Below are 52,211 nucleotides of genomic sequence, written 5' to 3' on the forward strand. Positions count from 1 at the left end.
TTTAAATACAGACACTGGAGTCAAGAAACAAATTTAATACATTTGAACATTTGGAAGGGGCTAAATCATGATGAATCTCACATTTGAATAGAGAAAAAAATGGGACAAGTATCTTCTTCGGATTAAAGTCAGGAGGTCAGAATCCTCAGGGGCAATGCTCCATATTTTCCTGAAGTCAGTCACCTTTGATATCTAAATATAAATTTGGTTTGTTATCCACAAAATGAATAGACTGATAAAAAGCAGAGAGCTCACATTCGATAGCTGCTTGGGGGCTGTCCTGGGCTATCTCTCTCTTTCCAATAAAGAACTTTTATGTGGTCCTTTGTTCCTTCTTCCAAGGAATATTGAATAAGACTACTAGCTTTTGTGAAGAAAAATGAAATTATAAATAGCATAGAGGCACATACATTTGAAGAACATCAAGAATTAAACACATCCCTTCCACATCCGGGGGGTTGGGGATATGGCACCCCTGTGATCTCGAAAATCTGTATAAAAATGTTGGCCCTCCCTTCATATCAAAGAAGAAGTCTATATTTTTTTTCCTTTTTTCTTCAATGGCATATTTACAGTACCTTATCATGAAATTTGGGTTAAATATTTTATCAAAGGCTATTTTGTGCATTTCTGAGTTTCTAATGTTTTTCCATGTCATCTGAGGCTTCTGCAAAATTGCCCCCAAATTTTTATTTAATTTCTTATGGTGAACAGATATCAAAATTGCAATGGAAAAGTCACTATATGGAAAAGATACTTGTATTTTGGAGGACCTATAGTACCTGAGATAGCTTCCATTTCTCTCATTCCCTCTTTTTTTCTCCCTTTGATGCTAAATCCAGCTTCTCATGTTGGAATCTACTCAATGTCTTTAAACCACTGGGAATGTGCCTTTTCAAAAAAAGCAACCCTGCATCAAATAATTATATTCACCATTTGTTTTTGTGAATTTCATCCATGTTGCCCACCTCCAATCAGTCATTAAGAAGTCCTTTGACAAGGAAGATGAATTGGTCTATTGGGCAGTATATTGACACATTTTTTTCTACCTTCACAAGAACAATATTTGATAAATGATAGAAAGAAAAATATGTGTTAAATAGACACAGTATTAATGAAGCACCATGTGCCAGGCTGATTGATAAGGATTTGAATACAAACAGTCAAAAAGTACTTGCCACATTCTAATGTGAAAATATGTATGGGTGATGGAAAAAAAGTCAAAGGGTAAACAGTATGATGTGGAGATGGTCAGAAATGTGGCGAGGAGGCTTAGTTTAGAGTAAGATAAAAACAAAAGATGACCTATCATCCAGGACTCCCAGGGGTTGAGTCCAAATTTCCATCAAAGAGGAGACGGGAGATAGGGGAGAGAAAAGAGAGATGCAGATGGTGACCAGAGTGGAGGCAACATGTGGAGAGGACTGAGAAGTAAAGTATGATAGGATTAAAGTATTGATTTAATTCCTGCAGAGCAAGAGGTAGAAGGGAGGTACTATAGGGAAGAGGGGAGAGAAAAGTATAATGAGAAGGCAGAGCATATGGGAAAAATGGGGAAGATGTCTGTTTGGATGTTCAGCTTGGTTAGGTCTAGTGGTCTATGGAGAGTTAGTGGATTTAATTTACATCTAATCATTCACCTATTAGCCATCTTGATCTGAAACTTTAAAGCTGAGTATATTAAGTCTCCTCAGTGACTTGGGGCATTTTTGCTTGGGCATTCTGCTCCAGCACTGCTGATCTAGGGGGAGAAAAACAAAGAAGTGAAAACATTAAAGGCAAGATGAGTGGGATGGCTCTCTAGGTGGAAAGAATCCTCTTGTCTGGTGATGAAGATGATAAAGATTTCCATGGAAACTGATAGGACCAGCTTATAAGTTGAATCACTAAGTGAGAAAGTAGTGAAAAAGCAGAAGTTCCAGTGTAGAACTTTTGTTTTAACCAATTGTTAAGTATAGGAAAAGGTGAGGATCCCATAAAGGAGTTGGGTGAAGTCCGTCTTATGCTTATAGAATCTGAGCTATGGTTATAATGAATGTGTTTGTCTCTAAATCCTAGTATCAGCATTGATTAACGTATGACTTTTTCATGCTATGCCCTTACTCCGGACATCAGATCCTCATTAGTAAAGTGAGATGTTTGGAATAAATAAGGTCTAAGGCAGTATTGGTGAATCTTTTAGAGACCATGTGCTTATTCCTCCCCCCCCCCCCCGAGACAGGGGAAGGAGGCAGAACTCCCACTGGGCTGCTTGGCAGAGGTGCAAATGAAATGAAGAATGTTTTCAGGTAAGGTGGAGAGGGGGAAAGGAGTACCTCAGCCTGAGTCCCTTTGCCTTTCTAGTAATGAACTCTGGTGGGCAATGGTGTGTATGCCCACAAAGAAGACTCTGTGTGCTGCCTGTGGCACATGTGCTTTAGATTCACCAGCATGGGTCTAAGATGTCTTTCTGTTCTGAGAGGTGCTAGGAAAGAAGGAGGAAATTTAAGCTTTAGGTTGAAGGCACCATGGAAGATAATAAGATGCTATAACTAAGTATGGCATACATCTAGTCAGGATAATATACAATTCTCTTGGAACTACTCAGACAGAGGGGCAATGGTAGAACCAAATTCCCAGGAAATAGAAAGTGATAATAAGAGGTTGATATCATAGACCAGGGAAGAGAAGAAAGATGAAAAGACTGTCCAAAGCCAGAATCAAGGGAATTCCAGCTCATTGAAAGAAAGTCACTATAAAGATGATACATTTGGGTAATGAGGGAAAAGCACTGGACATGGAGTCAAAGGGCATGGTTTTGAGTCCTATTTTAACTCTGAGCTAAGTGGTTTGGGGCAAATGAGTTAATCTTTTCTGTGGTCTTTTATAAAATGAAGAAGACTTTGTAGTCTCCTCTTGGTCTAAATTTGTGATCCTATGATCTGTAAACTGGGGCAGTAGCCATCAACCTCACAGGACTAATATGAAGCCTTCTCCTTGGTAACAAAGTGGTGGCAGTCATTCTGCTGAATACTTTGAATTTTCTGGTTTGGCCTGACATGGAAGAAGAGGAAAGTGTGTATTGTAGTGGGGTATGTTTGGAGTAAGAAGAGGAAGTAGTCAAGGCTGGGTTCCTGAATTTTCACTTTCAAGGGAACCGTTAATCTTTGCTATATATCAGTATGACAGTAAGTAAATAGTAACATTAATTTTGGGGATGACCTGGGAGGCTGCATAATACAGGGGAATGGCTCCTCAGAAGATGACATAACCAATTATTTTATCCCTTCTTTCCCTCCTGCAAGCCATGCTTCACACAGCTGTAGAAGTGATTTTCTTAAGAAAAGATTTGTAATACTGCCCTACTCAATAAACTTTAGCAATAATAATAGCTAACAATTATATAGTAATACGACATGCCAAGCATTGTGCTAAGCACCTCATAGTTATTATTTCATTTGATCCTCACAAAAACTGGGAGATAGGTCCTATTATTATCTCCATTTTACAGATGATAAAACAGTCAAATAAATAAAACCTACTCTGATAGTGAAAGTCGAGCTTAATCTGGCTGCCATCTACATCTTAATTTGTAATATGTAATATGTAAACATTATTCTCCATCACCTATTCTATTGTGCTGTTCTTGCTGACTTTCATACAGGCCTCTCCATCTCCCATCTATCTCTTTTATATCCTGTCCTCATTCCTGGGAAGTCCTACTTCCTCATCTCTGACTAAGAATCCTTAGTTTTATTTAAAGCTCAATTCTGGTATCACCTTCTGCATTAAGCCACCTCAAATTCTATCTTTGATAGAGTATAAGTTTTTAGAAACCGGGGAGAGTTTTGTTTTTGTTTCTGTACCTCCCACGCCTACTGTGATGTCTAGGATATTGAAGGTGCTTAATAAATATTTGTTGGTTGATTGACTTTAGTTGTATTAGTGGGCATAGAGTTTTATGCCATGATTTTCCCTTGGTTCAGTGGATCTTAATTCAATTGATCTTAAACTATTATAATTGCTCAGTTGTTTTCTCTTGAAATCCCTATTATATCTCAGGAGGCACCATAATCCCACCTGAGAATTTACTATTTATTTTAGCCCATAGCATGTAATTTATGGATGTACGGACATTATCCCATGATGATTCAAAACGTCCAAAGCCATTTCTACCAGACCTCTCTTCTGGGAAAGAATTCCCTCAGAAGCTAGAAATCATTTGATGCTATGACAATTACTCCAATATTGGGAATAGCCTGAATTAGCTCTCCTGCCTCTGCGGACCATTCCTTAAGTTTTCCAATGAGGCTGGAAGAGAAAATTCTTTGAGAACTTCCAATAGCTTCTCTTCCCCCTATATGCTTACCATTTCTTCCCTGCCTCCTTTTTTGACTCTTAAGAGCTACAGCTGGTGCCTAGTTTCTCTGAAGATGATGCTGAGTATCTTATGAAGTCTGAGACCATAAGCAACTTGGTTTAAGGAATAACAGTGTGTTGTGTTCTGGGGTGGTATTCAAGAGGGAGAGAGTTCCATCTCAGTGGTGCCCAGTCTTTCCATCAGGAAAGAAACAATCCCAGAATAAGGAGGTAAGTAAAAGGTCAGTAGATTGGTGAGTGTAGGGTTCAGACTTTGGAATTAAATTATTGTGACTATGCATGGAGGTAGAGGGGAGATAATGTCTGACAGAATATTTAGGAGAGTTATCTGACAAGCTATACAAGGACACCTTTTGATTCAGCACAGACTCGTTTTCTTTTCCAAAGAATATCTTCTCAAACAATCACATCAAATCAATAAAATCCAGTGTTGAGGTTGTCAGTATAGAAGGAACACTAGCTGTTGAGATATCAGTGAGAGGATCATTCAAGATAGTGAAGATGGTGGCAATCATGGAAAGTTTAGAAGAATATTATTATAGAATCTTAAAATTGGAAGTCACTCTAGAGGCCACATGGTATATTTCTACCCCAAACATAAACAAAGTTCGTTTCCAGAGAACAGTGGGTTTTTCATTGACTTTGAAAGGAATGGAAAGATAAAGGAAGGAGAACATGACCCTAGGAGGATATTGTCTAGATAATTTCAGAAACTAGAGATTAAGAGTTATGTGTAGAGGTTGATGCTTTAAATTAATGAAAGTTATATAAAGTAGAAATGTTCTAGTCAGGAAATACTTACTATAAACACTTGACCGAGGAGTCCAGATATTTTCTTGTAGGCAGTAGAGAGCCATTATAGATTTCTGAACAAGGAGGCAGTTGGAAGGGTTAAGGATCAAGTTTCCGGTAATGTCAGGGGCATCCTATAGAGAAGAAGAGATTGAAGTCAGGGATGGGATATACATCAAGGCTTTGGGGGCATTTGAAGTGGATATAAAGAGAGGGAAAGTATTAGAGGGTTGTGAGAATAGCAGTAGGGAATAAAAATTGAACACCATGATTAGATCCCAAATTAACATGGAGTGGAACAGAAGTGGAATTAGGAGAGGGACAGGAGGGGTGGGAGGAAAAAGCCCAGAGAAAAGGAGAAATAATTCAAATTCCACAAAAGAATTGTGCATATAGGGTGCTGAAACTTTCCTTCACTTATATCCCTTCTGATCATCTTCTTTTTCAATTCTAGTTTTTTGACTCAAATTAGATGTAGGAACTAGTGAGAAAAAGTCCTATCCTTTAGATATTTAGAACCCAAAGAGAGGACTATCAAGTAAGATTTGAAAGGAACCTCAAGAATCACTTACTTTAACCTTTATCTTTAACCTGATCTAAAGTAGCAATGTTGGATAGTAGAAAGAGGACTGGATTTGGAGCCAGGGCAACTAGATTAGAATTCCATTGCTAATGCTTATTACTTCTGGTACCTCAGATAAATCATTTAATCTCACTTTTCCTCTTTCCTCACTCTTATAATGGAGATAATAATAATGTCTACTTCATGAGGTTTTTTGGGGGATGAAAGGAAATGATATATATTTAAAATGCTTTACAAAGCTTAATGTATTCTATAAATTCTAGCCATCATCATCATCATCATTGTAATCATTTTTAATCAGTCTACTAATACTGTCAAAAAAGGAAATGAGGTGAGAATGGTAATATTTATTCTTGATAAAGAACAAATCTTAGCAAACATTGCTTCCCCCACCAAATGCACACAAACCATCTCTTTAATAATATATTATAGGATTTGTTAAAGAATGAATGACAACTGAGAATTTGATCAATTTATTTTATTGCAATTTTTAAAAATTACCATTCCTGTCCACTATGATTTTTGATCACTTATTGATTGTGGCTCAGCAATCACAAAGAATTATAAGATCTCAAAGTTGAAAGGGAAATCAGAGGGTATGGAGTTCAGCATACATGACCTAGAATCCTTTCTAAGCCACCAGTAACAAGTGATTATCTACTCTAACTTAAAGAGTACTAGTGAGGGGGAAACCCACAATTTCCCAGGGGGCTTATTATCTTTTGGAGAATTGTGATTATTAAGAAAGTTTTTTTTAATGTAGAAATTAAATCTGTTCTTCTTCACTTATTGGTCTTAAATTTATCCTCTGGGACCAAGGAGAAGGAGTCTAATAATCCTTTTGCTGCATTAATTTCTTCAAATACTTGCAAGGATGTATGAAGTCTCTATCAAATCTTTTCTTTTCCATGTTACACATTCCCACTTCCTTCAACTGACCATCCTGTAGATAAGGCCTTGTACCATCCTGACTGCCCTTCTCTGGATGGTTTCAAGCTTATCCTAGTCACTTCTTAACTGTTGCAGCCCCAAAAGAACGAAATTATTTAGAAGTGATTTGATCAGGACAGAGAAAAAGGATACTATTAATTCCCTCCTTTTTAACAACCTACTTCTATTAAAGTAGTTTAAGATTGACTGAATTTTCTTCCAGTTATATCCTACTTTTGACTTCTGTTGAACTTGTGGTCTATTAATATCCTCGTATTTCCTGGAGACAAAATGGTATATAATTGTACCTCTCCAAATTGGTCTGCGTTCCCTGCCAAGACTTTTTTTTATCTTACAATCTGTTTTTATTATCTTACAATCTTATGATTGTTTAGATTATATAGCAAAGAACAAATACCTGGGCCATTACTTTAGGGGAGACCTCTTTTGGATCTATATATTTATTCATTTCTGAATCTTCACAAATATATTATTTTGTTGTCCACAGCTTTTCAATCAATCATTTAACATTTATTAAGCACCTACTATATGCTAGACACTGTATTAAACTCTGAAGATGCAAAGAAAGGCAAAAGATAGTTCTTGCTTTCAGGGAGCTCACAGTTTAATAGTGGTGACAACATGTCAACAACTACATACAAACTACACTTAGTCAGGATGAGTTGGGGGGAATCTCAGAAGGAAGGTATCAAAGGACAGTATAAAAGATCTTCAGATCCTTTGATAATACCCAAGAAATTTCATTTTCTGTTTCCTTCTTTATTCTGTTATATTGTCAGACCAGGCCTGGTACTTTATATTTTTAAAAAAAAACTGCTAGGGATCACTTTTCTTGAATTTCAACTTTACATTAGTTTTCTGTTTTCCAGACCAATGATTATTCCCTTTGCTAAAGAAAACAAAGCAACATAAAGTTTGAGGAAATTTAACTTTTCCATTATATCTTATTACTGTTTTATTCTTATTGAGCAGAGGAATAGCCCCTTCTTTGTTATTCTTCTTTCCCTACATATATCTTTTTTAAAAATGTTTTTTGTTCATATTAGTATTCTTAGTCAAGTTTATTTTGAGCATTAGCATTCCTAATACTATTCTTAAAGGATCATCCATTCTCTTATATTTATTCCAAAAGTAATTACATCTTCTATACATGTTCTTTAAAAATCTATTTCAGTGAATGAACTCCCAGTGCAACCACATATATACATCAATGAAATTAAAAAGTCATTTGTAGCCTTCTCAGTCTTATTTCCTCTGTTGAATTTGAAGGTATGAAATCCTATTAATCCTTTCTATGAGCCATTGGAAAACTAGCTTCACAAAATCAGGGTGCATGACAGATTATGCAAAGCTTTCTTCTTTTCTATTATCAACTCAAATCCTGCAGACTTCTTCCCAAAGTCATCATTATTTCTATGCATATAACCAGTTTATCCATGTTGGTAAAAATTAGGATAGTAGTTCACCTTCTGGATTCCTCAACTTTTGAATAATAAATTTTCCCAAGACAAGTTAGAAATATTTCAGTTGCTTTCATTTTAGCAAAATGAGATAGATCTAGCAGACACCCAAAAAGGAGAATATATCTGTTACAGGATTGTGACCTCTTTTGTAAAACTCAAATTTCCTCCTTCTGTTCATATTTTCTATAGTATTTATTAACATTGAATATATATATTTTTGGTGTTCATATATTCCCTTGAAAATTCTTTGCAGCCTCAAACCTTCCTATCTGTTACTCATTTTTATGTATTCTTTCTCCATCTTCCCTTGTTTTCCTTCTCCAAAACTATGTATCTCACCTCTGCCTTTTCCGATGCCCCACTTTCCCTCTGTTTACCCTCCCAAATTCTTTCTTATTCCTTTTCCAGCTTGATGTTTTCCATTTATCCAGGTTTTCTGTCTCTTCATTCTCTGGAATCTTCCATACTCCTCTTCCAGATGCCATTAGCTCTACCAACTAATTGATGCAGTAGGATTCTTTCTTTGCAAATATTTGCCACAGTCAAAATGAAATATTGGATTAAGCATTTTATGACAGAGTTGAAACTACATGGGAAAAATCACTTCTCTTTTTATATTTTCCCCTCCCCCTCCCTGTTTTTCTGAGATTAGTAGGTTTCTTTCCACTTTACATAATTCTTTTTAATAGATATTACTACATGGTTTATATACTACTACTACTACTACTAATAGACTTGGTTTTGACCCAGCTGAAGGATAAATGAGGGATAATCCGAAGCTTTTAGTGGCAGGTATAGGACAGTTATTAAAAGGAGGTGGAAGCTTTTGGAGAGAGTTCCCAAACAAGGTTTCAGGGTTGAGGGGAGTTGATCCTGGAGAGGACCTGAGAGAGGCAGCCTAGAGCTAGATGAAGAAATGAAAACATTTCTGCTTTATAGCACAGAGCCAGTGAAGGATCACAAGGGAGCAGGAAAGGTAGATCAGAGAACAATAGTTGGGAGGAAGTGGACCACCTCATTTTAGGACCCCTGAGGCAAGGTCTCTGTCTTCCCTCCCCAGTAATGCTTCTTCTGGTTGATGCAAAAATTACTGGTGAAAGGATTCACATTAATCTGAAGGGAACTCTCTCGTGGAATCTTCCCCAGAGATTTATCTTCTGAATATAAAAACATGGTACCCCCAATTTTTTTTATCAGAGACTAGGACAAAGCCATAGATGGTATGCTTATTACATTTAAAGATTTTACACATTAGGCAGAAATGCTAAACAGATTAGGTAAGAATCAGGATTGAAAAAATCTCAAGAAATTAGAATGGTCAACTGAACTAAATGATGAAATTTAATAGTGATAAACATAAAGGTATACTTGGATGAAAACAATATTTTCAAGTCATGAATATTCAGTCAGTCCATGTGTATTTATTAAGTACCTACTAAGTGCCATTCAGTGTAATGTTTTCTCTTTCTCTTGCCACATGACCATCTTTTTGTTGTTTTTATCTATTTCATTGAAGATGTCTTTCCTCCTGTTCTTCAAATGATTGGGAAGGATAAGAGGAACAGTCCAAATGTTCTGTTGATACCACTGAGTCGTCAGAGGAGAAAAAGAAAGGCCTCAGTAGTAAACATATGGGAGGACATGGAGAGGAGTCTTGCATGATGAACAAGCATGGATAGGTGGTGATATGAATCATTAAAAGAACATCTAAATGAGTTTAGAACCCATTTCAATATGATTTGAAAAATGCTAATGAGTGGGGGATGGTAGAAAATTGAATTGTAAGCAGTATGGTTTCACAAAATAGCAAAACATATTAGAGGAGGCAATGAGCCTGCAGAAAGTTGACATGAGCTTCATCAAAGCTAGATCATCCCAAGAGATTTTAATAGATGAAACTGAAAAGACTACTAGAAGCAAAATGGAGTAGATTTATCAGCATTTCTATTGCAATCAATTCTCATCCTTGATGACAGTGGGACCATTGTATGTGGACTCCAACACTCCAATCTGTCATCATAAAAAACTCATACATTCTTTCTACGTGTGTAACTTTTACAAATGAAAATATGTGCAAAGATTGAGGTTATCTTTAAGGAATATGTAAAAAAAATCAAGTTTATCTTTTTTCTTCTCTTCTTTCATTATTTCCCCCTATTTTTCTTTTCTTTTCCCTCTCTTATTTCCTCTTTTAAAATTTCTTTCTCTCTCTTCCTTTCTTCTTTCACCCATCCTTAGGCAGCCTCATGTTCCCCTGCTACCAGGAACTCATCATATTGGTGCTGGACTTACTGAGGACACTGGAATGACTATAGTCCTTTTGCAGCTCAGAACTCTTGAGCTCAGTTGATCTGCCAACTTTGGCCTATCCCAGTAGCAGGAATAACAGGTGTGCCACTGAAAAGCAGACAGGTTTTTCTTGATGATAGATAATCTTCAAGAAATCTCATCTTCATATTTTCAAAGTTGACTGAAAGGTATATAGAATACAAGAATAAATAGGGCTTCATCATTGTCATCCTTTTAGATGGCAAAGTCCTTTGCATACTCTTGTTTCAAATATGATAATGTAATGATTTAATCAAGTCCTCAAATTCATCAAGTTTCCCCAGGCTCACCTACAACTACTTGAGAGGTTAACACAGAGATTTTCTCAAGAAAACTCAAACGCATATAGATGCATATTGTCTACTCAACATCCAGTTGAATGAGCAGTCTTTTTACTTAATTTGTCAGGGCCTGTATCATGAACAGACACTGAAGATGAACAGTGAGACAGAATAATAAGACAGAAATGAATAAGAAGAGTGAAGTAGGCCACACTTTGGAAACTGTAAAGTACTCTCAGTGATCCTAAACTACTCCCTGCCACAAATCCTAACTTTTTAACTCACTTCAGTTGAATTTAACAGAATTATAGATACCTGTGACTATTTAACATGAAGGAGAGAAAGCTTAAGGCACAAGGAATAGGAAAGGTGAAAAATTTACATATATAGATAAGTATGCAATTCTGTATATACTCAGAAATTTCCATAGAGATAAAACACTAACAAATGTGAAAGAAAGAAAGGTTTAATGTTAAGTGGTGGCACATCAGCTGTGCTTTCAAGTCAGAGCTTCTGTGATGTGGAAGTGAGGTGGGAATGCATTCTAGACATAGTGGACTATTTCCACAAAGACAAGGTCACAGATCAAATATCATGTATGGTGAATATCCAATTGGCCTGTCTGTCACAGAAAGAGCCAGGCTCAGGATTGGCATTATCTTCTACATGTATTAAGGGGCTTAGAGATTTTTGAAGAGGGGAATAATATACTCAGATCTACTTTATAGGAAAATGACTTTGGTAGTTATATGGAGGATAGGTTAGATAGGAGAAATATTGGAGAAAAGGAGTCTAATTAGGAAATTATTATAATTGTCTAGGGAAGAGGTAACTAGGACCTTAAATAGGGTGGTGGCTATATGAATAGAGAGAAGGGGTCATTTAAGACAGCTGTTGTGAAAGTGCCATTCTTCTGGTGATGCTGTATAGCTACAAGTCAGGGATTACCAAAATCTTCCAAGAATTAGAATTTTAGGTTATTCAAAGCATATGGGAAAAATGCATGCTGGTTATAGGTAGGCTAGGCCATATTATCAACAATGATGTAGAATGTTAAAATAGCATGAAAGACATCATCAAAGAAATATTTAATTAGGAAAGGAGTAAGGAATAAAATATAGATAGTATTAGAGCTGTAATTCTCATGAAGTTTTAAAAGACTTCAAAAACCTTCCCAAGTGTTGAATAGATACTCTCTGAGGGATTTACTTGGAGAGCTTGAACAATAATTGGAATACACTAAAGTACAGTAGTACAGGATCAATCAACTGATAAGCATTTATTAAGGACACATGCAAGACACTCTATTAGGCAATAGGGATATAAACAACAACAACAAAATGAAATAATCCCAATTCTCACAGAGTTTAGATTCTTTGGGGAGAGGTCTTTTATCTATGGGGGCAGAAAACAAGTGATGCATACAAAAAGGTCTCTATGAGTTTATAGTAATGTGGCAGGCAAAAAGAAAGTTTTGGTGATCTTCATTCTGAATTAATAAAGTGTCCCCCCCCAAGTGAAGAATATAATATTTCCATTATACTCATTTAAATTCAACTTATATCAACAAGCTTTTATTAAGCATATATACTCCATGTCAGACATTATATTAGGTCCTGAAGTCAGAAAAACAAAAATGAAAGTCACTGCTCTCAAAGAACTTCTGTTCTACTGGAAAAAAATTCATAAAGTTCAATGGAAACTAACAAAGTCAATAGAAGACACACAAAATAATGTGATATTATTCATAGAACCACAAATTTAGAACTAGAAGAAGATTCACCAAGTTGTCATCACATCTAATCAATTCATTTTACAAGTATGGAACATGAAATCTGGATAAGTTGTTTCAAGGATAGAGTAATGAAGAGATCAGGTCTACCCCACCAAAGAAGGTTGTACTCAAGATCATTCCCTTTCCCTGCTAAAAAGTATCTACCTCGAGCTAGAGAATCTACCTAATTGCACTATTCATTGCCTAGGGGTAAGTACTGAGTAGAGTATGAGTTTTCTCCATCAGCAAAAAAGATTCTATTACCCTTCTCAGACTGGGGATTTCCTGGATTGATGGGCCATTTTCCCTCCCTACATAGCAGGAGGTTCTTGGGATTACTTCATGGAAGGCATGTCTCCATCCTCAAATTAGGGCTCTACAAGAGGGCAATATCTCTCCCAACAAACTTGGATTTCCCTTAGTTTGGGATAATATCTCCTCCAAAAGACCAGAGTATCTCTGAAAACAGGGTCCATGTTTCCTCCTTCCTCCCTATTTCACTTCAGACATAGTCCTAAAATATCAGACTTGTCTATCTTTACACAAAGGTTATCTGCAGTTCAACTAATAGTTATTATTCCATTCTAGCATGCTGATCTCCAACCATTCTGGTGCTACGATCTTCACATTGTTGGGTGTCCCTGGTCTAGAGGCCCAGCATTTATGGCTCTCCATTCCCTTCTCGTCCATGTTTGTTGCCATCCTCATTGGCAATGGTGGCATTCTTTTTCTAGTAGCAACAGAGCCCTCCCTTCAGACACCTATGTACGCCCTCTTGGCCATGCTGATGGTGTCTGACTTGGTATCTACATTGGGTATAATTCCCAGGCAACTCTGCATCTTCTGGTTTGATGCCCATGACATTGGTACCAAAGGATGTCTTGTTCAGATGTTCTTCATCCATTGTGCATCTGTGGTGCGTTCAGCCCTCCTTGTGGCGATGGCCTTTGACCGCTATGTGGCAGTGTGTGAGCCGCTCCGTTACAACACAATTCTGAGCCATACCCTGGTAGGGCAGCTGGGGTTGTTAGCCCTTGCCAAAGGAGTTGTGCTCATCCTGCCCATGCCCTTACTGCTCCAGAGACTGACCTTTTGCAGGACAGCCATTCCTCATACCTACTGTGACCACATGGCTGTTGTGAAGATGGCTTGTGGTTACACCAAGCCCAATCGTGTCTATGGATTGTTTGTCATTCTCCTGGTGGTTGGGTTTGATCTCCTGCTTATTGGGGTCTCCTACGTACTGATCCTCCATGCTGTGCTGCGCCTCTCATCCCGAGATGCCATTCTAAAAGCACTTAATACCTGTTCAGCTCACTTTTTTGTAATCCTCATCACCTACGTGCCTGCCCTTTTCTCCTCCATAACCCACCGCATGGGACACATCATCCCTCCTCATGCACACATTCTGCTTGCTAATCTCTACTTACTCATGCCCTCATTATTCAACCCTGTTATCTATGGAATTAAGATGAAAGAGATCCGGAATAAAATAGTAAAATGTCTGTGCAAGAGGGATACTCTGGCTATCAGCCCAAGACACAAAGATGTAAGTGGATAACTAAGATGAATCTTTGACAGTTAATCTGATGCCTTTGCCACAACATATTTGGCCTCAATGTAGAACTCTCTTTAAAAATAATTAATTAAGAATATTTTTCCATGGTTACATGATTCATGTTCTTTCCTTCCCTCTTTCCTCCTCCTTCTGGAGCTGACAAGCAATTCCATTGGGTTATATTCAATACAGCACTCTTAATGAACCATAGACACAAACACACACATTAAAACACATCTCTTCCACATATGGGAAATATACAGGTTCCTAATATATAAATATTTTAATTGCTTCACTATCTGGACTGCTTTAATCTGTCTTCTGCTATCTCTATAACACAGAGTGGGCTCTAGTACCAGTCTCTCCTCTAGGTTGAAAGTAGCAGTGATATCCTGATGACAAAAGAGATAGGGCCAAACAAAGCCTATTTAACAAATGCAAAATGATTGGAAGGGACTGGACCAAAAACAAGATCCCAAAGCAATAACTGAGGCTGAAAATATGAGTTAGTAGACTAAAACCTAGAATACAATGAAAAAATTATCTGTTGAGAGATGCTCAAGAGGTCAATATAGAAGAGAATAAATCCACTATAACTATAAGCAGACTCTTAGAGGAAAATAAATGGTTTGGCCTCAAGACTTATGAAAAAAATGTTGGAAACAATTAGGGAAGAGATAAAAATAAAATGATAAATGAAATGAGATTTTGGGTGAACAATTCCAGAAGATTGGTTTAGAGCAAGAGATTGAAAACTTACACAAGTAGTAGACTTTCTGAAATGAAGAAAAGAGGAAACAGAAGTTAATATTTCTATGAAATAATAAGAAATATTAGAACAAAAGTAAGACAATGAAAAATTTGAAAAAATAGGTATCTGTCAAAAACGTGAAATTTCTGGTATACAGGTTGAAGAAATAATTTAAAAATAATCAGACTCCCTGAAACCTGTAAATAGAAAACCTGAACACTATATTTTAGGCAACCATAAAAGGACTGCCTCTATATTAGAAGATGTAGGCAAAATAACAATAAAAGAATCTTTTGGTCATTTCCTGAAGAAAACCAGAAAACAAAAACATCCAGGAATATGACAAATGTAATATAGAACTTTCAAGTAAATTTTTTTTAATGCTGTATGTATTATATAGTTAGAAACACACAATAATTGGCAGTAACTACTTTAAAAGGACAAAAATCATGTATTATATTCCAAAAAGCAAAGATAAAGCCTTACGATAAAGAAAAGCTAACTCTGCAAAATGGAGTACAATCCTACCTGTGAAGGGAAAATGTTTTTTTTTTTTTAATGGAATAGATAACTATCAAGAAATCTTAATGAAAAGATTGGAGCCAAATAAAAACTTTTAAATACAAATGCAGGAGTCAAGAATCACTTAGAAAAGTTATATTTCAGCATTCAAAAGGCACTAAATTATGCATCTTACATTAGTATAGGGAGAAAAGAGACTGGCATCCTTTGAGGATCTTAATGTGTTCAATGGATACAGAGAAAAGGAAATAAGAGAATTATATAGCACCTGGGTATGATTTTATTCTGTTTTGATGGTTTTAAGGGAGAGAAAAAAGGATTATACTAGTAAATAAATAAGGAAAAAGAGGAAGGAACTTACTATTTTCTTTAAATGGAGTGTGTAAAAAGTCAAATAAGCAAGCATGAAGAAAGGGGTAGAAGGGTAAGGCATGTTATAACTTCACTCTCATCTGAATCAAACAAATGAAATTGAATACACACATACACATAGAGAGAACTGAACATCAATATGGATACAGTTAGGAACAGGGAAAGAGAAGGTGGGTATTTGAAGAGCAATTGTCACAAGTAAAACAAATTTTAGAAGGTTTAATAAAAGAGTTGCTAAAAAGAGAAAGAAAGAAGGATAAGAATTGCTATTGATGAAGAGAAGAGGGGCAGTAGAATAGGAACATATAACTTCAATTGTAAATTATTAGTGCTGATTAGATTCCTTTGATTTCTTTCACCTCATCCTTCTTTTTACTCTTTTTTTTTAAAACCCTTGTACTCCGGTGTATTGTCTCATAGGTGGAAAATTGGTAAGGGTGGGCAATGGGGGTCAAGTGACTTGCCCAGGGTCACACAGCTGGGAAGTGGCTGAGGCCGGGTTTGAACCTAGGACCTCCTGTCTTTAGGCCTGACTCTCACTCCATTGAGCTACCCAGCTGCCCCCTTCATCCTTCTTTTTAAATGAAAGATTGGGAGGAAAAGATTAAAAAGCATAAGAACTTCATAAAATCATACATTTGGAGCTGGGTGGGACTTTAGAGGCCAAGTGAAATGTAAACTTAAGAATCACAACAGTGAACATGAATGGGGTGAACTTATCCACAAAACACAGAAATGTAGCAGAATGGATTAGGAAATAGATTAAAAATATATAATAAACACACTTGAAAGTGAGATTCATACAGTTAAAATGAGGGCACAGAGCTGCCATAAATGTTTTTGTACAAATAGGTCCTTTCCTCATTTTTATTATCTTTGGGATACAGACTCAGTAGTGGTATTACTGGATCAAAGGGTATGCACAGTTTTATTACCCTTTGGGTATAGTTCCAAATTGTCCTCCAGATGGTTGGATCAATTCACAACTCCACCATCATTGCATGAGTGTCCCAATTTTGCCATATGCTTTCCAGAATTTACTATTTTCCTTTACTGCCTAGCCAATCTGATTGGTATGAGGTGGTACCTCAGTGTTGTTTTAATTTGCACTTGTTTAATCAAGAGAGATTTATAAGATTTTTTCACATGATTATTGATGGCTTTGATTTTTTTTATCTGAAATTGCTTGTTAATATCCTTTGACCATTTTGCTATTGGGGAATGGCTTGTATTCTCACAAATTTTATTTAGTCTTTATAAATTTGAGAAATGAGACCTTTACCAGAGACATTTGTTATAAAATTTCCCCCCAATTTGTTGTTTCCCTCCTAATCTTGGTTAGATGAGTTTTATTTGTACAAAAGCTTTTTAACTTAATATAATCAAAAATATTCATTTTACATCTTATAATCGTCTGTCTATCTTGTTTGGTCATAAGTTCTTTCCATCTTCAAAGATCTTCTAGGCAAACTATTCTGTATTCCCCTAATTTAGTTACGGTATTACTCTTTATATCTAAAGCATATATGCATTTTGATCTTATCTTGGTATAGGACGTGAGATATTGGTCTATACCTAGTTTCTGCCTTACTTTTTTCTCCTCGATTTTTCCTAACAATTTTTATTAAAGAGTGAGTTCTTATTCCAAAAGCTGGGATCTTTGGATTTATCAAATGCAATGTTACCAAAGTTATTTACCCCTGTATGTTGTGTGTCTAATCTATTCCATTGACCTACCATTCTGTTCCTTAGGGAGGATCAGATTGTTTTGATGATTGCTGCTTTATAGTACAGTTTGAGATCTGGTACTGGTAGGCCTCTTTCCTTCACATTTTTTCATTAGTTCTTTTGATATTCTTGACCTTTTGTTATTCCAGATGAATTTTGTCATTATTTTTTTCTAGTTTCATAAAATAATTATTTGGTAGTTTGATTTGTATGGCACTGAATAAATAATTTAATTTAGTTAGAATTGTAATTTTTATTATATTAGATTGGTCTACCCATGAGCAATTAATATTTTTTCCAATTGTTTGGATTTGACTTTATTGGGTGAAGAGTGTTCTCTAATTGTATTAATATAATTCCTTCATTTGCTTTGGCAAGTAGATTCCCAAGTATTTTATATTATTTAGAGTGACTTTGAATGGAATTTCTGTTTCTTGTAAGAGAGCTATGGACAAGTAGTTCTAGGAGTTAGAAAGGAAAGAAACTTGGACATAGAAGCAAAAATTTATTTTTATTTTTGTTTATTTTGGTATTCATCTTATTGTTCTGCATGGAGAAGCATCAGTTCTCAGACTTAAAATGGTCTTAAGAGATAATAGAGCACCTTAACCCTATCTAATCCATGAATTCTCTCTGTAACAAGCAGAAGAAGATTAATAATCACTCTCCTGGACAGCCTTTCAAATACTTGAAGTAACCAACATTTAGCCTATAAGTGTTTAATTATCTAAGTCCAATTGAAATTCTCATATAGCCCAGTGTGCAGGCTTTTCTCCTTTCCTTATCCCTTTCTTCTACATGATTTGCTTTACAAATATTCCTTCCAAAGTTTGGTGCCCAGAACTGAACACAAAAGTCTAGCTGTAGTTTGTCCAGAAAAGAGTATGGTGAGATGATCTATACCTCTTGATAAAACCTTTAAGTTATACTAACTTTTTTTTGCCTGCCTCATCATACTATGGAGTCCCAATGAACTTGTAATTCATCAAGCCAGTCTCCTGGCTCAAGGGAATCTACCTCTATGGAAGGTAGATTGGGATAATACATCCACGGGATTCAACTCCTTTCTCAGCAGAATCACTCCCAACCCCCATAAAACCAAGGTCTAGTCCTGTTCATTCATTCAGTCAATCAATCAAACATTTTAAGCAACTAGATGCTGTGTGCTTTATGTTAAACACCCAGGGCACAAAAAGAGCAAAAAGACGTCCCTAGCCCTCAAGGTGCTTATCATCTAATAAGGGAGATAGATTCTTCACAGTCTACACTTGAGTAGTAGAAAGGTCTTGACCAATGGATACCACCTCCCTGAACCTCCTCTCCCCTCTGATTGGAGGGCTGGAGAGTAGAATACTAAATCCCTTGCAATGGCTTCCTTTATAGGATAGACACTGGACTTTTACTTACTCTGCTCCACATCTAATGTTCTGCCTAGTTTCAGGGAAGTAATGTATGATGAGGCTAGGATGGAAAGTTGTTCATAGAATCAAACAGTTAGAACCAGAAAGGGCTTTTAAAGCCCCTAGGTCCAATCTTCTCATTCAATAGAGGAGGAAACTGAGTCACAGAGAGGTAAGGTAACTTGTCAAAGGTCACAGAGAAAGAAAGTTGCAAAAATAATAGTTAATTCCAAATTCTCTATTGCAAAATTCAGCACTCTCACTGCCCAGTTAGAGTATTGAATATAAGATAAAAGAAATTAAATTAGATAATGGGGACCTGTTGAAAAATTTTGGACAAAGAAAAGCTATAACCAAATTTATACATAAGAAAATATGTCTAGCAGCAGCACAAAAAGATGTGTTTATAATAATAACTAGCAATTACAAAGTCCTTTAAAGTTTGCAAAGTGCCATACATAATCTTATTTAAATCTCACAACAGTCCTGGGCACTAGGTGCTCCATTTTGTAGATGAAGAAACTAAGTCAGAGAAAGGTTAAGTGAATTGCCAGGGACCCATAGCAAGTAAGAGTTCAAGATAAGATTCCAACTTAGGTCTTAATGACTCCCCAAACAGCATTCTATCTACTGTACCACATAGCTGTTTGCTTTAGGGCAGGACAATCTGTTAGGAAGCATTTCTGAAAGTTCGAGTAGTGCCAGTGGAAATAGATATGAGAAAACACATTCAAGAAATTTTCTTTGGTTGTCCTTCATTTCTGGCATTCTCTTTCTTCTCAGCACTCTACTTCCTATCTTCCTTCAAATCTCAGCTAAAATACTACCTTTGTTAAGAAGGTTTTCCAAGACCTCTAGTGTTGTCTTTCTTCTGAGAATATCTCCAATTTATTCTGAATATATCTTGTTTGCATTCTTTCTTGCCTATTAGTTGTAAATTCCTTGAGAGCAGAGATTTTTTTTGTCATTCTTTGTAGTCCCAGACCTTAGCACAGTGCCTAAATGTATTAGAGGAATAATAATTATTGATGACATATGAGGAATATAACAGAGGTATTTGTATCTGGATTTTTTGTAACTATTGGATATGAGAAGTGAAGGAAAGTGGGGGGAGTAAAAAATAATATTTCAAACTTGGGTTATTAAGTGGAATCATGGTGCTACAAACTGAAATAAGGAATTTAGAAAATAGAGCCTGTTTAAGAAGAAATGTAACAATCTCAGGCTTGGTCATTTGTTAAACTAATAATGGGTTTGTAATCCCTGTATTCATCTATCATATTTATTTTTAGAGTCAATGACCTACTCTATCTGCAAAGTTTCTGCAAATGTTTGAGTTTTTAAGGAAAGATAGAAGTGTAAGCCTAGGAGAAGGCTGGAAGATGTGAGTTAGAATCTGTATAGAGAAGATTCAGGGCAATTAAAGGATGGTAGCTTTATTAGAGAGATTAGAAGAATTAGAGAAGGAAAAAGTGAGAGCGCACTGAATAGCAGGGTTGACATTGGTTTCCTGTGTGACTTACAAACATTTTAGTTCTTTATCCTTAGGCTCTCCTATCTTGTCATGTTCGGTAGGACTTTCTACCACTTTGTCCAAGGGTTTTTAAGTCCAGATGCAACCCAGAGAGAAAACTGCCTCTTTGTAAGATGACACAATTTAAGTGTGGAGACTGTACTACTGTAGGTATCATCACTTCCATTTTATAGTTGGGGAAAGAAACACCAAGCAACTTATCTGAATTAACACAATTAATTGGTTTGGAACTGGGACTTGAATTCAATTATCTTTTTAAAAAGTTTTATTGATACTCTTTATTTTTTATATCACAGTAATTTCTTTTTGGGTATATACCCAAACCACTGAAACATTCTTTCTGTCAGAGAAAAATAGCTAAGAAAAATTGACTGAAAAAACAACTATGTCTATCAGTATATGTAACATTCCACATTCAGAATATCCCATAATTCTCTGAAAAAGAAAGAACTGTGTCTCATCATCTCTACTCCAGAACAAAGCTTGGTTATTATCATTAATCTGAGTTCATCTATATCTGTGTTGCTTTGTTCCTGTTATTGATGTCTTTGTTCTTCACTTTCCATTACTTCATCGTCTTGTGGTGTTTCTCTGAATTGCTCACATTCACATAGCACAATTTGTTCCACAATTTCCCAAATAATGGGCACCTACTTGTTTTTCATGTTTTTGACACCATAAGAAAAATTGTTATGATGGATATTTTGATGTACAAAATATGGGACTTCCCCCCACACACACTTTTACTCCACCCCCACCTTTTTTGAGTATATATCCAGGATTAGGATCACCAGAGAAAAATGTTATATTTTAATGATTTAAAAAATTCAAATTGTCTTCTAGAATAATTGCAACAATTCAGAGATCTACTAACAGTGTTTTCATTTCTTCTTACTTTAAAAAATATTCTTTGTTATAAAAGAGGAAATTCTGGGATGGGAGAGTGAAGGCATATAGTAGAATCAAGAAAATTTTATTTAAAAAAAAGGGTGTGATCTCATCTTTGTCAGTACTTCCTCCTCAAGTTAGAATCATACCTTTCTATGACTTTCCATACTGGGTGGTTCTCTTTCAAATGATTATACAAATCCTCTAGAAGAGATCCACTGGATGCTGGAGTCCATTAAGAAAATACCTTAGAGATATTGTTAAAGGGCTTAGGTCATTCACCTATTTTCTTTTATTCTTGATACATGACTGGTACATCTTGCTTTTTCCTCATTAATGTCCTTGATATCTTTTTAAATTATATTTTTATTTTTATTTTGAATATTTTCCCATAGTTACACATTTCATGTTCTTTCCCTCTCTCCAAGCCCCCCCCCCCCCCAATCCTCCTTAGCCAAGGCATAATTCCACTGCTTTTAATGTCCTGGATATCTTAACACCTTAATATTTTCCAAATCTAAAACAGAATGGTCTTAAAGGAGCAGGCTGATCTCTGAGTCTATGTCTATAGTAACAGGGAACAGGCCATACGACTTTGTGACTAGCATGTCAAGAGTTGGCATAGAGATAATATTTTATATCTCATTTTTAGGCAGGAGCCAAATCTCAACTTGCCTGGTCTTCTTTCCCTGTTCTCTATTCATCCCTGCTCCCTCCCAATCATCAGATAGTTTTCTGACTGGGGGCTTTGGTAATGGGCTCCTTTTTCCAGCAACCATATTTGGTCACTTTGTCCCTAAACTCCTTAGTCTTTACTCCATAGATGATGGGGTTGAGCATAGGGGGCACGAGGAAGTAAAGATTGCCAAGAATGGTGTGAACATGGGGCGGAATGCCCCGACCAAACCGATGGGCCAGGAAAGAGAAAAGCGGAGGTGTGTAAGATGTCAGCATCACACAGATGTGTGTGGTGCATGTGTTGACCGCCTTGTGGTGAGCCTCCTTGGAGGAGAGTCGCATCACAGCCCGGATGATGAACACGTAGGATGAGCCAATGGCAGAGAAATCCAGGCCAACGACCACCAGGGCTACCACGAGGCCATAGAAACGGTTGACGGTGGTGTCCGCACACACCATTTTCACCACAGCCATGTGTTCGCAATAGGTGGTAGGGATCACCCGGCCCGAACAAAATGGCATTCGCTGAAGAAGGACGGGCATAGGAAGGATAAACGCGACGGCTCTCGCTAAGCTGGCCAGCGCAATGAGACCTATGCGGCCATTGGAGAGAATGGTGGCGTAGCGCAGCGGCTCACAGATTGCCACATAACGGTCGAAAGCCATGGTCATCAAAACGGCTGACTGCATGACAGAGATGGAGTGGATGAAGAACAGCTGGATCAAACAGCCCTCGAAGCTGATCTCCCTTTGGCCGAACCAGAAAATGCACAGTGCTTTGGGAATGGTGGTGGTGGACATGCCCAGATCAGTGAGAGCCAGCATGCAGAGGAGCAGGAACATGGGCTTGTGCAGCGTGCGCTCTGTGGTGATGATGAACAGGATGGTGACATTACCCAGAACAGTGATGAAATACATGGAAGAGAAGGGGATTGATATCCAAAAATGGGTATCCTCCAATCCAGGGATGCCTTTTAGGATGAAGTAAGAAGGCTTCCCATGGGTAAAGTTGAAGGTAGTCATGATGGGACACCAGTCAGGTCACTGAAGTGGATGATAAAGAAAAAATATGTTTTTCCCCCCTACAAAAAAAGTCAGAAACATTACAGTGGTGAAAAAAAAAAAAAGATCACAGGATGAAAGATTTAGACCGTAGAAGGGAATAACCTCCTCAGCTTACATGGAAAAAAAAATAGGTCCAGACTTACACAATATCACAGACAATGGAAGAGCCAGGAGTCCTTAAACTATAGTTTTATTATTATCTTTTAGTTATTTTTCAGTCATGTCTGATTCTTCATGACATCGTTTTGGGTTTTCTTGGCAGAGATATCGCAGTGGTTTGCCATTTCCTTCTCTGTCCCATTGTACAGATGAGGAAACTGAGGCAAACAGGATTAAGTGATTTGCTCAGCTTCACATAGTAAGTGTCTGAGGTCAAATTTGAACTCAGAAAGATGAGTACTCCTGCCTCCAGACCCAACACTCATCTCCTGTGCCACCTAGCTGCCTGATCTATACAACAATGTATAATTAGAAATTTTGTACCCTTGGACTTCATCTCCCAGCATCCCTTTCCCTGTGCCCCCACGTTTTCATCTTCACGTGTTGTTTATAAGTTTGCTGTAAACTCTGCCTCTCGCTCTCTTTTTCCCCCACATGTGCAGCTGAGTTAGCTCCCTTTTTACTCTAGCTTTTTGCTTTAGTTATTATTAATAAATCTCATTAAATATAATACTTGGAGATATTATATATTAGTTTTTAATCTCACAACAGGAACCATCATAACATAGTTTATTACCCTATAGATTCAGTTGTTCTACAGTTTACATCACTGCAACCCAAATATAAATACACATAATAAAAGTCAGGCAAGGTCATTGGCCTATGATGTTATCTATAAATATAGTTTTATAAGGGAATCTTCTGAATGTATTTCATGAAGGAAGGATAAAGGAAAATGTAGTCACTTTTTCAGACAGTGGGAAAAATAATGAATGAATATTTCTCAAAGGGTGAGGCCTTTCTTTACTGTGTTCAGGAGATCTGCTATGCTCTCTGAATCCCTAAGTTAAGTACGACTCAAACGCCACTGCTTCAGGAAGCCCCAATCAGTAATGAACTTCCCCTTCAGATCTCACATAGTATTTTGTTTATTCTTCTCTCATCTATTTAAGTGTTATTTTGACAATTTTGCCACATTTTGCCATTTCTATTTTCTTGCCCTTGAGACCCTCTCTCCATTCAGAAAGATACCACCTTATTTTATGCCCTCATAACTCCTGTACTAGAATGTTTCAACAACTCCCTACTCAGTCTCTCTACTTCAAAGTTTCTCCCCATTCTAGTCCATCCTGCAAATTACTGTCAAAATAATTTCCCTTAAGTGCAAATCTGATCACATTGCCTTTCTCCCTTAACTCAATGAACTTCAATGACTTTCTATTGTCTTTGAGATAAAATATTAACTACTTTTCAGCTTTTAAAGTTCTACACACTTGGCCCCAACCTAATTTTCCTGGCTCATTGGATATTGTTCTTTCTACATCTATCATCTAGTCAAATTGATCTTCTCACTGTTCCTTCCACATAGCATTACCCCTCCCCACTCTTTATCCTTATACTGGTTTTTTTACATGCTTAGAATACAATCCCTCCTTATTTCTAATCCCTTCCTTCAAGATACTGATCAAACATTATCTTTTCTGCATGAAGCCCTTCTTGATCTTTCCAGGTGCTGGGATCTTGCCTCCAAAATTAGGCACTTCATGTAGAATTGGGTTTATTCACCTTCTATTTATGTTTCATATATATTTTATATGTACTTCTTGTCTTTCCCATTATAATGTAAGCTTTTTGAGTAGAAATTATTTCAATCCCTTTCCTTATATCTCCAGTTTAGCATGGTGTCCTTATTATGTGAGTGATTAATAAAAACTTAATTGATTAACTATTTCTTCACATGTCGTAAATCCCCCAGAGACCAGGATTAGACCAATGATTTCATTGATATTGAGAACTCCAGATGAGGAAACTCCCTCTACAAAACTTGATTAGAATCTTTTCTTTAATTTGTGGTCCTAGATAGTTGCCTAGGTTACTGAGATTATGTGACTTGCCTGGGGTCATACAGGGAGTAGTGTCAGAGATGTTATTTGGGCATATTTGAATATACCTCATATATTACAACACAATATATATCATAGGGCAGTAGGTAAGATCATTGGATGTATAGCGAGGAGAATCTGAGGTTGAATCTGACTTTAGACACTTACTATGTGATCCTGAGCAAGTTACTTAATCTCTGTTTGCCTCAGTTTCCTCATCTGTGGAATAGGAATATATTAGCATTTTTCTTCTAAGATGGTTATTAGGATAAAATAAAATTATATTTGTAAAGTGTTTTGAAAACTTTAAAGAACTATGTAAATGTTTTATACACATACATGTACACACATAAATCCCATAGATTTTTGTTTGGACATATATGTCATTAGTTATATATCCTCCTTACTAGACATTAATTTTCATAAGGCCAGGAATTGTATCTCATTTTAACTTTGAATCTTAACCATCATCGAACTTGGCATACAGGAGAACCATAATAAATATTTGTTGAATTTCATGTTGAATAGAACATATTCAAGAAAGAATTAAATTCCTTCACAATCCACTCTTCTCCTCACCATCCCACTCCCATTGGGCAGTTTCTGTTGTAGAAAGAAAAAATGTCCAACCCAAAACCCCAAGGAACTCCTCACTTCAGCATCTCTCTCTCAGTTCCTCAGGGACAGCCTTGAGGATTGTGACTTGGTTTTGTCACTTCAAATAAATCAGCATTAATTTAGCATCTGTTATTTGCAAGAAACTATCAGTTTATACTTGGTTCAGTTTTGCAATGGGAAATTCATAGCCCATAAATTAGAAGTTTTAGGCTAATGTTCTAGCTCTGTAGAAAGGATGAATGACTGGAATGTATCCAAAAGTCAAGTCTGAATTGAACCCCCAACATTTTTGGGGGTTACCATCAAATAATTATAGAGTATTAAGTGCTAACTACAGGCTCGGCACTCTGCTAGATGCTGGAGATCAAAATATTAAGAAACAGTTTCTACCCACAAGGATTTTGGAGAACAATAAGGGATACAAGAAGCATGTATAAGGTGATACAGAATAGATATGAAGAGAATAAATACAAATAAACCCTTGTAAATTAAGCAGGAAGTAGTTTAGGGGAAGCAGCAATAAAGGGGAGAAATTATTAGTGGTTTCATGTAGAAGGTGGTGGTGCTTGAGCCACATTTTGAAGGAAGAGAGGGATTCTATTTGTCAGAGATGAGGAAATATATGGCAGGTGTGAGAAACAGCCAATGCAAAGGAGGAGGAGGAGGAGGCAGACATGGAAAAATAAGAACTGCAGAAGGAAGGGTATGACTGATGATGTCAATCCCAAGCCAGGTTGATAATGGTATTGAAAGTGAAATGGGAAGAACACTGGTTTTGGGGTCAGAGGACCCAGATATTCAAATTTATGTTCTGCTATTTACTGTTCATGTGATCTCCAGGCTTCAGGTGCCTCGGGTATAAAATAAGGGAGTTGAACTAGATAATTTGTGGTGTCCCTACCAGTCTAGATTTATAATTATATAATTCTTCTCAGCTCTAAATCTAAGAAATTTATACTATTAATATGCTTAATATCTTAGCTATTAAGAACTAAGGAAGGAAGAATCCAAACTGCCTAACCAGAAAACAATAGTGAGATGATGCACAGGAAATGCTATGGATTTGTAGATTCTACTAAGGTCTCCAATTCACATTCAGAGAACAACTCATGTTTCTTAAGATTTGCTGACTCTCCATTCTCTCCACTCTCTTCATTCTCCTGCCCAAGTCCAAATGTGAAGAGACTTAGGTAAAGGCTAAGAATGAATGAAAAATATTTCTCATATTTACTATGTGTAAAACATTGGAAATAAAAATATTGCTGTAATGTTCTACAATCTTATTTCATGGCAAGCATATATTTGGAGTCTGAGCCAAGGAAACATCAACAAATCTTATGCTCACAGGATTTTACAATTTACTAGGGGATATGACACCTCTACAAATGACTGTAATGTGCAATGCCACCTCAACTACTTAACCACAGAATTCAGAGTTGGAAAGAACCCTTATAGGTTACTTAGTCTGAATCATATCTACACAGGGATGTCCCTTGTAGTGATTCAGGCAATGGTTCATCCCAGCTTTATTTGAAGTTCTCCAAAAATGGAGACTACAATTACTCAAGTCAGATTATTCCATTTTTTGAAGGATATAATTCTTAGGAAGTAATTTCCTACATTGAATTGAAATCAGCCTCTCTGCAATTTATACTCATTCTCCATCTTCTCTTTTTGGGGTCACCAGAACAAGTCTAATCTCTATTTCACATGACAACCGTTCAAATGTTATTATGAACCTCCCTCAGCTCCTTCATTCAATCCTAATATTACATGGACTCCATACTGTAAGTCAATGCCTTCTACAAAATGGGGCATTGAGAAATGAACACAGCATTGCTTAAGCATTATTACCAAGGAAGAAGGTAGACTTTTGCCTCCCTAGAATATCACATAAGGAAGCTATGTGGCACAGTGTATAGAGTGTTAGACCTAGAGTCAAGAATACCTGAATGCAAATCTAGCCTCAGACATTTGTGTGACCTTAGGTACTTAAGTCACGTAACTGTGTTTGCCTCAGTTTCTTCATCTATAAAATGAACTTGGAGAAGAAAATGGCAAACCACTCCAGTATCTTTACCAAGAAAACCCTAAATAGGGTCATTAAGAACTGGACACAACTGAAATGACTAAACAAGATCATCACATTAGTTTAATTTTTTAAATTCCATATAATGCTATTTGTTCCTATTGGGCATGTATTCCACTAAAAGATCACTGGATTTAGCATCAGAAGACACAGGGTTCAAATTCCAGATCTGCTACTTATTCTTTATGAGATCTTGGCCAGTTTATTTAACTTCTCTGGGTCTTGATTTCTTCACCTATGAAATGGATGACTAGATGATCTCTCACCTCAATTTATTTTCATGTGAACTGGTATGTAGCCATACCTCTTGCTAGAGGACTTTATATTTAGTCCCATTAAATTTCATTCTTGCTAAATCTGGCCCATTTGATATCCTGCCAGAATATTTTAGTATCTTGATCTTATTGTCCAACGTGGTCACTATCTTCAGGTATATATATCTAGTAATTTGATCAGCATGTATGCCTCCATTCAACTTATTGATAAAAAAATGTTGAATGGCTCAGGATAAATCAGTTTCCTGAAGGACCCTACTAAATATTTTCCACTATTGAAATTGATACAATATTATTTATTAGGCATCATCATTCAACTTATTCAGAATAAACTTAATTATATGATTACTTCCCCCATATTGAAGTTTTTCAGGGTGCTTTACATATATCACTTCACCTTCAATAACTATTATATGGATTTTATATACAAGGAAATTGAAGTTTAGAGAGATTAAGAGATCCACCCATAGTCACCTACCTACCCAGATGCTCACCTTGTTTTCAACTTAACTCTTTCTGACTTCAAGTCTTAACATCCAATCCATACCATAAAGCATTGAAAGTGAAAGGAAAAACAAATCCATAATCCTATACTTCCTTCAATGTTATAAAAGTTGAACAAATTTAAAGAGTCATAACACATTAAACAATATTAAGCAGCTCCCTCTTAAGGATGACAATAGGGAAAGGGACCCCAAATTGTAGCATATTAAAGGGGAAAGAGGAAGACAGTTGAGAAAAATGTTTGAAAGGAAAATAAGAAAAGAACAGTGACTGACAGAGATATAGGCTTCCAGCCCAGAAATCACCAGAGAGGGAAAAATTAAGACAGAGCTCCTTAAATTTTGGAAGATGATTGAGGTAGAGGGAAAGGAGGTTCTCCAAAGTGGACACAAGTATTCCAAAGGAGTTTGGAAAAAGCAAAATGTAAGAGTCAAGAAGAGTATGACTATAAAACATCTAACCACTACTTGTTTAGAGGAGATGATCATCAGGTGTGGGTCTGGGAATGAGTAAGGGTACTTTGTGAGTTATCTCCCACCCCTCTGTGTCCTAGCTACTGAGCAATGGGTTGGAGGATATTTGAGAGGGAAATATTCAAAGAGGAGAGAAACCTTGGAGAGAATAGGGGTGGGGAAATGGAAATAGCACATGAAGGAAAAGATTGAGTTTCTCCAGGCTATCTGGGGATAATGGAACCCAGAGAATAGACTAGGTGGAAGGCAGTAGTAGTAGGAGTGTCAGCTCAGCACCCTCAGTGTGTTAGGTACCACTCCAAAGAAATGAATACCTGGTTTTCATGGAGATTACTTTATGGGGTCACCTAAGCAGGGGGAGATTTGACCTGAAAGAATGAATGGCCAGGACCTTTTTTGGGGGGTGGGGCACAGACAGCAGAAAAAACTTTGAAGAAGGGGAGATGGAAGAGGGTACCAACACCTGCCCTCTTCCCTAAGACTTACCCCAAGGTGAGTCTAAAATGGTGGCCATTGAGCATGAGTTGGATTTCAGTACCACCCAATGAGTTCCTGGGTGTATAGGTGAAGTGTGCATGTGTGTCTCAGCATGTGTTCCCCTGATTTTGAAATAGCATACACATTTCACAAGGACTCATCTACTCCACAAACAGATGCACCTTGACATCTAGCCAGATCCAGGATATAACCTCAAGTAAATATCCCAGGGGATGGCAGAATTATTTTACCCCTTGGGGGTACTAGAACTAGAGGCTAAAAATAGTGGTGTAAAGTCATTCCAGGAGGGGCTAAGGAATCCTCAAGGAGTTTTCCAACCTAGATTGCTAAGACCATTCCTGGTAGAGCTGCTAGTACTCTGACCTCCCCATGGACAGAGTAGCACTGAGCTGGTAGGAAGCAAGACTAGGAAAGGAAGATTCAAGTAGACATTGAATTTTCTTCTTTCTCCAGTGATTCTTTATATGAATGTTGACCTAAATTGTGGAGTGGGAGTCAGGGTGGGGAGTAGGGAATTCTTAATATATATTACATTTTTACTTTTTACTTAATGTAAATTATATTTGTATATAATAAATATGTCACATATTTATTATATATTAGACATTATATAATATATTTATATAATAATAAAATATAATAGAATTATATTTTATACTTAATGTAATATATATATGCATGAGTACATTCTATAGAAAGAAATATTAATTTATTTAAATTGATGAAGGAAAGATAAGATGAACCCTCATAAAAATTCTGCAGAGCAAGCATATCCTTTTATTCATTATGAAAAGGAAGCAAGAAAACACAGACTATGACATAGAAATGTATTGCTGCAATCACAGTTTTAATGACAACACAGATTTCCCTCTACTAGTACATTTTATATATAAAAAGTATATATACAAATATTTAGGCTTTATGGATTTGATTGTCATTCTTTCCTTTATTTTCCAAACAATTAAGCAGTATAAAAGTAAACTTTAACTTTGAACAGCTATCCCCAGAAAGAATTTAATAAGAATATGTTAGAATTTTTGTTCTTATTACAAGGAGAAACATTTCCTCTTTAAGTTCATGTGGTAGATAATTGCTTCCAAATATATATATTTATCCCAACGAAAAAATTATAGAGGCAACACTATGCTTAAGAATAGGTTCAATCCTCAGAGAAAACCTGAATAATCACATGAATTCTGAGAAGGTTTCTTAAAGGCAAAATTACATGGGAGTGACAAAGAAATAATTCATTTACGAATTACAGTTTTGTACATTCCTCCTAGGACATAAAAGTGAAAGGAAAAACATATCCACAATCCTATACTTCCTTCAATATCACAAACGTTAAGCAAACTTTAAGTCATAATCTCACACATGGAGTATAAGGGATGTTCCAGGAAGTCTAGTAACTCTGGTGGGAGGGTCCTTTTGTTTTTCAGGGCTGCTTATCCTCCTTTGGTGTCCACATGCCACCCAGCTCTCCCCTGTGGCTCCAAGAAGTGGTAACATTTGCACAGTGGTCACACTCAGGTAAAACTGTCATGGCAGGGAAATTAAACCAGGCTGAGGATAACCAGATGACTTCAATAAGGATGCAATGCAGCTACTGCACTGACAGTAAATTATTATTTTTTAAACACTTATCTTCCATCTGAGAATCAATAATGGGTATTGGTTCTAAGGCAGAAGAATGGTAAGGGATAGGCAATGGGGTTTAAGTGACTTGCCAAAGGTGACACAGCTAGGAAGTGTCTGGGGCCAGATTTGAACTCAGGAACTTGTGTCTCTGGGTCTGACTCTCAATCCACTGAGCCACCCAGCTGCCCCCAATGGTAAATTATTTAACTTGGCTTTCTGTTCACAAATGATTGTTCACTCAGTGTGGCCTCTGAGATTGAGATGCAAAAGAACATGGATTGACCCTCTGCAACCTGTGCTTATTTTTGGCCTGACAATTAACACCAAGAAAGCAAAGGTTCTCCACCAGCCAGCTCTGTGCTTCCCATACTTGAAACCATTGGTGTCAGCAAATGGATAAATTTTGAACAATGTGGTTAAGTTCACTTTCCTTGGCAGTATGCTTTCCAGGGATGTCCATATAGATATGAGGTTGACACACGTATTGATAGAGCTAGCTCAGTGTTTGGGAGACTCTGAAGAAGAGTATGAGAGAGAAGAGGTAGGAGCTGCCTACCAAACTGAAAGTTTGGGTTGATCTCATTGTTATATGCCTGTGAAACCTGGAAAGTAACACTAGAATTGCTTCCATTTGAATTGTCTAAGGAAGATTCTGAAGATCATTTTGCAAGATAAGGTACTGGATACTGAAGTCCTTTCTAGATCTGAACTGGCAAGAATTTGGACTCTAATGCAGAGAATATAAATCTGATGGCCTGACTATGTCATTCCAAAGTCAAATATTTATGGAGAACTCATACAAGGCAATTGCTCACAAAGAAGACATTAGAAGTGATATAAGGACACTTTTTAGGTCTCTTTGAAGAACAGTGATAATTGTAATAATTGGGAGACACTGGCACAGAACCATCCTGCATAGCATGAGTGAGCATCAAAGAAGGTGCTGTGCTTTATAAGCAAAGCAGAATTGTAGTAGCTCCATAGAAATATGAGGTGCAAAAATTTAGAGATGTCTCCATCCCAAATGTTCATATGGGCTATTTGTGACATGTAATAGAGCCTTTTGAGCTCTAATTGGTCTGTTCAGCCACAGTCAGACACATATATTGACCCTGACATAGTGATACCATTTTGATCCTTTTTGAGTACAAAGGACAACAACCAATTTCCCTTATCCTCTAAGGAAATAAACTTTAACAAAATCTCTAGTTAAATAAGTCAGTTTACAAATTAAACTACATTTAGAGGATTCCCTGATGGACTGGTTGAGGAAGAGGATTTACATATTGCTAAGGAGTCAAGGACAGCTGAGATTCTTCCTCTGCCTTGGTATCTAAGGAGTATTTAAGGCTCTAAGTAAAATTTTACATCCTATAGGACAGGTTTTAGATCAAGTGAGGTTAATATGAAGATAAATTTCTAAACTTTGGAAGAAGAATGACCTTGAGGCCTGAGTAATAAAAGTTTATTAAAAAATTTCATAATACTTTGTTTTGTAAGGAGATCTTGGTTTTTTTTTTTGTTTTTGTTTAACTAGCCTAGCCCAAAGTTTCATAGAAGCAAGAATGATTATGTTATTTTTGCCTAGAAACTTTTTGCCAGTGTAATGGGAAGCCTGGGCCAATCTTCCTATTATACAGGTGGGTTGGGAGATTGAAGTAAGAGGTTATAATATTTACTATCTATCATTAAAGTAGATAGATTACTTGTTAAGCATTGTACCAAATACTCTTCCATTTGTACGCATGAGTCTTTTACTAACTATGATTTTAGTTAGAAAATTTGTATTAGAATTAGAATAAAAGAACATATGTGTATGATTGCATCTTTGAGAGATGGACATGAATATGGCAGATGGAGAGAAGCTTTCAAAGAAAAGTATCTCAGACTTGAAAGAGACTACCTAGCCAATTCCACTTATTTTTTTTAAACCCTTGTACTTCGGTGTATTGTCTCATAGGGGGAGGAGTGGTAAGGGTGGGCAATGGGGGTCAAGTGACCTGCCCACGGTCACACAGCTGGGAAGTGGCTGAGGCCAGGTTTGAACCTAGGACCTCCCATCTCCAGGCCTGACTCTCACTCCACTGAGCTACCCAGCTGCCCCCATCCACTTATTTTTTTTTCTTTTCTAGTTTATGGTTTTTGGGAGCTACTCAGAAACTTACTAGCCCCCCAGCTACTAAGGGTAGGGATTAAGGCCTGTCAAAAAGAAATATGCCAATGTGAAACAAGCTTGAGACAGCTTTGGAGTCCATCCTGAGGGTATTCCCAATACCAAAAATGGGGAGAACTCAGAATGTGAGTAAAAGGAGAATAAAAGGAAAAAAAAAGATAAAAAGGGGTAGAAAAAAGATTTCAAGAGGAAGAAAATTTAGTTGAAAATCTAGATCATGAACAAAAGTATCAAAGATGAAGATGCTAAATTTAAAAGGAAGGATGATTTCAAAAATCAACTTCTTCATTTCACTTTCTATTCAGAACTAGCCCTTTTTCTGTCCATTTTTCTGTACCAGCTTCCATTAAAGATTACATTTAGTGATCATTTACATTCCATATTAACAAGAGAGGGCTTTACTAGAGGCATTTCTACTTCTTTCCCATTTTCACTCCATCTTCCTGTGAAGAGCCTGCTCTTTGCTCCGGTGGGTCTCTGGAGGTGGGATGTCTTGGTGATAATGAAATGAAAATGAGCCAGAATGCGAGTGGAATTGCAGAGGCTGTTCACTCTGGTACCATCTGCTGATTTTTATTTTTATACCATTTTTTGTTTATGATCTCATACAGGGTTTGATTTCCCCATACATTCAAAATCACATATTAACTTTTGAAACATCATATGGTTGGCATTTACTAATTATCTTACTGTGGTTGAACAAAGAAGCAAGCTTGTCAAGAATTATTCATTATGGAATGGCTTAGTTGGAACTTATTATTTTCAGCCATCCATAAGGTACAAGAACATCATTTATTAGTTAAGCATAATAGTTAATTATATTTTAACTAATTAAGTCATGTATATTGTTATGTTATACTATTCATACCTATCATCAATCAAGGAGATAGTTACGATAGTTGAGTACATCAAATAAGATACAATAATATCAGTCTGGTCTAAATTTTGTTCCCATGATGTTCTTTAATTTTTCTCTATTTTTTAAAAAGTATGTTTGCTGTTCTTTCTGCTACAGGGTCAATAAGAATGCAGTTCTGGAAGGGTGATTCTGGGCTAATTTGTCATTCCCCTGTTTTCCTTGTGTTTCACTGTTTCCTTGGTCTGTGGGAGTTTGGGAACAAACCCAGGCCAGGCACATTCTTGCAGGGGAATTTAGAAACTTGCATTAACTCTCTAACTTCTGTTTTTTTTTGCTAGGTTGATTCTAGGGAAAGTTTCTATACTCTACGGGTTTGTATAGGGGTTTATTTTGGGATAGTGGGTAGTCTGTGACTGTGGTTGTTCTTACCATGAACCTGTATTGTTTTTCTGTGTCTCCCTGGGGCTAAATAAGGATGCTGATTGCAATAGTTTCAATGCAAGTGAATGTCACTGCAAAAAGAACCACATAGGGTAAACTGAGTATGGAATTTCCATCCTCCTGACAACCTGCTGTGCTGGATTGTCAGAGGTGGTGATGAGCTGTGCTAAACGTCATGGCTTTGATGGCTTCCTGCATCTTCCAACCTCTAATTGCCCTCTATTTTCCATCCTATATTTCCCATCTTGCACTCTTCATAGCACCTTGACTCTACGTACCTAATCTTCACACTGTCCCTTTTCTCACATTATCTCCTTTTCACAGCATATTTTCTTCCTTTTATTTTTCTGTATCTCTTCCTCAAAATATCTTCTGTTTTCTCAACTCCTTTCCTGTCATACCATCCTCTGTCTATATCTTCTCTATTCCTTCACTCCATTGTTGATTACATATTTCTTCTTTTGTTATTCTATGCACTATTCCAATAACTCTCCTTACCATTTGCTCTTTGTATATCTCATCTCTGTTTTTTCTTCGTCATAGTATCTCAAAAATTGGAAGGTACCACAGAAATGTGAATTGTAATTGAAGAGGACCACCATTGCAACTCTATACTTACTACTACATCCACATCCATTTCAAGTATACAATCAGTTTAAAGACTTCCAATAGCACAGCTTAGGATAAAATTCATTACCTATTGGGGCAGCCCATTACATTTTAGATAACTAATTTTTAGGAATTTTTTGCCCCATTAATCAAAATTTGCCTCTACACAGTGTCCTTCTAGTGTTGCCCTCTGTAATCAACTACAACTACATGACAACCCTTCCAATATTTCAAAGCAATTCAATAAAATGTTTATTTAACACTTTCTGTGTTCAAAGTACTATGGCTGAAATTTATAGGAATACAAAGCATTCTCCAATTGAAAAATGGTCAAAGAATATGAACAAATAGTTCTCATATAAAAAATTAAAACTACCTATAGTCATATAAGGAAAGCAAATCATTATTGATAGAGAAATGCAAATTAAAAGAACTCTGAGATAACACCTCACACATATCAGAGTGGCTAACCAAAAAGGAAAATGGTAAATGTTGGAGAGGATGTAAGAAAATTGGGACACTAATATATTGCTGGTGGAACTGTGAACTGATATAACCATTCTGGTGAGTGATATGGAACCCCATTCAAAGGGTCATAAAACTATGCATACCCTTTGACCCAAGCAATATGATTACTGGATCTGTACCCCAAAAATATTAGAGATAAGGGTAAAGGAATTACTTATACAAAAATATTTTTCATGGTTCTTTTTGTAGTGGCAAAGAATTAGAAACAACTGAGGGGATCTTCATCAACTGGGGAATGGATGAACACATTTTGGTATATAGTTGTAATGGAAAACTGTCACGCCATAAAAAATGACGAGCAGGATAATTCAGAAAAAAACTTGGAAACATTTATATGAACTGATGAAAATGAAGTGAACAGAATCAGGAGACTAGTGTATATAGTAACAGACATATTATATGATGATCAGCTATGAACAACTAAACTCTTTTCAGCAAAATAAGGTTCTACTGTAACCCCAAGGGACCCCTGATTAACACATAGGTGGATGTGGACATGGTTTGGGATGTGACACTAAACAACCACACAAATGCAGCTATCAATAATATGTAAATAAGTCTTGATTGATCACACATGTTAAAACCAGTGGAAATGCACGTTGGATATGGGGGGGGTGTTAAAAGGGAGTGAAGAGGAAAGTAAAAACAATAATCATGTAACCATGGAAAATCTTTCTAAAAAAATAAAATATTAAAAAAATCATTATCCACAGTGAAAGGAATCTGATAGTAGATTAAAACATGCCATCCTTCACTTTATTTCCTTCATGAGTTTTTATTTTATTTTATGTGATATCTTTCTTCAGTCACAACATGGGGAATATGGAAATCTGTATCACAAGAAAGCACTGATATAATCTATATCAAACTATTTACCACCTCAGGGAGCAGGGGAGTGAAGGACAGAAAGAATATGAATCATGAAATGTCAAGAAACAATAGTCAAAATTATTTTTATTTATAATTGAAAAAATAAAATTTTATTATGACTAATTGCTGGAAAAATAAAGAAAAAACCCAACAAAACTGGCCCTGCCCATTCTAGTGGGGGGGGGGAATTGTGCATATGTAAATAAATAAGTGCAAAATAATTTGAGAAGGTAGAGTGCATTACTAGGTATAAGAATCAGGGAAGATTTCTCAGAGAAGTGGTACTTTATTTGAACTTTTTAGAAAAACAAAGGCTTTAAGAGGCAGAATGGAGGATAGACTGCATTCTAGGAAAGGAGGGTGACCTGTCCAGAGGCTTGAACACCAGAATTAGAATTCTAAATTTGGGAGAAAACTAGTAGTCTACTTTGGCTTGAATACAATGTGTTAAGGAGAGCAATGTGAAACAAGTTAGGTTGGGAGCAAATTGTAGATGACATAAAATGCTAAGGTGAGCAGTTCGTATTCTGCCCTAAAAACAATGGAGAATCAGTGAAGGTTTTTTTTAAGCAGGTGATATGGTTTTATCTGTGCTTTTGGAAAATTATTTAGGTAGCCATGTAGAGCAGTGATATCATGACATAGTCAAATGAAACCAATCCACGTGGGCCACAAATCACAAATTAAAATTACATATGTTTTATTTTAGTAGGTGACTAGATGGTTCAGTGGATAAAATGCTGAGCCTGGAGTGAAGAAGATCTGAGTTCAAATTCAACTCTCAGTTATTTATTAACTGTAATACTCTGGACAAGTCATTTAACTTGTTTGCCTTAATTCACCGGAGAAGGAAATGGCAAACCACTCTGTATCTTTGCCAAGAAAACCCCATGGCTGTACAGTATGATCCATAAGGGTCATAAAAAGTTGGACATGACTGAATGACTGAACAAAAAATCTCCAATATTTTGTTTTGTTTTTGTTAAATTTCTAAAAATTACATTTTAATTTGGTTCAGGGGGAGTTTTGTGGACAGTAAGTTTGATACCTCTGCTATAGAAGATCTAATGGAAAGATCTGAAACAGCAGGACAAATTGAAAGGTTATTAAAATAATCTATCAGGAGAGTTAGAGGGTGTGAAATTACCTAAAAAATAACTGTGAGTAGAAAGAAGGGAAAGAATTTAAAAATTGTTTTGAATGTCAAATCCAGAGGGACATGGCAATTAGTCATTCAAGGGAGGTGATGGAGAGGATGAAGGACAGGATGACTGAAACAAAATCAGGGAAAGGGTTGCATTGAAAGTGCACAATGAGTTGTATTTTGGACATGCTGGGTTTGAGGAACTGGCATCTGACTTTGTGGCCACATTATCTTCCTGTTCTAAGTCTTGCCTTCTCTAGATTAAATATCTTCAGTTCCTCTTTGAATTCATCCTCAGATTTATAGAATTTAGAGACTAAAGCTGATTATTTAGAGACTCAAGCTCCTCAGGTCTGATGGAATTGTGGTACTGGGGAAACTGGCTTTAAGTTAATATATATGTGTATGCATATGTATATATATATACATATGTGTATCTATCTGTATGCATATACATGTACACACATAGACATGCATATGTGTGTATGTGTTTATGGAATATGGATTTGCCCAGAGTTAAACCTGCTCCTCTAGTACTGGGAAAGAAATGACCTTGATGTTCCACCTCTACATAACCCATCAAGAAAATCCCAGAATGTCTCATTTAAGAATCACAGTATATTACACTTAAGAACTTAAAGTGTTTGGTGAGCCCACCTAAGTGTGTTACCATGGTGACCATGGTAGGTTCCAGAATATTCTCAGTGGATACTGCATTGTTACTATGGTAACTAAGGTACCCAATGAAACTAACAAACGCATCCCTAGTCAAGGTTGGAGTCAGTTTGAATGTTCCAGGCATTGAACTCTCTCTTTCAACATCCCTTTCTAGTCCATCGAAAGAACATAGGATAGCACATTAAGAGACCTGTATAGCAGAAAGAGCAATAGGGTTGGAGTCAGAGGAACCTGATTTGAATCATGGCTCTACTACAACTAGTTGTGTGTTTTCAGTCAAATCACTTTCCTTTTTATGGGGCACATTTTCTTTATCAGAGAAATAAGAAGGTTGAACTAGGTTAGCTTTTAAAAATCTCATACTTCTCAACACATTATCCTAAAATCTGACTTCAGAGGACCCAATAAGGACCAATGAATTGATGTTTCAGTAATTTAGATTTCTATTATAAGAAAATTTCCTAATAGCTAAAATGTCTAGTAGTGTAATCAATTTCCTCATGAAGAAGTGAACTCCCCAACATTAAAACTAATAATAGATTAAATTTATATAGCCCTTTATCATTTACAAAGATCTTTACATATAATACCAGTACTGAGTGACTCTGCTTTCAGAGAGACTGTATTGGAGAGACCTAAATTAGATGAGAAACTAAAGTCTCTCTCATATCATATGTGATGTCAGATTTGGTTGCTGTATTGTTGAGTTTTGCTGGATAGCATTTCTTCTTTTTAAAAATTCTTTATTCTTAGGGATGATTGTCTGGGTGTAGGGAGTATATTTTAGGAGATGAAAGTGATATAAAAGCAAAAGATATTAAATTTTTTTTAGAAAATAAAGTTTCTTTCAACTCAGAACATCTATGATTCCCTTCCTAACAAGGGACAATCTCCTGCTAAATAAGAAGCCCTAATTGGAGAAGGGTCCACAAACCACAAGTTCCTCAGAAAAAAACTTTGATTGGTATGTGGTCTGCTTAGGACAGGCTGTTATCTTGAGGTAGTATGGAGGAAGTGGGTTTAGGCTCTGGATCTAGCTTTTAGGGGGCACTTGCCTATAGGATTCTTTGTCTGAAGGAATCAAGAAATGAGTCAAATATCTGAATGATAAGATCAGAAGAAAGATTATCTTAAGGCTATATAATTTCTATCATCTTGAGGTTATTAGGTCAGGCCATCCCTATACTGAATTCTTCAGGAATTCCACAATTACTCAAAATGTTTTTCTCCTCTCAGAAGCTGGAGCTGTCCCTGGAGTGGAAGAAGTATGACTTCCTAGGACCCTACCCTTAATAAGGAGACATCATAAAAAGGCTTCCATTTCCATTTATCAGATGAAAAACATACATCTCTAATCCTTGCCCTTCCCCATGTTCCACAATCTGCAGGGCTTTCTGACAGCAAAGACAAAAACCGATGAACAGCAGGGTTTACTCTTCGGCCATGATGCTTATTGGCTCTCCATTGTCTCTTTTTTCTTTCAGACCTGAGTATAAGAATTAAGTCATTAATACATATCTTCTGTGAGACTAGCTTCTCTTATCACTTTATATGATTTAGAGAAGTTGTCTGTGGTGTCTGGACCCAGGATCACATGAATTCTCAAAGGTCCTAGATAACACTGGGCCAATTGCTTCCCTGAAGTAGCAAGAATTATGATTTCCAGGTGGATCTTTTGGGGTACCTTTTGTCTCCATAGATTTTCAGGAGCTTTTTAGCAGGGAACTTTACCCATTTTCTCCTGATATTTCCTCAGAACGTGAGAGTCGTGGAGGGCACTGCTAGCTTCTTCTTAGACCTAGTCCTAGGATCCGAGTACGGATCTGCTTGGTGTTGATGCCATACACTAATGGGTTAAGAACGGGGGGCACAAGGAGGTAGAGGTTAGCGAGAATGATGTGGGCCTGCGGGGGAACATGACGGCCAAAGCGGTGGGTGAAAAAGGAAAAGAAGGCAGGGATGTAGAAGACAAGAATGACACAGACATGGGCTCCACAAGTGCTGAAGGCTCGAAGCTGGGCATCCTGGGATGGCAGGCTCAGCACAGCACGGAGAATAAGAACATAGGAGGCTGCAATGAGCACTACGTCCATTCCTGTGACTGACAGTGCCACAGTGAGTCCATAGATGGTGTTGGGTTTAATGCTGGTGCAGGCTAGCTTGGCAATGCCCATGTGCTCGCAGTAAGTATGGGCAAGAACATGGCGCCCACAGAAAGGGAGACGCTTAATGAGTATAATAAAAGGGAAGACAAAGAGAAGACCCCGAGCAACACATGCTGCCCCAATCCTCCCAATGACACTGGCATTGAGAATGGAGGTATAGTGCAGTGGGCGACAGATAGCCACGTAGCGGTCAAAAGCCATGGCTAACAGGATTGCTGACTCAGTGGCAAAGACAGCATGGACGAAGAACATCTGGGTGAGGCAACCATGAAAAGAGATGGTGTGGGCATCCAACCAGAAGATGGCCAACATCTTAGGGAGAGTGGTGGAGCAGAGAACCAGGTCTGTGACAGAGAGCAGGCAGAGGAAGAGGTACATGGGTTCGTGTAGAGTCTTGTCTGTTATAATAATAAAGAGGATGGTACCATTACCTACAAGGGCAAGGATATACATGGAGCAGAAGGGAATGGAGATCCAGATGTGTTGGTCCTGCATTCCTGGGATGCCCAATAGGATGAAGGTGGATGGGTGAAAGGCAGTATCATTGGACATAGATTCAGTGAGCATTGTGGAATGATGTCCAGGAGACTTTTCTTCCTCCTCCTGATCTAGACAAAACAAAAGAAGATTGTCAAAGATAAATAAAGGTGAGAGGAGGAGAATCTCACAGCAGATGAAAGAAACTATTCTTATATTACTCTTTTTAAATTAAATTTTAGTATTTTTTCAATTAGCATACATAGATCTTCTGTCTTGCCCACCTCTCTTACCTACTGGGAAAGGAAAAAAAAAGAAAAAGAAAAGAACCAGCTATTCCAGTCCTCCCTATCATAGTGAAATGCACTCATGTTCAGAAAAAAAACAACAAAACAAAACCTGACTTCCTCCAGAAAATCTATTTAGATGGATCAGACAATAGTCTGTCTTTACTGGTCTTTCCATCCGGAATTCCTCTAGTTTGTGATTCTTATTCCTGTTCATCCTCCTCTCAGAATGTATTTGACAATAATATTTCACTCCATGGTTTCCTTATTGGTCTGTGAGGGCAGGGAGAAACCAGACTTATGAAACTGTCTCCCAAGAGATCTCATTCCAGCTCTATGCAGAGAGATATTTAAAAAACAGCTTGGTAGTGGTGCCCATTACTTGCCAAGAAATGAATCAAATAAAGAGTGGGTATTAGACAAAGGGGAGAGGTCAAATAGTGGCAATATGGGAGTATAGGAGTTGGAAAGGGGAAGAAGAAGGCTGAGTTTGATATCTGTCTGCAGAGAGAATAGATTTGTGGTTCTTCCAGGGGGAAGGAACAAAAACAATTCTTCCTGAGGGGTTAATGTTCCTACATTGTGATTTTTGGTGGTTCTAAAGTTCTATGACTACTTTGCTGTGAATTACTATTAGATTAAAATTCTCTGGAAACAATATATTAATTTATAATTATTAGTAAAATTTGGAGTAAGAGAGAAATAGTCACATAATCATCTGACTGTGTCTCAGTTTACTGCATTTGTCTGTTTGCTAACCCAAAATGGCTGCACCAGGAAGTGTCCAACCTAAGACAGCCAAGAGCCAAAAAACCTAAAACAACCCTTCTCAATTCCTCCATCCGCTCTCTTATAAAGCCATTGATGTTATTCCTTCTGGATCTTTCTGGTTGGACAAATTTGATATCAGTCGGGATCAGAGGCCAGTCTTCATGATGCCAGAAGTCTGGGACAAGAAACAAGTCTTTTCTGGAATGCCAGGGAGCCATGAGGCCTCTGGCATCCTCCCATAGTTGGCATGTGTGCTCAGAGAGTGGGATCGATACTGATCAAAATAGGTTTTCAAAACTTTCCTTTTTTAAAAAGAGGGTTATAATTTATATAAATTCATGCATTATCCAGATACCCAGTTTTCATCTCAAGCGGCAAGTCTTGCATGAGGTCCTTGCTGGGGCCAGCAAACTCAGGCTAATAGCCATTAATTAATTTGTCAGTTCTATAAAGCCTAGAAGATGACCTTCTAAGCAGCTAGATGGTGCAGTGTTTAGAACACTGGGCTTGGAGTCAGGGAGACCTAAGTTCAAATGGCCTCAGATATTTACTAGTTATATGATCTCAGGCAGCTCATTTCACCTGTTTGTTTCAGTTTTTCTTAATTATAAAATGATGAAAATAGCACCTACCTCAGGGGCTGTTGTGAGAATCATAGGAGATAAAATTTGCAAAGTGCTTAGTTGAATACCTAGCATATTTTAGGTGCTTAATAAACACTCATTTTCTTCCATCCTTTCTCCACCCCCCATACTAAATATATAGAAATGACTGAGGACATATAGAGATTAGGAATTTGGCTGCATCCTGAGGAAAATGAAAAAGATCCTCTGACCCCAAGTATCATTTCTGAGCTAAATGATGCAGTTGTTAAAGCATAGGGTCTAGAGCCAGGAAGACCTGGGTTCAAATCTAGCTTCAGATACTAACTAGCTCTGTCATCCTAGGTGAGTCATTGAACCTCTCTGTCTCATTTTCTTCAACTGTAAAATAACACCTGGGTTTGAGGATCAAATGAGATAATATTAGTTAAGTGTCTGGCATAGTGCCTGGTACATATTAGGTACTTAATGCCTTCCTTCCTTCCTTCCTTCCTTCTTTCCTTCCTTCCTTCCTTCCTTCCCTCCCTCCCACAGGATCTCTAATTCTACTAGTCACCTTCAAGTTTAAATTTCTGATCCTCTGATCTTTTTCATTAAAGTGCTAAAAGCCTTTCTTTAATGGCAGAGATGCTGGGTCAGGGATAATGCCAAATTAAACTATTAGTAACAGAGAGATTAGAGAAAACAAAGCAGCATTAGGATTAGTAAGAGGCAGTTCATAGAATAACAGATTCAGCCCTGGAAAGAACCTTACAGATTGATTCATTCAAACACTTCATTTTAGGGATGGAGGGACAGAGAGATAGAAAGACTTTTCTAAAATTGCTCAGATTAATCCATTGAGAGTCAGGGTTTGAAACAAAGTCCTTTGACTAGATCTCAATATAAGAAGGAGCTTCCTAATAATTAGAGTTGTCCAACTATGAAATGGATGGGGGTATTCAAGCAGAGGCTAGAAGCCCACCTTTTGGGAATGCTCTCCAGAAGATTTCTGCACTGTGTATTGGACATAAGCGGATAGAGGAAAGTCCAAAACTGGACTAGATATCCCTGAAATGATCCTATAACTCTTAGACTCTGATTTAATGATTTTCTTCCTAACTAGGATTCAATTCTTAGGTCTCTAGCAAAGAAAGGGTTCAAAATGAGCTGCTTATTAAGAGAAAGAAGTGGAAAGATGTCCAGTCTGAAGTCTGACTGTGGATGGATGGAAGGCCAGGCAGTCCAAAAGGCACCAGGAAGGAGGAAATGTAGGATAAATACTGGTGACTTCCCAGCTGTCAGAGAGAACTCAGGGTATTGGCCTTGGTGCTCTTCACTATAGCATTGAGAAGGGACAAACTAATATGACTAGCTTCCCTATTCCCACCCCAAACCAAGAACTTGACTGGCATTACAGAAGTAAGAAGGTCAAAGTATTTCTAGCAACTAGTGGAACAATCTTTTCTTTCCTTCCCTCATATGATTTGTGGAAACTTCATGAGGGGAGACACTTTATTTTATTTATTATTGAATAAATCCAAGTGACTTAAATTTCAGTTGGAATAAGTATCATAAATGTATAAACACATATGAATTCATTGCATTAAAATTAATCTTTTTTAACCATTATCTTCTGTCTTAGAATTGATACAAGGATTGGTTCCAAGGCAGCAGGTCAGAAGGGCTTGCCAATTGGGGTTAAGTGATTTGCTCAGAGCTGTTCTGAGGCCAGACTTTACTCCAGGTGCTCCAAACTCTAGATCTGGCACTTTAGCTACTGAACCATCTAGATACCCCCGAATTTTATTCTTTTATTGCATTTATTGAATTAAAATGAATGTTTAGATGCCTGCCTTTGGATAGCACTGCTCTGCAATCCTCTCAAATGTCAAAATACTCCATGCAAAGGGAATTTCCCTGTTGCCTTATCTCATTTATTCTGTCTCAGTTGTAAATCTGTACCAGGTAGCAAATCCAAATTCTTCCCACATTACATGGAAATTTTTCCCTCTCTTTCTAGAGGAAGCTGGGAAAAGCACAACTCACCATTCTCTGTAGCATGATATTTCACATTACAAAACACAAGGTATCCCACCTTCTCTTTGACAGAGTTCCTCTTGGAGAAGGTTAGAGAGATCAAAAGTGTCCCTGAAAGGGCATTCAGAGTGCCTGACAGGCTATAGGGGACATGGAAGCAGGTATTGACCACATCCTCCATGACCCAGACTGAACTCTTATGTGACAGGCTATTTCTTAGGTACAACAGCCACAGGTGTGTGGTTGTAGTTTTTATGTGGACTGGGAAACGGAGTTCTGGGAAGGAAGGAATCATTTGAATCAAAAATTAAGATAAAAGCTCAGTTACCATAAAGCATGAAGAAGAAAAGGCTACAGGGACTTAGGATATCCCGTACGCAAATGATTGCTGGACTGTAAAACTATATATCTGAGTTTTTTCATCTATCACTTTATGCCATTAGGTAAGTCACCTCTTTTCTCTGGCCTACTAAAGCTCTTTTCAAAGGGGACAATTATTTGTTCTCTACTTTCCTCAAAAGGTTGTGTCAGGCATCGCTTCAGATCATGGTTGTAAAAGACTTAATAAGTATAATCTACGGCATAAATGGAAAATAGCATTATCTTGGATCCCTTTTATTCATTAAAAGAGTCACAATTTCATTCATGTGGATATACTGGTCATTGAGCCTTAGCTTAGTAGATAAGGTTTTTCATGGGCTGCTGTGACCAAAGGAATTCATTACCTGAAGCCAGGCTTCTTCTCATGAACTTTCTCTATTTAATTAGGCTGGATGTCAGACATCAGAAGCCTAGTGTATTCCCAAGTCCATACTTGAGCTCTGACTTGCTTAGTAGCACTTGCTAGAGTCTTTAAAACCCAGAAGAGCAGGGAGAATGCCTTAACTAAATATAATTCCTTTCTTAACAACTAAAACATCACACTGTACAAAGTAGGCACTCTAATGTTTGTTGACTGATGGTGATCTATTGGCATAAACAAAAACTCAATGAAGTATCAGAGGAAGAGTTTAGAGGAACATTATTCTTACTATTATTATAAAAAATCTTTTCTGAAGGGGGTGAGAGGGTAGAGCTCCTTAACCCTTATTTTCCATCAACACATTTACTATAGCAAAATCCAGGAATTTCTGGAGTAGCAGGAAAGATTCAGGTAAGAAGCAAAAGAGGACTTACTGTGGTTGAAAATTCAAGGACCCTGGAATATGTGCCTGGATCAGGACCCTCTTTCTTTTTCCTAATGATTTGAGGAATTCAAAAGATTCTTTTCTGTTCTAGGGCTGAAGAGATAGTTAAAGATGATCTCCTCAGGTCTTTGCCTGAGGAGAGGAACACAAGATCACTGTTCACAGAAATGCCTCTCCCCAGTCCCTGCCACTTGGGCTTTCTTTGGAGGATAGTTCTGACTTCTTCTCTTCCCCGTGACATACCCAACACTCCACACTGCCGGCCACTTACTCAATCTAACCCAGGGCAGAGGAAATACAAGGGTACATGCAATTCCAGAAACCAAGATTCAGTCAGCTTTATCCTAGATCTCTGGGGACCAGTAGGAGGTGGGGAGATAACTGAAATATGGAGACTAGGGACTAGAGGAGAGTGGAAATATTTGTGGTCACAGCTGCTAAAAGCAGAACTCACATTTGGAGACCTGCCCCTCTCACTCAAGTCATATCCTCTTGAGCTCTCGGAGATTTTTTTTTTGAGGACCTGGGCTCCAGGATCAAGTATAATCACAAGAAAGCCAAGAGTATTGGCCAGGGGCCAGGATCATGAGCCTTTGTTGAGCTGGGAGGCTAATTTTTAGTTTTGGAAGGTTTTCTTCTCTCACTCCATCTTCATCATCAAGGACTTCCCTAAGGACTAGAAACCTCCAGGGGACAGACTGGACAGTCTCATTATTTCTAGGATGGTAGGAAGAAAGAAAGAGAAAGAAAAGAAAATATTCTTTTATCCACACTACATTTATCACTTCTCTATTTGGAGGTGGCTGTGGCTTTCATCATTATTCTTTAGGAATTGTTGTTAGCCACTGTGTTGATGAGAGTTCTTAAGTCTTTCAGAGTTTATTATTTTTGAAATATTGTTTTTAGTGTATAAATTTTTATAGTTCTCAGTTTACTTTACATCAGTTCATACAAGTTTTCCTAGGTTATTCTGAAATGATTATCTTGATTTCTTACAGCACAATAGTATTCTATTAATTTCATATATCATAATTTGGTTAGACATTATTCAAATGGTAGGTATCCTTCAGTTTCTAATTCTTTGCTTAATAAACATTTTTGTTTTTATAACATTTCTTTCTGATGGTTCTTCTCCTATCTATCTGATCTGTTCTTTTCTGGATATTCATTCAGGTCACACCTGCTAAGAGCAGGTGACCCTTAGGACACTGTTCTAAGCCCTCTTCTCCTCTATTTTATTTTACTCAGTGATTCCATAAATTTCTATGGATTAAATTATCATCTCAATAATGATGATTCTTAGATCCATTTATCCTGCCCTAAGCTCTCTGATAATCTCCAGGTTCACATCTCCAACTCCAATATCTCAAACTAGATTTCCCATAGATCTATAATATCAAAATTTCCAAAAATAAACTTACTTTCTTCTCATACTACCTCCCCCATAAACTTTCTATTTTCCTAATTTCTCAGTTCCCTCTTGAAGGTACCACTATCCTCCCAGGTAACCAAGCTAGAAATCTAGTCATCTTAGACTCCTCACTCTCTCTTGACACACCCCCTCTCCCATGTCTAGTTTGCTGTCAAGGCTTGTTGATTTTACCATTATAGTAGCTCTCATATATACCCACCTTCTCTCTCCTGACACTACCACCACCCTGGTTCAGGCCCTCATCACCTCATATCTGGACTATTGCAATAGCCTGCTGGTTGTGGCTTCTTGCCATTAATCTCTTCCCATTCAAGCCAATCTATCACTCGGCTATCAAACTGATCTCCCTAAAAACATAGATCTCATCATGTCAGTCCCCTACTCAATAAACTCCAGATGTTTCATATCAACTGCAGCATCAAATAAAATATCCCTGTTTGGCATTTTAAACCCTTCATTAATGGCCCTCCGCACCTTTCCAGTCTTCTTCTATTTCACTCATCCAAGTAGACTTTGCAATTTAGTTAAACTAGCCTCTTTGCCTTTCCTCAAATGCAAAACTTCATATCTTGCATTGGGGCATTTTCAGTGGCTGTCCCTCAAGTCTGCAGTTTTCTTTCTCCTCATTTCCAAATTCTGGTTTCCTTCAAATTCCAGCTAACATTTTATATTTTATGAGAAATCTTTCCAGATCCCCTTAATTCTAATGCTTTTCATGTGTGGATTATCTCCAATTTCCCCTGTATCTTGATTATACATAGCTCTTTGCATGTTGTCCCCCCCACTGCACTGTTAGCTCTTTTAGAAGAGGGTTTGTCTTGCTTTTCTGTATTTCTATAGCTTAGCACAGTCCATATAAGGTGCTTAATAAATATTTACTGATTGACTCAGTTTTATTCCTCAGCTTTATCCCATTGGGAAAGCCTATAATAAGATGTGAGAGGGATGTTTGGGAAAAAATGAGTGATTTTTATCTATAAAATAGGCCTGGGGAGGACTGAAATTTTTTTGTTTAAATCCTTACCTTCCATCTTAGTTCGATACTAAGTACTGGTTCCAAGGCAAAAGAGTAGAAGGGGCTAGGCAACTGGGGTTAAGTGACTTGTCCAGGGTCACATAGGAAGTGTCTTAGGCCATATTTGAACCCAGGACCTACTGTCTTTAGGCCTGGCTCTCTATCAACTGAGCACCTAGCTTCCCTGACCGGAAGCCTTTCTAGTCGTTAGCAATTTCTCCCTCATCTCAACAGCACCTCCCAGCTTTCCTAGGACCCTTTTCATTATTCAAGGTTCTGGGATCTGCCTCACATTCATTCTTTTATTCATTCACTCATTAATCCATTCATTCTTTTTAGAAATGTCAGATTCTGTTCTATGAGCTGGGAATACAAAGTCAGAAAACAAACACAGCCTGATCTTTCTTTCCCTTTTGTGGCACTCAGAGATTTCCTACTTTTACTTCCTCCCTGCCCTGGGTCGAGAAGGGCTGGACATCAGTCCTTACATCCAAGAAAAGTTGGTCAGAATTCTATAGGTTTTAGCTTTGGGTCTGGCAAGGTAGGCCACCCAAATAAAAAAGTCATGGAAAATGTGAAAATGAAAGCATCTGGGAATGGGGCTATGTTCCTCTCGCCTAGCTTGCCTCTTCTGCCATCTCCAGGCAGTGTCTTCCTGCTCAGACTTATTTTCAGTTCCTCCTTATGATTTCTGGGTGTGGTATCTTGGCCTTTGTCTTGGCATCTCTAGTTCTGCCCCTCTGCTTTAGATACTACCTGAAACGTTGAGAGATCTACTGAGAGTCTTGAAGGACACAAGTTCTTTGGAATCATGAGAGGGTAAGTTCTGCTTCTTTTCTACTATCTTCATCATTAATTTTTCCACATTTCTTTCCTTATTCTTTTTTCTCTTCCTTTCCTTCCTTTTACCTATGCTTTTCCAATTCTAAGTCCCTTCCTTTCTCCCTCTCTCAATTTTTCTAGTCCTCTCCAAAAGTCCTGTCTCACACACACACATATACACATACATAAGTAAGCAGAACATATTTTTTCAATTCAATATCATTATTCACATTTCCTCCAACACTTTCCCAAAGTCTAGACAACCAACAAAAACAATAAATCAAGCTTTCCTTTAGAGCTCTGGTTTTCTAGGTGTAAATACTCTTTCTGAACTTTTCACAATTAACTTGATAGACACACTTCAGGCTGGCTCAAACATACCTCTGACTGAAAGTCTATTGGCTTATAGCAATCGTTTTTACAAATACAGAGCATCTGACTGTTTTCCCTGGCTTTCTTCAAGATTTGGTCTAAATCCCACCCACTGCAGGAGGCTCTTCCTGCCCTGATCTCCATTATTGACTCCCATTTCTAACTTCACTTCTAGTCCCTTCTCTCTAAGATTACCTTCCCACCACAGTGTGTGTGTGTGTGTGTCTGTGTGTGTATGTTTGTGTACAACATTTAAATTTTCTCCCCATTGATATGGGAGCTCCTTAAAGGGACAGGGACCTACTCTTTGCTTTAAATTTTTTTTTTTAATTCTATTCAGTGCTTAGCAAAAGATCTGTCACATAAAAGATTTAAAGTCTTATTGACCCTGGGCAGCCAAGTGCCATAGTGGATAGAGTGCCAGGACTGGAGTAAGGAAAACTCATCTCATTGAGTTCAAGAGATCTGAATCTGGCTTCAGACACTTACTAGATATGTGATCCTGGAAAATTCTCTTAACCCTAATCGTCTCAGGTTCTTTTATCTGTAAAATGAGCTAGAAAAGGAAATTACAAACCACTCCAGTCTCTTTGCCAAGAAAACTCCAGATGAGGTCACAATGAATCAGACATAACCGAAATAACTGAACAAACTGGATAATTGGACCCTACTCAAGAAACTTTGATGGTTCCCAGTTTCCTATTATTTCATTGGGTCCAAATTCTTTATTTAGGACCCTCACTAACTTGAGTCCTTCTACAAGTCAGTTGCTTTGCGAAAGAACTGGTCTTGAATATTTAGGCTTCATTGAATTGAGTCAGCATCCCAGAGGAATAACTTCTCTTGATTGAACCAAGGAATGGAGGTACTGGTAAGGAGCCCACATTTTAGAAAGGACCTGAATTTGTATCCTGGCTCTCTTACTTACTGTGTGTCTCTTCACATGTCATTTGAACTTTTTAGGTCTGAGTTTCTTCATTAGTAAAATGGAGATGGGATGGACTTTAAGAATCTTTCCAAATCAGAATCTCTGACCTTTGTATTTGGTTTTACAATTTTTATCTTTTAAGCACATTTATTCCCAATGTGGGGCACAACCCCTGCTTTCCACTTTCTCCCAGTTCAGAAACCTTCTGCATCTGATCTCTCTTTATAAGCTCCTCCCCTTTTTCTGCTGCTGCCTAAAAATCTTTATAACTTATTTCAGCACCCACTTCCTTTTCCCCTCTTCTTCTCCCATTACATAATCTAGACCACAGGAGTGTGTTTTTTTTTAATGTTTATTTACAAAAGAAAAAAGAATGCAAAGATTTACAAGTAATGTATACAGGTAAAATCAATAAAAATATTTTAAAAGTTTTTTTTATTTTCTATTTATATCATCTTCATTTCTAAATATCTCTTTTCTCTCTTCTACCTCTTATAACAAAGAATTAAAAAAAAAGAAAGAGGAAGGGAGGGGGGAAGCAGATGGGCAAAACTAACCAACATATTAACTAAGACACGACAAGGACAGTTTTCCACCTCCACAAAGACTTGAGTTTTCTCCTCTCTTCATCAGGAATCATTAAAATTCTAAATATTTATAACCACTTCTCCCAGTAATTCCTTCAAATTCTCTTCCTATATTCTTCACCATTTCCAGTCAAGCTTTTTTTGTTTTTAAAGTTAATTATACTCATTGCCTTCACTTTCTCTCCCCTGTCACTTTCTTCTATACCTTATGCAATCTGACTTCTTACTCAATCATTGAAGTGAAACTGCTGTGTTAAGTTGATTTCTTAACGGCCAGATCTCATGGACTGCTCTTAAACTTCATTCTTCATTTGACCTCTCAGAAGCATTTAATACTATTGATCACCTGGATCAAAATGTGGATGCTCCCCCCCCCAACCCCTAATTCTGAGTTTTCCAGAAACTTTTTTCTTTTTATATGACTACTTCTTCTAAATCTGTTTAACAGGATCATGATGTAGCCAGTATTCTTTCTTTTCTATCTACTCTCTCTTGCTTAATGATCTCATAAAGTTTTAATTATCATCTCTATGTAGATGACTCATGGATCTCTATATTTAGCTTTGGTCTTTCTTCTAAGTTCCAATCCTGTGTTACCAACTCCTTATTGGACATTGATAATGGGGTGACAGAGGAGGGCTGTGTGCTTCATAGGCATTCCACATTTTAAGTTTAAAAGAGAAGTCATTCTATTTTACTCTCAAAGTTCTTTTGAATTCTCCAGTTCTATAAAAGGCATCATTATCCTTCTAGTCACTCATGTTTGCAATCTTGATGTTATTTTCAATTTTTCATTCTCATTCACTTTACATATGCAATCAGTTGTCAAATCTTTTTATACCTATATAGTATCTCTGAAATATACCCCCTTCTTTCTAGTCACCTCGGGAACAATTTAATCCAGGCCTTATCACTTAATTAGAATACTGAATTAACTCACTAAGTGACCTTTCTGCCTCAAGTTTCTCCTTACTCAAATTCATTCTCCACAAACTTCCCAAAATTTCCCCAAAGTGTAAGCTACAGCCCACTACTCCATAATTTTACCTTTAAGACCAGATAGAAACTCCTTTGTTTGAGA

The 52,211-nt window shown here is 37.3% G+C and overlaps 3 protein-coding genes across 3 annotated transcripts; 1 reads left to right on the forward strand and 2 right to left on the reverse strand.

The window, feature by feature from the left end:
* The first annotated feature begins 13,120 nt into the window (after window positions 1-13,120).
* On the forward strand, window positions 13,121-14,092 carry LOC123241104 (putative olfactory receptor 52P1). The gene has a single exon (XM_044668807.1). It carries the CDS (start codon window positions 13,121-13,123, stop codon window positions 14,090-14,092), a length of 972 nt encoding a protein of 323 aa, XP_044524742.1.
* Window positions 14,093-22,007: 7,915 nt separating this feature from the next.
* LOC123239985 (putative olfactory receptor 52P1) lies at window positions 22,008-22,985 on the reverse strand. Its single transcript, XM_044667324.1, has one exon. It carries the CDS (start codon window positions 22,983-22,985, stop codon window positions 22,008-22,010), a length of 978 nt encoding a protein of 325 aa, XP_044523259.1.
* Window positions 22,986-40,247: 17,262 nt separating this feature from the next.
* LOC123241105 (olfactory receptor 52D1-like) lies at window positions 40,248-46,153 on the reverse strand. Its single transcript, XM_044668808.1, has 2 exons — window positions 45,964-46,153; window positions 40,248-41,239 (listed from the first exon to the last, which is right to left on the reverse strand). The coding sequence occupies exon 2, from the start codon at window positions 41,196-41,198 to the stop codon at window positions 40,248-40,250; it is 951 nt and encodes a 316-aa protein (XP_044524743.1). The 5' UTR covers window positions 41,199-41,239; window positions 45,964-46,153.
* Window positions 46,154-52,211: the final 6,058 nt, after the last annotated feature.

This window comes from Gracilinanus agilis, chromosome 3, assembly GCF_016433145.1.
Source record: "Gracilinanus agilis isolate LMUSP501 chromosome 3, AgileGrace, whole genome shotgun sequence".
NCBI lineage: Eukaryota > Metazoa > Chordata > Mammalia > Didelphimorphia > Didelphidae > Gracilinanus > Gracilinanus agilis.

Coding starts and splice junctions, on each gene's coding strand:
- LOC123241104 (XM_044668807.1), top strand. CDS start 13,121: ATGCTGATCTCCAACCATTCTGGTGCTACGATCTTCACATTGTTGGGT.
- LOC123239985 (XM_044667324.1), bottom strand. CDS start 22,985: ATGACTACCTTCAACTTTACCCATGGGAAGCCTTCTTACTTCATCCTA.
- LOC123241105 (XM_044668808.1), bottom strand. CDS start 41,198: ATGCTCACTGAATCTATGTCCAATGATACTGCCTTTCACCCATCCACC.